Source organism: Amaranthus tricolor, chromosome 1 (assembly GCF_026212465.1).
Source record: "Amaranthus tricolor cultivar Red isolate AtriRed21 chromosome 1, ASM2621246v1, whole genome shotgun sequence".
NCBI lineage: Eukaryota > Viridiplantae > Streptophyta > Magnoliopsida > Caryophyllales > Amaranthaceae > Amaranthus > Amaranthus tricolor.
In genome coordinates, this window is record NC_080047.1 from 3983634 (window position 1) to 4035840 (window position 52207).

Sequence of the window (52207 nt, forward strand, 5' to 3'; positions counted from 1 at the left end):
ATTTCATTATTTTTTCTTTTGGTAAAAGATTTTTTATTGTCACACTAGACTATTCAACCTAAGATAAAGAACCTTCTCATGCTTAATTTCATTATTAGTTATCTATGATTTATATTTACTTTTATTAAATTTAACTATATTTTATATTATATGTGTTGTGATCGTCATTCACCCACTAATAATTCTGCCCTATGTGCATCCCCACTTTTTCTTAATTTCATTATTAGTTATCTATAATTTATATTTATTTATATTAAATTTAACTATGTTTTAGATCATATAGAAGTATATAAATAAAGGGGCGTCCATAAAGTAAAGTTTAAATTAAGGGTAAAGTTGGTGGCCATCATTATTCATTAGTAATAAGTTCAGAAGCTGCACTAGAGGCTCTTAAGGAACTTAATACTTCCTTTATTTTTTTCTCATGGCTTTATGAGACCCAACTCCTTAAAAGTAGATTTGAAATTAAAAAGTAATTTATAATCAGATCTAGCAATTTCACGACAGCCACTCTTCAGTCTTCACCAAAATTTAAATAAAATAAATTTCAAGGGATTTTTTTTTTTCAAAAGTATATTGCCTCGGTTCTCATTAGATGCTACATGTAAGTTTTGCGCAAAAACTAAAAAATAGGTATTTATGTGTTCAAGATTATTAGAACTTCTTAATAAAATGTGTGTAAAAGTTAATGAAGTATGGGTAGGTAAAAAAATAAGTTTACAGTAGATATTTACATAGTTATTTTTTCAGTAATGTAATAAGTAATTTGAAATAATTAAATAAGAAAAATATAGCAAATATAATAAAGCAGATAAAGTAATTTATTATACTCAATACTGAGCAATTATCCATTTATTTTCTTGACACTATTTATTAATCATTCTTAATAGTTTATATTTTATTATTAAGTTATAGGTTAGAACATAGTCAAATAAAATCTTATTTGTCTCAAATTTAAATGTTACTGATTATAATTTTTATATATAATTTTAATAACGCAATTTAAAATATTCAAAATTAAAAAAACGCATTGAAGAGAAGGAAACAAAAGATAAATAAGACAATTATTCTAAAATAAAAGCAGTATATGTATACTTTAAGCTACAAGAAAAGGCAAATACACTATTTTCTTCAAAATTTAGCAAGTCCAAAGCTAAAGAAAAACCGGTATTCAAAAGCAAATACACATGATTTTCTTATTGGACCTTTTTTTACATATGCATAACGCTTTGAACAATTATTTGTCTAATTTTCCTCCATCATTATTACATATAGATAGAAGACGTAGATGGTTGAGGCTCCAAAATATGTTATATATACTCTAATAGAAGAAATTAAAAGTTCCACCATATATATACACATACATATATATTGGATTTTGCGACTTCAATTATTATGTCGATCCATAATCCAAACGAAATAATTTCATATAAAGCATTCAAACCCAAAATAATACTTCAACCATGAATAGGAGTAGCGGGTTGGTTCTTAATCTTAAAATAAAACCTCTTAATAAACTCATCAGCAGCTTCATCCACACGTGGATCATAAAACCCATCATTTTTTAAAGGAAATGGTGAATCGGTTACCCTTACTTGACGTACCATAAACCCACTATTTTTCTTAGGCAACATACTTTCCATAGTCTTGTAAATTTCTTCTAAATCTTCATCATCATTGGCCTCAAAATTAGGTGAAGACATACAACTATAATAGACTTCACCTTGTTTATATTGATAGTTTTTCTTGTTGGTCATCGGAGGAGTGGCCGTTGCGACGTCGTATCGGTAAGGTGAGTTTTCAACCGGACCGGCTCGAGAAGCCGGGTTGCGGAGGTGGTGGTGGTGGTAGTGGTGGAATATAAGGTTGTTTAGGGCAACTTTACTAGCTATCATTCCTTTTTTCATCATTAAGTTGAGGTAGTTTAAGAGAATTTTCTTCTTGCATATCCCTTTTCTTAGCATGAAGAAGGCAAACCTTACCATATTCCATACCTTTTTTGTTATTATTGGTAGATTTTGCTCCATTTTTCTTAGGGTACTTTTTAGATTTAAGTAAGAGAGTTTTGATTGGGTTTTGTAGAAGATTGTGGTTTTTATGTTTGGTAATTGATTGAATGAGAGATGTTTTTATAATGGTGGAAAGATTGGGAGTGTGTGTGTATTTATAGGGAGCCAAGAGTGGTGCTAAATAAAAGACTAGCTAGTGAGTAGTGAAAGGTCTATAACACTACTTCCTCCGTTTTCTTTTAACAGCCACGTAACAATTTTGTACAAAAATTAAAAAATTGATATTTTCGTATTAAAAAATTATTATAATCTCTAGAAAAATATGTATAAAAGTTAATAAGCTAAGAGTAAGAAAAACAGTAGATACAAAATAAATATTTATCTAGTTACTTTTTTTCAAAAATAGTCATGTAGCAAGTAATTTTTGACGACTAAATAAGGAAAATATAGCAAGTATAATAGAACGAAGGAAGTATATGAATACAGCAACCACGTTTTATCATCCAATATTCCCTCCTATTCCTTTTAATTAATTATCCCATTTTCTTATTTGTTAAATTCACCTTATTTGTCCTATTTCGATTTAAAGTAAATGTTTTTTTTACCAATTTGTCCTTAAGAATTTTATTCTATACAAAAATACCCTATTAACTTTACAATTTGTTTTAAAGCACTTTAACTACCATATGGCTATATACAATTGTTGTAGTCCCTTCGTTTTCTTAATTTATATTTAATTTGTGTCCAATTCAAATGAAACATTCAAAGGAAATAAAAGGGAGTATTATTATTTGGATCCCGCCTATTATAGAAAATTCATTTGAAAAAGAAAGGAAAAATAAAAAATAAAAATCAACAATATTTTCTAACCCAAGGTTATTAATAAAACATATATAGTAGTAGTAGTACTATATGTTGTCCAAAATAACTTGTCTTGTGCAGAAATTTGGCACATAGCTTTAGTATACACCGGCCATCTTCTTTATTAAGGCAATAATGCATACTTCATTTCATTTTCATTCTTTTTACCTTTGTGCTTTTGTTTTTGTCCAATAATTAACACTATGTTTATGGCATGATTATATTGTTTTGTTAACTAATTAAGTAAGAAGATATTATACTCCATGACCCAGTTTTAGTTGAAGAGTTTAAAACGTCTATGCTTCTGGATTATGCTGCTCAATTGCTACTTTGCCAAAAAAGAGTGACCAAAACAAAATTAGAGGTGGTTTGACAATTGGTGTTGATTTTAGCTAATGATTTTATATATAAGTTTTGACAATCTAATTTTAAATACGCTGTTTGGTATGATTTATTTATAAATAGCTAATCCATAATTAATTCATAATAATAAGTTATTTTAACCATTTAATTTAATAACAAATACTAGCATTAAAATAAATGATTTGACAATACAATTATTTATTTTTATGAAAATAAATTAAAATTGCCATATAAGTTATTTTTCTAAAAATTCCAAAACAATTTTTAAGAATAACGGTAAACTATGACTAATCTATTATTCTATTGCATTAATTAAATAAGTGGGTAAAAGACCGAGATCCAATCATAATTTTTTCATATCATTACTTTTAGTTGAGATTCAATATAAAGTTTCTAGTCAATTGTTTCACTTCTACAAATCATCACTTGTTTCACTTTTAGTATGGATTTAATGTTAGCAATCAATAACATTCGTTCCACACAAATGCCTTCGATAGGATTTGAACCCAAGACCTCCAGGTTAATATAACAACACTTCAACCACTAAGCCATCAGTTATTTAATGATATTCTAAGTAATGTTAGTATACTTATAACATAACACTCATACCACTTAGTCGTTTTAGTGTAGTATTAGTATGTTAATAGTAGTAGTGTATCATTAGTATAATATTAGTTGTGTTAATATATAATTAGTCGAATTTGAAGATTGATAGGAGATCGAATACTCTCTAGAGGGTAGGTGAATAGAGAGTATGTCCTTTTAAAAATTTTTCTAGAAGATAAGCTCAAGAGCTTGAGAGACCTTTCAAAATAGTTTTCTGGAACTGTTTTAGGTCGAATGATAGATCTAAGAAATATGTGCACAAATAAACTTGAACAAGAACAAGAGATTTTAATATCAGTTTATCATTAGCATATTATTAGTTGTATTAGTGTATTATTAGTTCTATTATTTTAATATTAGTATGTAATTAGTCGTATTACTTTATTATTAGTTGTATCGTATTGATGCATTATTAGTATTTATTAGTCGCATAAGTGTCGAATTAGTTGTATTAGTGTATTATTAGTAGTATTAGTATATAATTAGTCGTATTAATATAGTAACACTTCTAGAAGATTAATTTTTTATTATTATTATTATTATTATTATTATTATTATTATTATTATTAACTATTTGAACAAAATTATTAAAACTAAGTTAAACAAAATTATAATTCGTTGAACAAAAGTAGATGCAAAATTACTAAAAATAAATGGTAGGAATTCTTCCGACTAAAATTTAGTCGGAAATTTTCAATTAAAAATTTTCCTTTTTGTTCCAATTTAAAATTCCGACCAAAAAATGATTTAGTAGCAATTTAGTCGGAAATTCCGACTTACGCTTGTCAGTCGGAAATTTGTGACTGTTTTGAGTTAGTCGGAAACTTTCAGTCGGAATTGCTCCATTTTTTTGTAGTGTAGCACGGTTAGAGAAAGAAAAGAACATTTTTCATGTGTTTCTTGAATTGAAAAGGATGATAAGATCTGATTTTCACTTAATCAAAAATTGGAAAAGTCTTGGAATAGGTTAGAAACAACATTACTCTCTTTTGATGAAAATACTTTAATCTTACCAAAAATCATTGTTTAAGGTCTAGTTTGAGTATTTGGTAAGTGCAAAAAGCTTCTCAAAATTTTTTTAAATGTTTTTATTTAAAATATATTGAATTGAATTATTGTTTAAAGAATTTGTTTCTTATATTAGATTAAAAAAAAGGAAAATAATTACTAATTTTCTAATAAATGTAGAACTAATTAAGTTGGATGAAGATTTTGAATTTAAATCATTGATAACTTTTTTTATTTTCTCTTAAAATATACTATTTTCGTGGTAAGATCAAAACTTGCGATAAATTTCAAATTCAAGTGTCATAATTTATAACACAATCTCACAATAGTTATTTACCCGTGACCTATAGGTCTTTATTTGCCACGATAAATATTTACCCGTGATATAGTTGGTGGCAAAAATTTTTTATCATGATAAATATTTACCTGTGACATAATTTTTGGTATAAGTTTTTATTTGCCACAAAAAATTTTCTCGTGGCATGATTTGTAGCGCAAGTGCTTGCTTGCAATAATAGCAATTTACCCCTGGAACAGGTGTTTATTTGCCACAGTATTTATTTACATGTGGCAAAATTTGTGGCGCAAGTGCATATTTGCCACGATATAAATTTACCCATGTCAAAAAATTTGGATATGATTGTGAAATTGTCTTGAAACCTAATTCTTGTGGCAAGATCAAAACTTGTCACAAATTTTAAATTTTCGTGGTATAATTAGTGATACAAATGACGATTTATAGTAGTGTTTGGGACTTCAGAAATGAGATTTAGTAGTTATATTTTATGTTTAGTAGTGGGGATGGAATAATTTAAACTTCATGCTGCTCTATTTGTGCACTATAATTCATGTAATTTTTCTCAATGGGAGTTGGGTAGTTTAAGGTTCGCTGGGCTGTGGGCTTTGGGTAGTTAATAGAAACGGTTCTTACGGATCCACAGGTTCGGGTATTATTTAAAATTTGGATTCGGATCCGTCAATTTTAAACGGATCTAGAACCTACACGAATTCGATGGGTTCAAAATTTAAGGACCTAGACCTGTGAAAATGGATCCGGGGCGAGTCCAGGATCTATTGTCATTCCTAGTAGTGTTTATTCTGAGTCGATACATCATAGTTGTATATTAATGTTTTTTATAAAGTGCTCATTTATAAAACAACAATAAATTAAACTTTTATTTTTTATGAAATTTTTTTAATGATTAAATAGAGAAAAAAATTCAATACCCTTAAACTGTTGACCCAACCTTGACCAATAAACAAGCTAACCTAAAGGTTTAAGACAACTCAACCTAAATATAAGCCGTAATGAAATAAATTTGAATGATCGTTTTGATATGTATAATCATTTGATGATATCGATCAAATAATTATGGTGCTTGGTCAAGTTCTATTCAATCATGTCTTGCCGTCTTGGTTGTTCATGTTAATGTGGGGTTTGGATTGTGAATGAATAATAATGGATTTATGGGTTATTCTATTAGACTATAATATTTATTTTGCATTATTTATACAAAAAATTCTTATATTATAATTTAAAATGATGTAAATAGAATGAGATAGAATATAACTTGAGAGCAATATTTAAAGTAGGTCAGTCAACATATTAGGTCAAATTTAACTTCAAATTTAAGTCATATATAATGGGTCAAAACTCTTTGATCCAAACCTACTTTACTTTACTTCGTTTATTAGAGTTTTTCTCAATTTCGTATAAGGCTATTTATTTGAAAGCGAGGAAGTAGTTCCAAAAGGTGAGACTAACCTATATTTAGTCAAAATTTTAAAAACTTTCCACTAGAGGTATATTATAAACATTTTTAACATGATAATTACTCTCCGTAAAAGTTAGTAATTTAATGAGTCCAAAATACAATTTTAGAAAAATATAATTGTTTGATAATATAATTATTTAGATTGCATTTAGTGATTTAGGATAATTGTTTTCAGAACATTACACAAGTTGTAATGTTTCAAAATGTAGCATTTTGAGATTTTTTTTTTTTTTTTATGTTTTTTCAACAAATGATATTTCCAACAATTATCATAAGTGTTATTTTTATCGAACAATAACAATTTAAACATATAATAAGACAATAAAATATCCTAACATTTACAATCAACTACTAACTATTCACAACTATCAATTAATGACAACTAAAAACTACTCCATAGCTCTTAGCGCTAAACATGCCTTTTATATAATTTATCATAGTTGTTGCATTTTAGGTTAATTAATACAAAATTTTCCTGAGAATTAAATTTAGTCTTAGTTAATGTAAATATAATCTTTACCAGTAAAATTTTAAAATCGAATCTCACTTAATTCTCCTTTTTCTTTGACTTGCTACGTTATAATCTAAAAGAAAAATAAGTCCTAAAACGAACAAGTCTTTACTAATGCTTGAAACAAACTAAATAAATCACAATTCTTTTAAGCTACTTATCTATTAATTTAAATTTTCTACATAATTAAAACAAAAATAATGTTTTTAATTGAACAAATATAATACATTGAATCTCATTGGATTGTTGCGTTCACGTTTTTAAAGTAGTGTATAAAATGAACACCATTTACATTTTATCCAGCTTTATGCCTAACAATTGAACATACCACTTTCACAAGATTATTGAACATCTACATTTCGTCCAAGTGTAAAACCCCATGTATTTTTAATTTACTATCACCTAATTTTATCAATAATTACACATCTCAAAAAATTCTCGGTTTTGCTATCAATTAAAAAGACACACCAAGTATATCCTAATAATAATAATAATAATAATAATAATAATAATAATAATAATAATAATAATAATAATGTACTTCATTGCTAAGTATTATTTCTTCCATCAAATTCTCATAAAAAGTAAATCCAGACAAAATGTGTTCTTTTTGCAGAGAAATAGACAAGTGGAGTAAAGAATAACTATTTGTTTAAGAACTTATAATAAAAGCAAGGAATCATCAATGATTCATGCTAAATGGATTAGAATTTTTCATATGGATAAGGATTATGGAGCCAAAAATAAATTATTTTAACATTTATTAAATCCCATTATTATCATTATTTATTCACTTTTTATCATTATTATTATTATCCATATATATAATATATTTTATTTGAACGTAGTACATGGTTTTACATTATTGTAAGACATTAAAGGAGCTATTTGTGCACTGCACAAAGAGATGTCTTTAAAGTTACTTTAATTAATTTTCTCTATATCCACCAGTTTTTATCGGAATAAAAATTGGACCAATGAATTTATGGGTTATTTGTTGAATTTATTATATAATAATAGTCGAAAAAAATTACTCCACTTTATTTAATATATAGGAGTGTCTTATGTTTTGTTGTTAAGTGTTTAACTAACGTTTGGTCAAATTTAGCTGTATAATACTGTGTCTCCGTTCCTCGATAAAGTTCCTATAAAATTTTTTTATTTGTCACAAATTTTAGATAAAAATAATCTTGTTTATCGTCATTTTAATATTTTAATAATGCTTAAGGTCCCCACATATCTTCCACTAACTTAATTTAATATTTCTAAAATCTTTATGGTCTCCACATGTTTTCCACTTACTTTATAAAAATATTTTTTATTAGTTGTGGTCCCTATATTTTTTCACTAACTTTATTTTACTATTTTTAAATATTTATAGTTCCCACTTTTCCTACATCAAACTTATAGTTATTTAATAAATAATATCTCCACTATCTAAAAAATTTTATTTTTATTAACTCCCGTGAACATTGAACTTCATTAACATTAATGGAGAGAGTATTTGGTAAAGTTTTCCAATATACAATATTTTTGATAAAATTTTATGTCATATATAAGTGAAGTAGTGAACTTTTACTATTTAATTAATTTGGCCTTTCTGAATTTATTTTAAACACATAAGAGAACTCCTTTTTTTAATTTTTTTTATTTGATAGTATATCCTTTCTCACTTTCAGGTAACATTTTCAAGTAGAATACTATATTTTGCACAGCGAATGCGAAAAGCAAAATTACTTATGAATTATGATATAGTGCCACAATAACTAAACCTTTATTTCTATAGAATTATTAAAAAAACAAATAATAATGCTCGTATTTTTGAGTGTTTATCACCAATATACTTTTTTATTTATTTTTAATTTTATGAGAGAGGTGATAGCACTGATAGAGATAAATATATGAACAGATAAATTAAAATAAGTCTTGAGATACATTAATTATCTTGTGAATATTACAATATTATCTAATATAATATTATAGATAATATGTCATGTAAACTTTATTATTGTGAAATTTTGCATTAATTAGGTTAATAAATGTTGTGCGACAGCGGAAGCAAAGATCGAAAAACAATAATGAAACAATAAAGATTCAAACAAATAATAAAGAAAATCACACCGAGAAATTAACGTGGTTCACTATTAACGTGATAGCTACATCCACTGGCACCGAGAATAAACTTTTCACTATAAACAGGGAGATTACAAGATGAACATGAGAAACCAAAACAATGGCTCTCCAAGCTTTTTCTCTCTTAGTTTTCCTCACTTTGTGTTTTGCGTTGCATCTCCTTTTAATTCTAATTACATGAGGCCTTTATATAGTATACCTCATAATAAAAAGGAATTAGGTTAAGAAAATACAAAAAACCGTCAAATACTAAGAGTAACCGGCCAAAAACGTGCCAAGAAACCGCCATTACGCGAGCCGCATAGTGAGATCAGAAGCAACTCCGCGCCCCGCGAAGCACAATCTGACCAAGCTCCGCGCCCCGCGGAGATCTCCACGCCCCGCGGAGTAGTGTTCAAGTCACAGTATTTCAACAATAAAAATATTAGAAAAAAGTTTTCCTTAAAATATTTTTCAAAATAAGTGTCTCTTCCGAGTCTATAGTCAGGCCCTGTTTGCTATTAATGACAATGAACAAATGATACATAATTTTTTAACTTTCTCAATTACATAATCTGCAGATTCGCCCCAGTAATAAAAAAATTGATAAATATAAAAAATAATTATAAGTCATAGCATTAATACATATAGAAGGGGTAAAAAAACCAACTTAATTTATTGAAAAATATTAATGAAATTAAATTTTATTAGTTCAAAAATATTTAATTGAACTAATTTGCACTAGACGTCAAGCACGTAAGGCTGTATTGCCCCCTAAAATATAATATACGAGTAGTGAAACGGTTGATTCAATGAGCAAGTTCTAAAAGAAAGATCAAAGAAGTATCTCAAAAGTTGTAAGGCAGCGTGTACTAACCAGTACAAGTGTACAACAACTATACTCCACTTACTTTAGTCACACACCAGTATTAATCAAATATACGACTTATACAAAGTTGTGTAGTTTAAGGCCTTAATATTAATTTGTGTAGTATATGTAAATTGTTTAAAGATATAAAGTTGTTTGAAAAATAGTATAATTTTTAAAAATTACACAGGATCTTCAAAAAATTTATCAATTTCTGCTCGCCTGTATACTATAATAATACTCTTAAACTACTTTGCCGTATTTGCTTTTGCCATAAAGGCTAAAAATTTAAATTTATTAAATTAAAGTATTAATTAAGACACTAAAAAATAAACAAGAATATAAAGAGAAAAAATAATGCGATGATATTCAGAATAAAATGAAATAAAATTTAATATAATAGACTAAAAATGATAAATAAAGTAAATTTAATGAACAAAAGAGTAATTTGCAAACCTTATAGGCTAAGTAAAGGAGTATACTCAAAGTAGAAGCCTATATTTGAACGCGTGCATGTTTGCATTTCATATAAATTTAGGAAAATTTACCAAAGAATGATCTAATCTATTCGTAATTTTCTTACAATAATCCTGTCTATTGATTAACCATGAATAATCTCAATTTTAAGGGGTATTTGCTTAGGATAAACTTAGGTAACCAGATGACCTGCTATAGTAGGTAATTCACAAAAAAAACTAAACTGAAAATTAATTTAAAATCAGAGAAAAATTTTGAAATTTTACATTAAAAAATTGTAAATAATAAAAAATCATAAATTTTTTTTAAAACATTTTTTTTGACATTTTATTTTAATTTATCCTTTTTTTTTTATAAAACTTGCTATAGCAAGTCATCAGGTCATCGGATCTACTCTAGGAAAATACTTGGAATTATTTATGGTTAATTAATAGGTGGAATTATATAGAAAAATCACAAAATATGTTAGATTATTCTAGGCAATTTTTCTTAAATTTAAACATTATTATTATTATAATAGTACATCTCACTAGTCTTTTCCTTTTCTTTTACAAAAACATTCTTTCCACTATAATAAAAGAAATAATAAAAAAAATATGAAATAAGACCTAACTCTAGAATACAAACAAAAAACCCAATTATGGTGTATTTTTGGCCCCTTTCCAAATAAATACAAATTTAAATCTTTTAGGGTTTTAATTAATTTTGTTGTTTAAGTTGGAAATAAAAGTTTTTAATAAAATCCTCCGCTTCTTGATCTACGTACTTGTTATCGTTTGTATATTGTGTCGAAAAAGGAGAGTCCGTAATTTGTAACTGCCGAACCATGGGGCTTTGCCCGAACCCAAGGCCCGGCAAAGTTGGAGAAGCTGCCAAACCACTAGTAGTTATTACATGTTCATTACTTAACATCATTTCAAGCATTTTGTTGACTTCTTCTATTGTTACGTTATCGGCTTCTTCCAAGGGCATAGGAGAGGGTATGTAATATTGAGCATTATTTTGGACGTGGGATTTTTTCCTGTTGTTAAAAAAATGATGATATAAAGGGGTGTTACTACAACTAAACTCGTACTCTCGACCATCGTAAGGAAAGTTGGATGCCCCACCTACGATGCCTCGAGAGGCCAAGACGAGGTGGTTTTGGTGGTGGTGATGGTGGAAAATTAGGTTTTTTAGGGCTTTTCCTACAATTTTGCCACGCTTCATTATCATGTTGAGATCCATGAATATTTTTTTCTTGCATAAGCCTTTCCTTATCATGTAGATTGCCACTCTTACTATATTCCATACCTTCTTTGATAACATTGTTATATTTTGCTCCATTTTCTAGTTATTGTTGAGATTTTATTGTACAAAAACAAGGTACAATTAATGTTTTTCTTTACTTTTCTTTTGTTTAGTGTGTGTTTGTATGGAGAAGAAGAGGGTTTGTCTTCTATAAGAGGAAAGGTATTTAAGAAGACAAGCTTTTTCCAATGAGAAAATGAAGGGAATGAGCAGAGATTATATATAGATGAACAAGGTTAGTTTAGGAATTTTAAAATGTGGGTGTGGGCTATTTAATACTACTTCTATTAGGTTTATAAATGCTTTGGTGCTTTTGCTTGAGGAAGAGTGGGTGGAAAGAAGTTTTAGTCTTACACTTTAACTAATAATATCACTACTAAGTACTTTTTGTTGGTTGGTTTGGTAGAGTATATCAAATCATATCAACTAAATGATTGCAGAATTAATTTAATTAAAAAGTTTAAATTGATGGTTTGGACTCCAGGATATATGCTATTTATTCTAACATGCTTTTTCAAATGAGAGCTCTTTGGACTAAAACTGTGCATGCATCACATGTCATTCAATTCTTATACCTGACGCTAAATATTTCATTTTATATGAGGGGTGGTTGAGATTCGAACTCGCGACCTCCTGTCACGCTGGCTCTCATACCATGTCAAAAAACCAGTTCAACTAAAAACTTAAGCATTTGGTTGAGTTGGCTCATGATATGATATCAGATCCATGATTCGATCAAAAATTAAAATGGTAGGTCCGAAAAAGAATGACGTTCCCACCCTAATTGATTTCTCCCACATGCGAACTTGGCGGGGGTTCGCATGTGAAGGGATGTTTTGGATGGTTTATCCCACATTGCTGAATTAAAGATAGAGTGAACACTTTATCTCACATCATTGTCATATGGTTCCTTGACGCTAATGGTTGAAGTTTCAGGTTTTCAGCCTCTTAGAATGTAAAAGTATTATCTACTTTCTCTATGTCATAATAGTTACTACTGAGTGGACATATATATTATATGGGAATAAGTCACTATTATTAGCAAATATATATTATTATGATTGATTAATAAAGTTTTGTTACACTGAAATGTGGGCATGCAGTATGCTTCATTAACGACATGTTTCGACGTGCCCAATTTGTTAGTTGTATAAATAGTATTCATATAAGCACAAGTTATCGTATATAGATAAGTTTATGATTAAAGTTCAATTTATTTTTTTTATTTTTTTCGGTAATTAATATGCCTTTCATCTTTTTGTCATCTTAAATGGTCCTCTTTGCGAAATTTGTGCTTAAGAAGGTAATTGCAAAGCACTTACGGATCCTAGTTTAAAAGGGCCATTTCGTAAATTTTGGAATCTCTGTGTCAAATTAATATTATAGACGCTTAATATTTAATTTAAAGAAAAAAACAAATCAAAATATTAATATATTTGCGCTAATTGAAATAATAAATTAAAAGATTCTTCTACGTTATATATATAATATCACAAACAAATAATAGTAGGTTATGGTTTTAAGCAAGTGTATTTTAAAATTAAAGAAAGAAATTAAATAAATATACCCACCCTGTTGGACCCGCCCCGGACCCGCCCCTTTTTTAAGGGTCTGGGTCTTAATTTTTTAGACCCATCGGATCCGGGTCTGGATCCAAAAAAAATTTAACGGGTCCGGGTCCGGGTCCTAAGGTGAAGACCCGGACCCTAAACTTTTAAATTTTTTTTATTTTTTATTTTTTGTTTTTTATTTTTGTTAAAATTTTGATGATATTTGCACATTTGTTGTACATGTATAATACTTTGATTGCTCGCCGAGATTAAAGTTTAATTACAGTGTTTATTGTTTAATTCTAATGGTTTTGGAAATTATGGAGGCGACAATATTCTAATTTTGGTTTGTTTTTAGGTACTGAAATAATTTGATTGCGCATTGAGTTAAAGTTTCAATTATGATGTTTATTGTTTAATTCTAATCGTTTTGGAAGTTTACGGAGTGTGATACTAATTATGGACTTGAATCTGGGTACTGAAATGAATTGTTAAATTGGTGTATCGATTGATAACTTTCTGTGACAAGTGTTTGCAATACGATAATAAGTTGCTTACAAAAATATAAAAAGACTCGAAAAAGGTTCAATTTTGACAAATCAAAGAGGCTTTGTATAAGACCCATTAAGGACCCTAGACCCTGTCAGATCCGTAGGGTCCGGGTCTGGGTCTGAAAATTTTGGACCCTTAGGGTCCGGATCCGGGTCTGGATCCAAAAAAAATAAAAGGATCCGGGTCTGGCCAGACCCGCTCCAGACCCGCCCCATGACCATCCCTACATAGAAGTATGATAATCCTTGCATTGAGATGATAAGATACTTTGTCACCACTTTTATTTTTTTTAAATATGGAGTATAAATGAGCCAATAGACTTTCGTGCTAATGAATTTGTACAATTATTTATTTTAGTGTGTCCCAATAAATTTATTTCATTTTTATTTTGGAAAATAAACCCACCAGTTTTACCTTCAATATTATTTATTTTGTTTTACATATCTCATTGGCTTTAGATTTGTTTTTTTCCCACGGTTATCATCTCCACACTTAATAAGCATGGCGAAATTAATTATTATGCCCACACTTTATTATGCGTGGATAAATATAAGTACATACACCTTTTTTTGTAGTAAACAGATTACCACAATAAATTCAACATTACATGACACTTTTACATGATTAAAGATTAATATTTCAACCAATTGTATACGCTCCCAAGTATTTTTGTTGCATACCCCACTACCCTAGTGTGATAATTAATATGTACTACATTATATTATTGCTAAGAAGTAAGAAGTATTTCTCCCATTGAATTATTCTTATTGAAAGTAAGCCAGCTAACAAAGTGTATGTTTTTTTTTTTTTTTGTTTTTTTTTTTTAGAGAAATAGATAACAAAAGTAAAGAATAGCTTTTTTTAGAAACTTATGATTATAATAAAAGCAAAGAATCATCAATGATTCTTGTTAGATAAATTGTAGATAAGGAACCCAAAAAATGTAAGCCTAATAAAAGAATCCTTCAAGGCTAAAACATGATCCATAAGCTAGTGCTAAAAGACAGATCATATAAGCTCTCAAAGTTTAAGGTAGTGTACGTACTAAAGTAGTACAAGTGTACAACTATACTTGATTATACTAAAAATAAACAATTCTCAAAGCTTATTGGCTAAGGAAATAAAGTAGAAGTATACAAGTACTCTTGACCACATATATGTATGTATACCAAGATTTAAAGTTATTTTCAACAATTAGGTGTATTATAATAAATCAAACATTATTATTACAACGTTCCATATATCAAACTATCTTTTCTTTTTCAAGAAAACTCATCTCCACTCTAAAGAGAATAATATATAATAAGATATATATAGATCTACCTATAGAAGACTAAAACATCCCAATCATGTGCAACGTTTTTTATTTGCCTTTTTTTAAAAAAATTATTGCATTGTATTCTAATTAAATGTTGAGACCACTTAATTGCAGTGAGTAAGAAAAAAAAGTTATAATTAATTTAGTGGCAAATATGTATAAAGTTGGATCTTATAAGAATGTAAGTATGAAAAAAGATTAACAAATAAGGAATGAGATATTTGATGTGAATACGAAAAAAAAAATATATAAAATATTTATTAGAATACAGAAGAGTATTTGATTATTTTAGGGTTCAATTAATTTTGTTGTTTAAGTTGGAAATAAAAGTTTTTAATAAATTCCTCGGCTTCTTGATCCACGTACTTGTTATTGTTTGTATTTTTGGTCGGAAAAGGTGAGTTTGTGATTTGTAACTGTTGTACCATAAGGCTTTGTCCGAACCCAAGACCCGGCAAAATTGGAGAAGCTGCCAAAACACTAGTAGTTGTTACATGTTCAATACTTCACATCATTTCTAGCATTTTGTTGACTTCTTCTATTGTTATGTCATTGGTTTCTTCCAAGGCCAAAGGAGAGGGCTTGTAATATTGAGTATTGTTTAGGACACGTGATTTTTTCTTATTGCTGAAAAAATGATGGTATAAGGGGGTGTTACTATAACTAAACTCATACTCTCGAATATCGTAAGGAAGGTTGGATGCCCTACATACGATGCCTTGGGAGGTCAGGAAGAGGCGATTTTGATGGTAATGAAATATTACATTCTTTAGGGCTTTTGCTGGGATTTTACCACGCTTTATCATCATATTGAGATCCATGAATATTTTTTTCGTGCATAAGCCTTTCCTTATCATGTAGACTGCCACTCTTACTAAGTTCCATACTTTCTTTGACACAATTGCTATATTTTGCTCCATTTTTTTTTTCTTTTCGAATTTTGTATGGAGAAGTAGGGTTTGTTTTCTTTTAGAAGACAAGGCTAGTTTGCTATGAGAAAATGAAGGAAAGGAGGAGGGGTTGTAAATAGAATGAAAAAGGTTAATTATTTTAGGAATTTTAAAATATTAGTGTGATTTTTTTTAATACAAATGAGGCTTAATTATATTTATTATATATTTTGGGTGCTTTTGCTTGTGGGAGGGTGGGTGGGTGGAAAGAAGTTTCGGTCTTACACTTTACTACTACTTTTTCTTATTTTGTTGAATAATGAGGTTTTGTCTCACTATACTATGAGCAATTTGTGTTTCATTTTGGACATGTTTCAACGTGCCCAAATTCTTTGTGGGATGCTAATTTCTTTAATGGTTATGTATTCGTACAATTGCACTTCTTTTCGTATACAGATCAATTGAATGTGAATTTTAAAACATTTTTTATTTATTTTTTATGGTGGGTATTGTGATTTACTTGTGAGGTGAGTTGGTGAGTTGGGGTGGAAAAATTATTGATGGGCTAATTATTCTTATTAGCTACTAATTAAAGTCAGTTGTAAATGTGTGAGAATTTTTAATTATGGTGATGGCAAATTACATGATTTTGTTTGTAGAAGAATTTAGTTTAGACCCTGTTTTTTACTTTAATTCTTCCAAACCCATGTGATTAAGTTAACTTTTAGATGTTGAAATTTGCATATCTTTAAAGTAGTGGGTCTCCGCCCTTTTCTATTCCTCTTGCAATTTTGCAATTTCTAACTTTGCATCTAGGTTTTTCTTTTTCCTACTTCTCTAAAAAAAAAACCAATATCATTATAATAAAATTAACTTTTCGCCATATAGGATTTAGAAGCATTAATTAAATGTATGTAATATTTTTTTATATTAAGTTCCACATTAAAGTGATTTAGTGACACTTTAGTTGACCTTTAGTGACATATGTAATTGTTATTATAATTTATAGTATTATTTATAATAAATATCACTAAATCCTATATCGCAAAAGCTTAGTATAATTTTATACTCCCTCCAATTCAGCACTAACATCTCATTTTTTTTAGGACACTATTCATCTCTTACTCTTAATTTATATTTTATTATTAATCTATAAGTTAAAATATAGTCATGTGGGATCGATCTTGTTTGATTCGTCTCAATGGAAGGATTATTCATATCAATTTTCCGTAATTTTTAATTAAGCACAATTAGAGATATTAATAATGAATAAGTGCATTGAATATAGTGCATAAAGTAAACGAGACATTAGTAGTAAATTGAAGGGAGTATTATATTGCTAAAGGTTCTAATACATGTTACTAAAATCCACTATATATACAATTAGAAATTAAAACAATAATATTTAAATTAAATGTCACAAAATATATTCCACTAAAATAAATTATTTTAATAGTCTATACCCATTAATGCTGAGTTTCCAAAAATTGACTTCAATAATGTATATATTGCCTCAAATTAAGAAGCTCGAGTGAGAACACGTGCCATTTCTCTTTTCTTCATATCAGGTTACATAGATTAATGTCTCTTTAATCTTTACTAATTAGGTGGATTTGATGCTCATAAACCTCATTTAAAATATGATTTAATTTGAGAGGTTACATAGATTAAGAATCTTTTGATTATTGCCTTAAATCTCCAACTACTCTTTTATCCCCTATGAATTTGGGAGATTTACAAATTTGTGGTTTTTAATTTTTGGTGGTAACCCAAGAAAAATTAAATGTAGGGTGAAAAAGAAGATCATGTGTTCATGGAAGGAAATAGAGAAAATATAAGTGGATCTATAAACAAAATATAAAATATGGCAAATTTAGAGATAAATTAAAATGAAAATGAAAATAACTAAATGACTATTATATATATATATATATATATATATATATATATATATATATATATATATGTATATATATATATATATATGTATATATATATGTATATATATATATATATATGTATATATATATGTATATATATATATGTATATATATATATATATGTATATATATATATATATATATATATATATGTATATATATATATATATATATGTATATATATATATATATATGTATATATGTATATATATATATATATGTATATATGTATATATATATATATATGTATATATGTATATATATATATATGTATATATATATATGTATATATATATATATATATATATATATATATATATATATATATATGTATATATATATATATAGATTAGACCTGATCATGGGCGGCCCCGCCTGAAAAAGTGAGGGTTTGGGTACCAAAAGTTTGGGCAGAAAAGAAGTGGCCCGAATTTTTTTGGGACGGGTTTGGGATTGGCGTTTGGCCCGCGGCCCGGCCCGGAAAGGAGCTTGTTCATGATTTGCATTTTGAATTTGTTTTACATTATGTATAATATGTAACAATTGTATTTGTTTGTTTCAATTATTTGTAATTTGCGTTTTAAATTAGGTATAATATGTAACAATTATATTTGTTTATTTCAATTATTTGTAATTTGTGTTTTTAATTATGTATAAATAATATATAACATAGGCCCGCATATTACGGATTTGGCAAGGACTTTTAGGCCCGCACTTCGGCCCGGCCCGACCCGTATCAACGGGTTGTTTTTTTCCACCCGGCTCGGTGTTTGATCAGGTCTTTTATATATATATATATATATATATATATATATATATATATATAATGCATACTAAATGAGATCTTGTTTAAACACTAGAGAATCATAGAGCCAAGTTTTATAATGCATACTATGTTTTTAAAACATTTACCAATTACTCTTAATTTATATTTATACTTTACAAATAAATTAAAACATAGCTAACTGTAATATTTTTCGATTCGTCTCAATATATACAAATTATACAAATATCAACTTTTATAGTTTTTAATTATACACAATTGTAAGAATATAAAATTGAATTAAAACAACTTCGCACAAATGTGAATAACTAAAAATAAGACACACAGGTTGAATAAGAGAGGTGTATGTAACAATAGTATTTATTGAACAATATACTTTACAATAACGTTGATATTCATACACTTTGAACATACAAAAAGCAAAATCGCCAAATAGCTAGACAGTCAAAACTTAGAAATACAAGATATCTTACGACAATTTAGCAAATCGAAAGTAGAAGCATATCAAAATTAAACCCAGAAATCGGACGCATAAACAAGCATCACTGCTTTCTGTACTATATATCATATTGGTGCCTGATGCCTATATTTATCTATTATCCCTATAATTTTAGTACTTACTAACAAGTTTCCTTTTTAAGTTGGGAATAAAACCTCTTAATAAACTCATCAGCGGCTTCATTCACATGCTCTATGCACTCCAAATCATTTTGTGCCCAAAACGACGAGTCACTGATCCTTGGCTGTCGGACAACTTCTCCGTCTTTGTTAACCAACACATCGTTAATTTCCTCTAGATGAATTTCCGTCATGGCCTCAAAATCAAACTTGTGGTGAATTTTTTCTGATCTTTTGCTTGTGAAATATTGTCGATATAAGGGTGTGTTACTACAACTAAACTCGTACTCTTGTGGGGTGTTGATACAGGGTTTTTGGCGTTGTATCATTATGCTGAGATTTCGAACTATTTTTTTCTTAGAGATTCCTTTTTTTAACATGAATAAGGCTACTTTGGCTATGTTCCATATTTTTTTGGTTATTATGGGTAGGTTTTGTTCCATTTTTGTAAGGGTGTCTAAGATTCTTGTGAGGAGATGTTTTATTTGTGGTTTTTGTTGATGGAATGAAGTGTAGTGACTTGTTAGTTCATATTTATAGGAAGAAGGGATGAAGCATTGAAACTCAACAAAAAGGTAAACGAGTGGAAGAAATTAAAAGGAAAGTTACTATTCTTTTTATTAAACGTTGAAACACGACTGGAAAAAGAAAAAGACATGTAATAATATTAAGTAATATTTAATTTTAGATTTTAATAAAAAAGACAATATTTATTTTAATTGAAATAAAATTCTTTTTTCAAAGTTATTATATGGTCTTTGTATATTCTAATGGTTGTAGTAGTAGTGGAACATATAATAATGGATTGGACCACCTATTTTTAATAAAAGATAATTTGAAAAGTAATCAACTTTTATAGAATACTTTGATGATAATTTTTTTGATAAGGATACTATTGAAATTCGAATTGAAAATATATCACTATGAACCTAGCTTTATGACACGTTTAATTTAAATTTTGTAAAAATTATCTAGAATAATTTAATTTTTTATTGATTTTTCTATAATAATTTCAACTTTTGATTCATTACAAATAATCCTAATTTTAGGGTTACTTATTCAAGAACATTATTGTCTAAATGATGACCAATTTTTGCAAGTTAGTTGCAAAAAAAAAAAATTAGAATCAAAAATATTAAAATTAAAAGTTAAAGTAAAAAATAAACTTACTAGATTTTTAAATTTTTTGATTTTTTTTATAATTTAATTTTCTTTTTACTTTTTTATTTTTTATGCAAAATGACTTGTTGTGTACGTAAAATGTTACCTTAGAAACGACCTCCCTCTCCTTTTCTCTCTTCTCTCTCTAAAAAAAATCCTAATCTCTATAATTGATAGTAAGCCCCTAAATTTGTCGTTTTTAATCTTTTTGAATATGATTAGAATAAATTTTTGTACTCTTCCTACAGGAGAGTTGTTCTACCCATTCATTGGGTTGATTCTACTCATATATTGGATTTTGATCTCTCTCTTCGTGAGAGTTTGGAGTTATGAAGTTTGGTTTGTAATTGATTTGTTGGTAGAAATTAATGCGATAATGTAGCAGACACCAAAATTGCAATTACCATCAACTACATCAAATTTAATTCTATCTCAAGACTACAACAGATCGAAAAACCCCCTCGTAGAAGATTGTGTCGAACAGCGATGTGAAAGGGGATATTCAGAATTGTCAGATTTCATATACAATGATTGTAGTTTTGTTAATTTTGAATTATCTTTGGTTAAAGTTGTTATGTACTTGCTAATTTGTATCTCTGATGTAGATGTCGTATAACTCTTTATTAATGAATCAGGTATTATTCAAAAAAACGTAAAATGTTACCTTCATGCATTCTAATTAGCAAGCATCCTTTACAATTGAAATTATTCATATTTAATCAAAAATTAAGATTATTGTAGAAAACTGAATAAAAAATTAAATTATTCCTGAGTAAATATTTGATTTTACATAAAGAGCTAGATTGCTTATTTTCATCTAAAACAATTGATACGATCATAGACAGAATTAATTGTATATTATGATAATGATGCAACGAGAAACATGAACTAATATTATATATATATATATATATATATATATATATATATATATATATATATATATATATAATAATTATAATAATAGAAAAACTTTGCAAATTAAGGCTACTGATACACCGGCCAACATCGCCTTTAATAAGGTGGAAAAGCTTTATATCGGTTTCAACTTTTCCTTTTTAATAAACTATTATAAACATAAAATAGACAAATAAAAAAAAAAAAGAAAAGAAAAAAACTAATTCACTACATATGATTGGTGTAGCAATAATTACGCATATACTAAATCCCACGAATTTTATCCCATTTTTTGGTGCATGTCATCTAATATTTGTTTTATTTTTATTTTTAGTTATAATTTTAAAAATTATTTTTTATTTTTATTGACATATTTAGTTTATATTCTTAACTCATTAGCGAAATTGCCCAACTTTTACATAAAATATCAATTTATTAAGTTTATTTTTCTGAGTTTTTCAACCAAATACCTATAAATCGCAAATTTGGTGGGCAAAGGAAGTAGTATAGAATCCTGCCTCGCTGGGCATTGAGGTGGCGTACGCTTTGCGAGTATGTTCGTCGATTGTTAAACACCTCCAAGAATAATTCTTTTATATATAGTTCGTGGTTATTTCTTTCTTTCTTCAATTGGAGGTAACATTATTAAACTACTTAAGCTCAAATTTGAAAATACTTTTTCTTTTAATTATATTTGATTTATTAATAAAAAGTTATACAATATTTATATCAGAAATAAAAATTGATAAGTACATAATAATTTTAACCAAATATAAATATTGATCACACATTAAAATAATATGCATTAATCTTAACATGCTACAAAATTAGTGAAAAGTGAAGAATAGGTATGTGGATTATATGTTGAATTAGGACCGTGTTTTACTAAAATTGAGAGTTTATTATACGTAAAATATCGATAACTCTCTTTTCAAAATCATCAAGGGATCTAAATGGATCCCTAAATAAAAAAAAATATTGCTAACGGACTCCTTCAAGCATTCAATCATTCGTTAATAACAAGGATAAAATTAATTTTAAATAAAAATTAGCATATATATTTTAAACTTTTAATTATATAAGTATTGATTCTATTACCTAATATAGCATAAATATAAAATTTATCATCATTTCACATGTCAAATATATTACATATTATTTTTATCTTTTATTTTATTTTTTAGTTTATTTTTTTCAAATGTATTATTATTCTCGTTATTGAACATCATATGGCGTTTATTATCAATTTCCATAAACAAATTAAGTAGACTCAAGCTTTATATAACACTTACTCCACTATCGCAATGAAATAGTCTCAAGTATAATTGAAGTGAAAATCATAAAAAAAACACATAAAAGTGGTAAACTGTATATTTATAGAAAAAGGAAAAAAATAATATGTAGATAATATAAAATATAATTTAAATGAAGGAAGAGAACAGAATAATCTATATACGAGAGCCCTCCTATTGATCATAAAGCAATAGGATTATATGCATAATTATACTTGCAGTTATAGAAGTCGTACAAGCTAAGGATAAATAATTCAAGTGAAGTGGATGAATATCATGAATTGGATAAGGTAGCCAGCAAACTAAAGTTTTCTATCGATCACTCAATTATTCATATATCGTTGCAACATTATATTTCTATCCATACACTTCTATTAGATTCTTTTTCGTTACAATTAGTTAATTGTCATTTGTCACAATTATTTAATAAAAACATTAAAAGGGAAAAATACCATGTCCTTTCATTAAGCTTTAATAATTTAGACTTCCACTAGCTAGCTTTGTAAAGAAAATAAGTCATTTGTTATGAATGGTATCATGAATGGTGTGACTTGAGTGCACAATTGACGTGTGCATTCATATGTAACTCTTGGGTTTGAAATCCAATGAGTATGGTAATCTGGGTGATTAAGTTGTTAACTTAATAATTGTAGTGTTTAAGTGTGATTTATTGTGGTGAAGTATTCATGGGAATTATTAGTGTTAATGATGATTAATGAGGAAGTGCAAAGGGTCTTAAAAGGTACTTTGCTCGAGCTGAATCTGACAGATGAAGTCTGATGGTCGCTTGACCGAGCGAAATCTTCAGGTTGGTCGAACGGTCAGACAGAATGCATCCAGAAGTTGTCTGTAACTCGCTCGACCGAGCGAACTCTCTGTTTTGGTCGAGCGGTTCCTCTGACTTGCCTAGGATGCTGGTTTTCAACCTTTCAAGTTCTTGGAGCTGTTTTATATCATTCATTATTCAATATTAAGCATGTATTAAGTGAGCAATTGTCATTGTATATACTTAGTACTATAGATAGAGCTCTTATACCCACTCAAAAAAACATCAAACACAACCCTAAGCCAAACACATAGCCTTTTATTTTATCTCTTACACAATTGTAATACTTCATTTGTAAGAGAATATTATACTCCATTGATATAATATAAACAGAAACTACACACGACGGAGGACGTAGCCATCTTTAGGTGAACTTTTTTAAATCTTTGTGTCTCTTTGCAAGTTTACATTATCAAACGTTGTTTTATTCTTTGTTGTTTGCATTGTTCATTTAAGTTCTAAGCATCGTATCGATCTTGGCAAGTTTATTTCATCATTAATAAAAGATTTTCAATAAACTATTAGTTAAGGTTGTTAGAATCAGAATCCTAATACTTGGGATATCGAAATCGGTAGAATTGGATCAGCTAGTTAGGAACGTAAAATCCTATAAATATGTTTCATCAAATTAGTTCATTTTTTAAGTTTTGAGGTATAAATAAAGATTTGTTTGATTTTATTTTTATTTATTGATTAAAATGATATAATTTTAATAATCTTTGATAAATTGCGAATTAGTAAGTACATGGATTTTCATAATCATAATGGCGATATATTTCTAACTTATATATATACATATATATATATATATATATATATATATATATATATATATATATATATATATATATATATATGTACGTAAAAGCTAGAATACAATACTACATATTTTTTTATGATTGAGACTATTCTTATAGGATCGGATCATTGGATAGTAATATTGTCGCAAAATTGTGTTATGATCCTATCACCCTTATTCATGATCTTAGTAGGATTACGATGCTACCATTATTAAGATCTTAATTTAGATCCGGACCATTCGTCTATTTTTAGATCGTAGTGTAGAATAATTGTAAATTAGAATCGAATTTTGATAACCATGCTATTAGATGTTGAAAATAATTATTTAAGTTGTATAATTGAAGTTAAAATTTTCTTATTATTTTAGTACTAAAATTTAAATTTTTAAAAAAAATTTAGTCGTGTCTCAATTTGAACGCAAACAAGTACACGTTCTGTGTTGGATCCTCATCTTGCCCTCCCTTTTCCTCTAACGTAACTTTTAATTAAAAAAAATTATAATTTTTTAAAGAGTAAATAATTAATTAATTCATCCAATACTTCGGTTGCTGGGCTTCTTGGGATTTTAAGGCTGCTTGATGGTAACATGACAAAAAGTTACCAAATTTAAAAATTTGGAAGCTTAAACTGGTGGGTTTATATTTAAACCATTATTGGTCGTTTTCTCCTTTTAATAAAAACAATTCCACTAAATCATGAGTTGATGAAAGTGGAATTGTCTTTTAGGTGTTTTTAATAACTCTATTTTAACATAGAGAATGTGCTTCTAGAATGTCTTTACTAGTAATACTTTGCAAATAGGAAAATTTGTTTATAACTGGATTTTGGTCATTTTACCATTTTTAGATTTAACAAAACAAATTATATGTGGTGAGTCAAACTTTAAGATTATTTTTTAACTCAGGAACTGAACAACAAGTTTATTTATTAGTATATAATTAAAAATTTATTGATCTCAAAATTATTTTTTCACGACCGTTACTGACTGCAACAATGATGTTTCATGTATAGGAATAGTGCTATTTTATAGAGTTGTAAATATTTTGTAATCAATTTTATTAAATTGTTATACACATATTAAGACCGATTGTATTTCTTATTTTAGGCATAGGTTCGTGTATATGTAGATGGTTCTATTAAGTATTAACACATAGATATTCATATACTGAAACAATAATAAACTCCATTTAAATTCTAATCATTGTGTTAATACTTTTAATTATGGCATCAGAGCTGATATTTTTAGATTAATTGGAAACAAAAAGAACTTGACTTTTCATAAACAACTTGTAGGTTTGAAAAGATGAGTGTTGGAAAATAACTTATATGTGATCATACATCTAAGAATTAGAGAAAAATTAATTTATATATATATGGAAAAGCAGCTAGTATATTAAATGGTACATTTTATAAATCTAAATTAAAATTAAATTACATACAACTTAAAGTACACAAGAGTCTGAGTATTTTTCTAATCCAAAGTAAATCATATCAAAAAAACTAAAGCCAGAAATCGGACGCGTGCATAGAGAAGCATCACTGATTTCTAGACATCATATCATATTATATCATATCATATTCATAATTATAAACTTAGCAAGTTTCCTCCTTGAGTTGGGAGTAAAACCTTCTAATAAACTCATCAGCAGCTTCATTCACATACTCATTGCATTCTGTTTCATTTTGCACCCAAAATGGCGAGTTAGTGATACTCAACTGTTGTATAATGTGTTGCTCTTCGCTAACTGACGTATAATCCAACATGTTGTTGATTGCATCTAGATGAATTTTCGTCTTGGCCTCAAAATCAAACTTGTGGTGAACTTTTGACCTCTTGTTTGTGAAATAATGTCTATATAAGGGTGTGTTACTGCAACTGAATTCATACTCATATGGTGTGCTGATATATTGCTTTTGGCGTTGTATCATCAAGCTAAGATTTTGAACTATTTTCTTTTTAGATATGCCTTTTTTTAATACGAAGAAGGTTATTTTGGCTATTTTCCATAGTTTTTTGGTAATTATAGGTAAGTTTTGTTCCATTTTTGTAAGGTTGTTGGAGATTGTTGTGATGAGATTTTGTTTATTTGTGGAATGAAGTGTGTAGTGGGTGTTTATATATATATATATATATAGCAAGTGTAAAGGAAGCTAATTAAAGAAAGGATATAAACGAGTGGAGACGAAAAGAAACGTTAAAGTTGGTGGTCTTTGTATATATTGGTAGTGTAAGTATAGTAGTAGTGGAAGAAAAAATGATTGATTAGACCATTATCTTTCTTTCTTCTTTTTTTTTTAAATGAAAGTTGATTGGAGTTTTGTTATATATAATTAAACGCATCATGAGGTTTTATTTTTATTTTTTTTCTTTTGAATTAGATGAGATTTTTATTTTACTAGAATTTAATTAAACCAATATATAAGTTTTTTTTTATTAAGGTTAATATATTTTGTGACAAGTATATATGTTTTCTTATAAGCTGCTTTACCGTATGGTTAATTTTAAGATGTATTTTTTTTTGAAAATTTTAAGATGTATTTTTAATTTGAAAGGAATGGTAGTAAATATTATTTGATTTATTTTATTATCATTGATAATCATTCAATTCAGGTAACTTAGTAATGCTATTATTCCTTTTAAAAAGTAGTGCTATATATTATTATTTTATTGTATTTTTTCTTTAATTAAATTAAATGAACAAATTAGTGCTTTATTTAATAAATATTAAATAAAATAGTAGTAGTAATTTATTATTGTCATTTAAAAAAATGAACATACAAGTTTATACTCAAAAAACTCCCATTTAATTTTCGCTCAGGCCCTTAAAAATTCGAAGATGAACCTACATTAATTAATTGCATTTGATATTTACTTTTGTAATTAATGTCAGTAGTTCCCAATTGTTAACTTCCACAAACTGAGGTTGCATATTTATGTCTTAAACAGTTGATATGGAAGGAGATATTATGCAGCTAATCGGATTAATCAGGATATATAATTATTGCAAAGAGAAACACGTTTAATATACTATACGCTCTGCCTTTTTTATTTGCATTATATACTTCTTTCGTTTTTTTATACATTTGACTTTTTATGCAATTTAATGTGTTATTTTGTTTATTTATATGTCGAATTATACACATCTAAAAATTATAAAAAGATAATATTATGAAAGTATGCGATTAGACGATTCAAACAAGATCTCACTTAACTATATTTTTACTTACATATTAGCCACAATATATAAAATAAGCTTGAATAATAAATAATGTCAAAAACTAAAATATAATAAATATTTCAAAACAGAAAAAGTATGACATAAATATATAAGATATGATACAAATTCAAACAAATAAAAAAAATTGACTATAATTATAAGGTGGAGAAGCTTTTATCGTTTTCATGTTTTGCTTTTTAATCCACTGCTACACCAACACTATTATTGGTGTAGCGATAATAATCAGGCAGATCCTACAGGAGCCTGTCTCGCTGGGCACTGAGGTGGTGTGTTCTTGTCTAAGCACGTAGCTTCCTTCCTTTTAGTATGAAAAGCTAAATTATTAATCCTATTTCATTTATACTCATGTAGTCATGTGTCCTATGAGATTGCTTAAGAAATAAGATATTTTTACCATTTTAAAATACTTATAATATTTATTTTTTTATACAATTTTATATATTAATTTAATTTTTAACATTTTTAATTATGTACATAAAATTTATAAAATTTGATATTAATAATCTTAGCATTTGAATAAGATTCCACTTAACTATATTTTAACTTATAGATTAAAATAAAATATAAATTAAGGGTGATAAATAAATAGTATAATATTTCTAATGTTGCAAGTAATTTAAAACTAAAAATGTAGAAAATAAGAAAAAGAGTATTTTAGTATGGTATTTAGATAGGTTATATTTATAAGTAGAGTAATATGTTTTAATGTAGAAAAGTAAAATAAATTGTGGATAGGTTTTGGTAGGATGTTATAGTTGGAGTCATGTTCTAAATTAGTAATGAATTAAACTCAATATTGACTATAATAATATATGAGGCAAAAGATTCAAGAGCAGAGGGAGTATAAGTTCGCTAATAAATTTAGTGTTATCAATGATATAAATGAATAAATATTATTATTTAAAAATTTTGAATATTATAATTTTTTTAATTTTTACTCCTCTAGGTAATTATTTACCTTTGACCAATAGAATTAACCCAACCCACTCAACCCTAGCTTCAACAATCTCTCTCTCCTTATTTTCTCTCCCAAATCAAAACCCCAATACATTTTCTCAATTAAACACTAATAATTATAATTGAATTTTTCATCACAATATTAATATCTATTATTAGTTGATTGTCACACATTTTTGTACAAAAAACACTAATTATGTAAGACATAATACGTACAAATTAGGAAGAAACGTTTAATTGGCATCTTTAAGCTTTAATTAATTAATTGAACTTCCACCAATTATGTAGGGAAAAGAGTCCTATCAAATAACAATAATAATATTTTTATGAGCACGTATAAATTAAATGTTAAGTATGATTATTTAAGTTATATATATAGTATTGACACCTATTTAGATTAATATTTTTTTAATTTTTTATTGATATATTAATAGAAATTAGATAACTAAATAGCGTTGTTTTTAATTTATACTTTAACAGAAATGAATTAATTGTTTATCGTTGTGATCACTTAAAAAAATAATATAATCAATTTGTATTTAAAATAACTCATATTTTAATTCACGATCGTGCTTTTTGAATTGAGTTTGTGACCCAAATATAATTATATTTCTGAGGCCATCTTTATCTTTAAGTCTCTTTTTCTATACTTAAAACTGATCTTTTTTCACCAGGGACACCATGCAAGCCTACCTTAAACTGTTATACAAGGTCCAAAACTGTTCTTGTACTAATATATTTTGTCCCTTTTTTTAGTGCGTCATTTCTTTATGAGATTATGAGATAATAGATTGTTTGTCAAAATAGTTTATTGAGAAATTTTAACTTATTTTAAATTTTTTAGTTAGAGATTTGATCGGTGAAACCAGTCAATACTAATATTTGCTAATAAATTAGTTGATTGACGCAGCTTCTTGTTATGATCAATAAGTTGTTTTAAACAAGCTACTTATAGCTTATAGCAGCGTATTCAAAATCAACTGGTCAAGCTAATTAATAAAATAAGTTGCTCAAATCAATCACTGTAATCAACTATTAGTTAATAGTTATATATCAACCTATCAGTTGTTTGCCAAACATCCTAATATCTAGATTTTAGATGTGTCTCCATGTTGAACTGTCATTTATTAATTATTCATATGGAAGTTGTCCCATATATATAAAGTTTTACAAGTGATATTCAATAAAGTTTTCAAGCTCTTCTTAGTATAGTTTCAAGTAAAGTCTATAGTGTAACACTTATTAAAGTATTGTTTTGGTTTTTGTGTTTGGGATTTATCTTTCATTAAATTGAAACTGTTATATTGTTATTCAGGGAAAGAATAGATGTATGTAGAAGATAATGAGATTTTCTAGTGTTGAACTAAGGTTTTAAGAGTTAATAAAAAAGGTTTGAATTCTACATGTTAAAGAAATTTTAGGCGGAAACTAGGCTATTATATTTTTACTCACTTTAATTTCGCATACAATCAAATAAATCAATTTAATTTGGTTGAATAAACTCAATAAATATTCTATATCTTGCAAAAAAATTTACAAAACCGTCCAAAAGCAACTAATTTTTAAAATTTTATTTACAAAATCATAGGTTATTTTTTACAAAATCAGATTAATTTTATAATGATAATATCTGCTTTCATAGCTTTGAAATTAAAATTATATATATTTCCACATTCACACACGTGCATTGCACAACATTTATCCTAGTATACTTATACTATTGTGATGAATTTTTTGCCTTAAAACATTAATAAAATTATTTTATGTGTATAATAAGTCATATAATAAAACTTTTTTTACTAATCAATGAAATTCGATAAGTGTAAAGTTCATTATTAAATTTCTAATATCTTAATTTTTTATTTGTTATGAAGGACCCCACATATATAGATGAAAGCGACTTAATAACGTTATATGAAAATTTTATTTTAATCAAAATATAATATAAAATTTGCTCATTAGACTACCAAAATTTCACAAATGTGCTCATTTATTTTCCACTCAAGATAATTTACATCAAAGGTAGCAAAATACAAAAGTAAATGTGACAAAAATGAAGCAAAAAATATATTCTACAAGGATACTAACTATAAACAATATAAGTACAAGCAAATTTAAATAAACATCTATATATAATAATCAAAATTTTCATAAAATTTAAATTACATCCACCATCCTTTGTTGTCTAAGTTGATCATGAAATCTTTGAATAAAATTCTCAGCATCCTCATCAACCTTATTATTTCCCACTTCATTTCCATGCAAAGAATAAGGAGAATCACTTACCCTTACAATACAGCTCTGTCCAACCCCAAATCCAGGTAAGGGTGACAAAAAATAAGGGAATGGTGAACCCTCAACGTCGTCGTTTTGATAATTTCTTGAACCTAACATGGTTTCAAGCACTTTGTTGATTGTTTGTATTTCATTTTCATCAATTTCCTCATAAATGGGTGTTGGTTTATGACTCTTCTTTTTGTGGTTAAATTGAAAAGGAAATATATAGTTTGGGTGGTTTGGGGTGTTACTACAACTAAACTCGTACGCACCACCACCATAATAATTGTGGTGGTGGGTGAGTTTTCCGGCCGATGATCGGCCGGCGAGTTTAGGTCGTTTCATGGTTAAGTATTTTAGGTCTAGAAGGAGTTTTCTTTTGCTCATATTTTTCCTTAGCATGAAAAAGGCCACCCTCACTATGTGCCATAACTTTTTTGCTACTTGTGCATTTTGCTCCATTTTTTAGAGAGAGAAGTGCTAAGAGGGAGTAGTGAGACAAAATATGATTTAGTTTTATTTAGTTTTGTTATAAAAGCAAATAATAGGAAATGGTGTATATATATAGGGGATTATGATCAAAGCTCAAAATTCATGCAAGTTTTTTATTTTATTTTTTTATCATTCAAAGAAGGGTTGGTTCGAGTGCGAGGCAAATATTTGTATGATTGATTATGTGCGCTTTTTATATTTGAAGTTTTTTTTATATCAAAAAACTCTATTACCTAATACTCTATTTTATTTTACTTTAGTATATTATTATTATTTAATATTTATAATTATTTTAAGAGGTCCTATACAATTGAATGGTATTGTTAAATTAGGTTGAATTTATTGTAAATGTCAGCATGTAATTAATAAAATACAAGGTACACACATTTCATAAGCCAAGGAGATCCTTCCCAAAATCATATGGCAACGGAAAGAAGAGTTACAATGACTTATAAAGTATACACATCGTCTTTAATTCATTGATGTGGGGTTAAATCGTCGCAACACCCCCCTCACATGCGAACCCCCTCAAGTTTGTTAGTGGGAGTAATCAATTAAAGTAGGAACACCCTTCTTTTTGGACTTACCATTTAATTTTTGATCAAAATATCGGCTCGAATGTCATGTTAAATTAGACTGGACTTATTGTGAATGTCAGCATATAATCAGGAAACACAAGCACACACTTCATAAGCCAAGGAAATACATTTCCAAAACCATATAACAATAAGAGAAAGACCTCCAATGACTTAAATATACATGCACACGTCATCTTTAATTTATCGTTATGGGATAAACCATCTCTAACACCATCTAACACTTATAAAGAAAAACAATTATTTTATGATTAGACTTGTAAAGTTTAATCACTAATTAAAGTAGAATGGAGTTGGAAGTGTTTGGTGGGGGCACAAAAGTTTGCTTGTGGGTTTTGGGTGTTTTATGTTCTATAAAGTATTAATATTTGAGACCAATAATTGGTGGGGTTGAGCCCTCAGGACAGAAGTTCATCATATACAAGTGAACTACTACGTGTCTTGGATTAAAAGGACTAGCTAATACTTAAAATTAGAAACTTAATTACGTGTTTATTTATGTGATTTTTATTAATTGAATGTCTAAATCAATGGAGATTTGTAATTGAGATCAATCATCATCCTAATTGATGTTACTTAGATGGTGTCGCCATCAAACTAACTTTTTGAGGCGCAATAAATGGAAGATCATGCAATTTTTTTGTCTTTTTAGAAAACTTGTTGATTAAATAATCTTAGATTTTTCATGCATATGATTTTTCAATTTGGAAATTTGGGTTCAATGGTCAAAATTTTTAATTTTGATAGAATCCAATATTACATTAATTAATCAAATTTCAAAGCTATCTTATTATTAAAATTTTTAAAAATATGGCCATTGAATTTTACAGTTGATTTGAGCTAACTAGCAAAAATAAGTTAGTAGTCCCGTTTGTTATCACTTTTTATTTTGATCAGTATTTATGTTTGTGAAAATCAAACATCAAAAATAAGTATCTAAAAAAGTGATTTACTTTTTATTTGTCAATTTTCAGAATTATTATTTTTCCAATAAATTCAACTAATTTTTTTATTATTGAATATATATCATATGAACTAATTTTTTATTCTTTATTTAACATATGCCATATGACTTTAAAATTAAAAAACCAAAAAACAAGAAACCACATCAATATTGAACAGGCTTGTAGTTTGTTGTAAAATTTTTAATAACCAAATATAAATGGAAAGGAAAGGAAAGGACACTCCTAATATCCCACATAAGGCAAGGTTCGGGGTGAAGGATTTTTCTTTTTCTTGAAAGATGCGATCAAATCATACCCGTTCCCTCAAGGAGGGAGTAAAGAGAGATGCGCGCAGTCAAGAAACCCCCCAACTGATACCTGCGTCCAGTAGAAGTCGAACCTCAAACCTTCTACTTCACATGTAGATGCTCTATTCATTAAGCCACAAGCACTTATAGTTAACCAAATATAAATATAAATACAAATATAATTAATAAAACAAACTATTAGATTTAGGCTACTATGCTTAACTATAACATATACTACATATTTTTAAATTAAACAAACTATTACTTTATAATTAATAAAACAAACTTATTTATTTTATTTATAGGCATTTAAGTTATCTTTCCCGTGTAGTTATGTCTCTTTATTGTTCTCGAGCCGGAGGACTCCTTTGGCCGCGCTTTCTTTTATGGGTATGAGTTACCGCCGTTCTTCCCTCCCCAGATCCTATCCATACACTGGGTAGGATGATGATGATTAAGACATATACTATATTTGTCTTAAAAGTTATCTATGAGAATTAACTATATATAATACCTAAAATAAGAATAAATTGAGGATTAATCATCAACTCACGCATCAATCAATATAATTAATGTTTCATATTTTCATTTTTAGCTCCTTATGTATAGTCCTAATTAATAATAATTTCCTTTGAAATATACTTTAATATATGTTTCAATTATATGATGTTTTTGCAAATTCAAATTTTTTGACATAAAAACCTAAAAATTACCAATAACGCTTTCATAAAAATTAACTATTTAATTAATTAATTAGATTAAAAGGTCAACCCAAGTTAGCGGACAAGTTTAGTTTATGTCAGTTTGATAATCATGCATAATAGAATAATGTTAATTGATGTGTTATTTTCCATTTATTCATTCAAAGAAAAATTGACAATATTTGACATTAATAATCATATCTAATGCTCGTCAGTTTAAAATCTAATAACATGTTAATTATGTATTATTAATCTTACATATGATTTTCAAGTGAGTTATTTTCAGCGAATGCGTATCACAATTCATATATTATTGTTTTTATTTTTAGCAAATAAAAATTATAAGGTCAAGTATAAATATTTGACAAAGTTATTTCTAGGCTAATACAGAAGTGACTAGTGTTCTTTTAATTTTTATATTTTCTATAGCCTATATAAGTTTTTGGCCTATTTAGGTACTTATTAAATATTTTTAGGATTTTGATTTTGATTTGTAAATATTGAATTGATGATTATGACGTAGTTATAAGTTAAGATGTGTTGATCCATTTACGGCCCATTTGGTAGGGTTATAATGAGAATGAAAACTAATGTAATTTTGGTTGAAATAATTCTCATTACCACCATTTAATACCACAAACCAAACGGGTCATTAAATCAACCTTTTGCTCTAGTTATTAATTGTTGAGTCATTAAATCTATCTTAAGCCTCTCTTATATATATATATATATATATATATATATATATATATATATATATATATATATATATATATATATATATATATATAAAGAAAGAAGAATCAATAATGATAGAACCACCTAAATTTTCACAAAATTTAGCGCCTAAAAAAAATAAATAAATAAAAATAACAAAGTCTACTAGATTAGTTTTAAGATTCTCCCTTATCTACAAACATAATGTACTTCATTCCTAAGTATTTCCTTGGAAGTAATGAAAAACACAAAAAACAATTAAAGTGTATGTTTACAATAATAGATTCATAAAGATCTCCTTGCTTTTGGGTTTAGTGGATAAAAGAGATAATTAAAATAGATGATTTATTAGTAGGAGTACACACTTGGATCTCTATGTGGGTGATCCACTCATTCCCAAGTTGGAACAGGTTGGGTGGACAATATAATTATGGATTTGATCTTAATTAAGGTCCTCCCACCAATCTTCCGACAGTCATTAATTTATGTAACCTTTTATCTCCAAGTTGAGCTTTTAATATATTTATACATGTATTTTTATAAATTTATTATTATATAGTTTTATAGTACATGGTACATTGTTTTCTAATTGTTTCTATAAAGCAAAATGGAGTACATAGCTTTCACCTTCTAATTTTACCGGCCCGTTTGGCAAGTAGTATTAAACGATGGTAATGAGAATGAAAATTAATATAATTTATTGAAAAATCTCTTGACTACCTTGATGGTCATACAGCCATACTTGTCCAGCTTCAATCACCTCATTTTCTTCATAAAATTCATTCCAATGCATTACCATTAGGTAAGGTGATATTATGCGGTAATGAAGGTGAAAGTTCTAATTTTTTTTAAGATCTTAAAAGGTTCAGAGTTCAATCTTTGTATGAAATTTAGAGTTTAAACTATTGATGTTTTAAAGTTTATATTCACTTGGTTTTTTATTTCCTACCAAAATTTTGTATTAGTTCTAAGAGAAATAATAGTAAATTAAATTAATGGCAACCTCAAAAAGAGAAATAGGAGTAACTCTTAGACAAAGTACATCCATTTGATAACAAGGGTACAAAAGTGTATTACGATGCAACTTTCATGAAATATGAAAGATCTATTTGGCAAATAATTGTTGACTGATTTGACCAACAGATGATATTAACCGCTTATTTAAAAAAAAAATGAATCAAAAGTCAAAAGTTAATTGGAAAAATCAATTTTTCACTCAGATTCAAAATCATTTCCAAACACTTATTACTGTTTGATCATGCAAAAGCTAATCGAAATGTCATTTTCCAAACACAAACAGAAGTAGCCAATTGGAGTATCCAGAATCATTAGTACAGCGGAGTGATGGAAATTACCAAGGAACTATGTAAATGTGAGAAGAATACATTATCTCAATTTCAGGCATTTATTTTAAATAATAGATTATCATCTGTTCAATAATAGATAGTATATAACCCACCATATTACAAAATGATGGAGGAATACAAATAAAATGAATTACAAAATAGAACCAACCATCTCAATGTGTCACAAGTGTTTCACCAAACATACTAAAACCATCTAAACAAAAGAGGACTCTCAGTTCTTCACAGTTGTGACATACTTGAGCAGCATCTGAACAATATCAGGAGATATATTGGACGATTGCTTCTTCAGCTCGTCAATTTTAGCTTCAGTTTCTTCCTCGAGACGCTTCACATTAGCACCCGAGTCTCCACTACTCTGTAAATAGGTTGGAAATCAGATCAGTACAGGAAGCCATAAGAAGGAATAGTTGTGAAGTACTTTAATGGATGAACAGACAGTGACAGTGACAAAGACTTCAACTAAACTTTCTTTTTGTTTATTTGATTTCGTCTTAGAGACAATGATCCGATATTCAAATGACCCGACTTCAAAATCAATTTTAAATGATGTAAAAATCAATGTAGATATAAGACCCGATATTTGAACCGACTTGAAACATCTAACCCGAAATCAACCGGATAACCCGAATTAACACCTCTAATTTCGTCGCTACTCATTCCAATGCAGTGATGCACATGAGTGTCGGCAAAATAAGTTAATAACAAAGATTGGCTATTTAAGGCATTACCATAGGATTGTCCAGCGATAGTTTATTAAACGATCATTACCGATCTACCATAACCTTATTGTGAGTTTGGGATTCGAATAGGAGGACTAGGAGAGGTGAGAAACGAGGGGCCATTTCTGTTGTTTAGGTAACAACAGGGTCAAGCAAGTAAAGGGAGTGATAGTGGCCCCAAACACCACAGACAACTTTTTTTAGGATTGATCCAAAGAGCGGAAGCAATAAGCAAGCCAAAATCGTGCTAGATTTTGTGACATGAAGGTGCCAACAATAAACTAGACAATTAGCAAGTAATAAGATGAAATATACAATGTAAAACAAACAAGAACACCAAGATTTAGACTGTAGACTGTAGACTGTAGACCGTAGAGGGTATCTAGCTTTGAGTAACAAAGGTGCTTCTATGGGCCAAATAGCCGAAGTTCACGGAGGAACATCTGCTTTAATAAAATTTGATAGATATTGCTGGGGAAAAGTGCTATCAAGTTATGGAAGCAATAGCAGACTTCAAATGCTCTTATGGTTACTAATCAATGGTCAACTCAAGAGTCAACCTGGAAATACGAACCCAACATTTAGAATCTCTTCCTGACTTTCACCTTAAGGACAAGATGAATAATGAATTGAGGGAAAATGTAATGCTCAATCCCAAATTAAGCGAAGGCCCACAAACACAAACATACTCCAGGAGAGCTTTAAGGCGAGGACAGGGAAAGAAGACTATTTCTCCACCAGACTAACAGAATATAAATAGAGTTCGGCACTGAGTGGTTTGTATTGTGTATTGAGTTTCAAATGTTCTTATCCCAATTTTGCAATGATTTTGTGACTGGAAGGAAATTAGATACCTTTCTAACCCACTCAATCTTTCGTCAGCCCAACTTAATTGTTATCCAACCAATGGAAGATGCACCCCTTTTCCACTGTATTCCAATACTTGTCCCAGAAAATTCCTTCTCTCTTCCTTCTCCATTCCTCCTTCTTCTCATCTCTCACTAGGAATAGAGTGGAGAAAAGACAAGGTGACAAATGCAGAGTAAAAAATAACTTCCGGTTCATCATCATTTCGTTCTTAACCACAAATAAATTTCTTAGAAGAATAGAGTGAATTAAACATTGATGTAAAGGAAGATAACAGAAAATGCCAAAACCATGGTTGTTAGAAACACAATCCTACCATTATAAAATGTACGATTATACGATTCAGATATAGGCATGCAATTCGATTTGCAGCTCTATAAATCCTATAAGTTTCTTTTAAATAGCGAAAATTTACAAATTTAAATTATATTTGTTAGCTTACATTATCAATTTTATTACCTATTTAATGTGTATATAATTACTTTTCGAAATCATTATCCTCTAAAACTTATAATATGTGTGTCATATCTTGATTACGCACGATTCTAGAATTGTAAAGTTCTACTATACGGTTTTACAATCCGGTCATGATAGGCCCTTCCGATTCCAAGTATAATCTCGATTGTGACAACCTTGCCAAGAATTGGCATCAATATATAATGTAATGATGTCGTTGAACCTGTAAAGTGTTCAGCTAAGTCTTTATTATCAACTCACCTCTGCAAGTTTTCGCTGGAAATCGGCTTCCATTTGTGCACGAAACTCAGCAATCTCCCTTTCAGCCTCTTCCTTTGCTTGTCTCAGTCTAGCCATCTTGGCTATAAAATGAGAAACAAAAAGAAAAACAATGGAGTCAAAATCAAATGTAATAAATGACAATCGGCAGATTAACAGAATTGATTAAGACGATATCAAAGTATTATTCTAACAACTATAAGGTAAACAAAAGCAAACATTGCCATCCTCAACTGAGAAAAATAAGCTGAGGAACCTCAACAAATGGGAATTTTTTAATCCTGTATTGGGTGGTACCATTATTGCTCTTCAACAAGTAATATCATCATCATACTAAGCCGACTAAAAAGAGACCAGCCTTATTCATGAATCCCAGTGACAGTAAGTTATATACAACCATACTATTTGCATAAACTATGCTAGCAAAAAAAATGTCATGTTTTTAAATCATATTCTCATACAAAAATATTTTACTTAGATATATCCAGATTACACCACAAACATCTAATGTTCTGGGTGGAAAAAGGCATGTATTATAGCAGTTCAGTACTAGTCACTTACAAATCAAAGGTGTTATGACGATAGTTCTTTAAATTAATCTCAGCTGAGCGATTTGTCGTTATTGTTAAACATCAAATATATAGCACACAAAGAAACTGTACATACATGTGAACTGCATACATACCATTTTTGGCTGCATTGACAATGTGTTGAGCTTCCTGCTCTGCAGCCAACAACAGTTGAATTCCATTTTGTCCTCTGCTTGCTTCCATCCTCTATTGAGAAGGCTCACACCGTTACACGTTCTGAAAACCACCAAAGATATGTTCTTGGAATAAGGAACATCACCGGTAACAAATAAAAAGATTCTGACAGCTCTTTGATTTCAGATTACAATGGACTAAAAGGGCTCATTAAATCATGTGCACTACTTTTTATGTGAAGTTGCAAATGACGTTTGCTACTAAGGGTCAATCGGAAACAACCTCTTTGTTATTTTTATCATTAGCAAGGGTAAAATTGCATACATTTGTCCCTCCCAAACCCATCATAGGTGGAAGCCACTTAATCGCATTGAGGTAATTGAATGTTATTGTTGTTGTTCTCAAAGGGTAAAAGAACAATATTCTAACTACATTAGACTCAAGATGAAATTCCGTTAGCAATTTAATAGAAGTGATCCACATGAATGTATCTATGATTATTCTACGTACTAAACAACATAAACTTTGCTCACAATTTCGCAGCAAAATTATGAGAGGAATAACTCATCACCATAGCTTGCATATCCTGCTCATAGATGCTATTATCAAGGTCTAGGAAGGGAGGAAAAACGGCCACCCATACCCTTATCAAAGGAGATAAGGATGTTGCGGCCAAGAATAATTGTGACTAATAGGCCCAAGATTATCCTTAGGGGTTCAATTCTCACCAACTACATGAAGCTCAATTCCTCTCCTTGTGATAGGGATTCGATTTTCGCGATCAATTCCCCCTCCCCTCTTCTAGGGAATCCTCCTTACCCCCGAATCAAAAAAAGCTGTGATGAATAATTAAGCCTCCAAGACACCACCCTCTTATCCAATTCCCAAATTAGGGACAACAAGTTAGGATTAAACCAAGTAATAATTGATCTTTAGGACACAATTTAGAAGAGACCTTGCTTTTGTGTTTTAAAATCCAGCCATAGCTTTTGGACAACATTCGATGAATACTATAATTGATCTATACTTCAATCAAAATCCCCAAAGATAAAGTAATAATAGAATCATTAAACCAAGTATATTCAAGCAATGTGATTATATTAATTAGCAGCTACACAGATTTATAAAGGAGAATTTATTACAATTGACAACCTATCATAGATTTATTGTGATTATATTACAATAAAACTACCAAATGACAAGTTAAAATAAAGGAAATTAGGTAAAGATCTCAATTAGGAACAATAATACAATTGGGATAAGCACTCTGTATTGCTAGAAGCACGACCACAGCCACACAAGTATCAAAATCAAAAATTTAGAAATCAATCAATATTCATTGTTTCTCGATTTGATGCAAAATTCAAATTATTGAAGAATGTAAAAAATCAGATCACATATAAAAAATTAACCAATAACCCCAATTCAGCCCACAAAAATATGATTTACGAAAAACAAACCTTTAAATAAATGGATCAAATCATAAATCAAACCAAGAAATATGTAAAGATTGCAAAAACTAGAAGATGAACAAAATCACAGAGATCGGAGTCTTATCAATACTAAAGTTGAATCTTTTGGAAACTTAAGTATATGAAAATCGCAATCCAATCGCAACTTATAAAATTATGATGATGGTGATTAAATGATTGAAAATTTTAGGCGACTGAGAGAACACTTACTATAGGGATGAAGTTGTGATGAGAGAACCGATGCACGTTAAAATTTTCTGCCAATACAATCAACTTGTTATCATGTGATACATAAATATTCTCATCTTGCAGAAAGAAAATACATATTCCTTTTCTAAACGAAGTCGTACAAAAAATATTTACGAAAATTAAGAAAAAAAAATAATTTTAGATGGTAAATATATATTTTTTAAAAAAAATAAATTCGATGGAGAAAAAGTAAAGACTATAAATATTAAAAAATATGTTAAAAAAAGTTAGTGAAAAAATATAAGGACCACAACTAATAAAAATATATTTTTATAAAGTTAGTGGAGAACATGTGGAGACCATAAAAAATATTATATAATAAAATAAAATTAGTGGAAAATATGTGGAAACTAACATTACTCCTATTTAAATATTAAAATAATAATATACAAGGTTATCTTTGACCAAAATTTATGATACAAGTCGAAAGATTCTTATAAGAACAATGAATGAAGCACCCAAAAATAATAATTGAAAACTTTTTTAAGGGACGAAAGGAGTAAATAATTTCATACGTCCACATAGGATGAAAGTATGCCCCTCGTCTCACCAAATTTGTCTCAAGTGCATTTGATAACGAAACCTAAAAAATGAGTAAATACTAAATAGTTATTTTAAGAAAAGTAGGAGAAATGTGTTAATGATATAAAAGAGTTGGACAAATACCAAAAATGATATTGAAAAATTTGATGAGACGAACTAAAAATGGTACAAATAAATATTGTGGGGAAGGGACTTTGTTTAACGCTATTCAAAAATAAATAGATAGTTACGTAGCAATTTATTCTGCAGTTAAAACAAGAAAAATTTTATTATAGCTTGTGTTTCTACATTTGATTAGCAAAGGTGCATAATTTACAAGTTCAACTAAATGTATAAATTAAACGTTGAAGGCAAAAGCTAAACTTTCAAATCATTTGTTTCGACTTGATTGTTTGTGAAGATGTGGAAAGTAATCTCGAGTTAAGACGTTGAGATTGAAATAAGAATCAAAGCTTGTTGCATTTTAGATGATTTAAATCCGATGTTTACATACTTTTTTTGGGATGTGGGAATAAAGATATGATCTAATTGGATGATTAGTACAATGATAAATATATGAATTCGTGCCAGCAATCTTAAACACAACTCATGAAGATCATTATCCACAGCTCCAAAAGCATCTACAAGGGCTACACCCACCTGATACAACAAAGAAATACAGGATTATTTTTACAGGAAAGAAACGGAGCTGCATCCATGCAGGAATTTACAGGGCGGGTTGTGGGTCATACAGGTCCGCGTGTCTAATTATTTAAGCTGATAGTTAGCGGGCCTAGTATTATGGATCTCATTGACAACACGACAATAGCACAGATCACATTCTACAGAATACAGATGTAGCACACCTACAACGCGATTCTTCTCGCTGGTACATAGTGTACAAAGTAGAAATGTCTTGCAATTCACCTCCATTTCGAGACTACAAAGTGCAAAGTAGGCATCTTAGTCTTGTTGTAATGGCTTCCCTAAAATATTTCCTCTCTCTACGGCAGTGTTTTATCGATCAATCATCTTTTGTTGTTCAATATCCTCGTTATAATTTTGGCTTCTAATTGATCAATGTTCACTTTAGATTTGTGATTACGGGGAAGTAGTATACTGGTATTTATCCAGTAATGTCCAAACAATATTACCACACATTGGAGATGGAACGAAAGACTCTTGTTTGTCCCATTAATATATACTTTTGCGTTTTGACCCACTTATTGACCCATTTTTTAAAAAATCCAAATAACGACCCACTATTGATGACCCGCTAATTATATAACCAAGTCAGCAGCCCAATGGGTCAACCCGCTAATTATATACCTGCTAGAGGCACACATTTGGAACATCGCAAGAGGAATAGTACATTGATGATGGTGTTGGAAGTTATTTTGGAAGGGGGAAGGGAGACTTGAACTCCAGGTTATGACAACACCATGTTACCTCAAAGGTTTGAAAGGTGGATTCTACAGGTTTCGTATCTTCTTAAAATTTCCCAAACCTCACATTAGTAGAGTTTGTATAGAATATGAACCCAGACATGACACCAGAATTAGTGAGCCAAAAATCCCTTTAAGAGGATGTCGATTTCACTTTCTGAATACGATCATTTTCCGATACTGTTAAGCAGAAAACATCTGAATGACAAAAGATAAGATTTGATATGCTAATGTGAAAGTAAAGTGATGGCTTACCTTTAATGATTAGAAGCTTAACCATAATTCAGTTTCCCTGATAACATACGAACAGCTACCAACAACACATATAGGAATCAAGAATCTCGACCATCTTTCCTGTATACATTTGGATTGCATCAGCACATGTTCACCTTTCATTTATTTCAATAATGTGTGTACCTCTAAGATGCACATTCTGTACTCTTCAGTTCAAAGAAGAAATAGTCAACTTACTTTCTCTTTCTCCGATCAATGCCGCTATTCCTCGTATCATTCTTAGCAACACCGGATCCAGGGGGCATTGAGTATTGCATAGGAGAAAGTGCTGGAGAAGCAGCAGATGTGGCAGGAAGAGCAGGAGGAGGAGGTGGAGCAGCAGTTGAAGCCGGAGGAGCAGGATCAGGTTCGGGAAGGGATCTGGGTAAAATGTGCTTCAGCCTATTATTTCTGTAGTTCTTCCAGAAATAGAACTGTTGTCTGTGTGCTACTTCCTGAAGATTAGGAGTACAGACATTATTACAAGTGTCTTGGAAAACAATATGCAAATTCAATGTCTGATTTCTCCTATGTCCCATCCTATAAACATTTTTATCAAAAAGTGAGGAATTCCTATTGTGTAAATTATTGATACAGCTTCAGCTTGTGTGGATATTATTTACTTTTGATCGGTTACTTCAAATTTTTCATCTTGAAATGAAAAGGGTACCCCATTTCACCTTGTGGAATAACATAAAAAGAAAGGTGTGTATATTTCTCCTCTAATGATTAATTGCATATTTTGGGTTTTCTAATTGAATGAAAAGTATATGGGGCAAACAGCCAGTCAGAGAAGGGTAATGTAGATTTTAAGAAAAACAAAGAACGAAAGAACACAATCAAATGTGATACATTAGTGAACCACATAACAAGTTAGCAAAAAAATAAGACATTTCGAGGAGTACTCTCTTAATTGGGAGTGTTCCAAGTTATTTAAAAATTGGGTTTTCTCCAGAAAATTACCAAATTTGTGGAATATTTTTCAAATACTTCTACAAATACAAACCTTAATTATCTTTCATGAACAGAGTAACCTAATTTGAAATACACTTTACAAATTCCAATTGCATGAAACTACCACATGATGGTTTCAGATGGGCTAACCTTGTTTTCCACCATCGACTTCCCTTTGTGAGGTGAACCTATTTATTTTTCTACTTCTAAACTTATTTGTCTTTGCAGGTGAGCCTTGCTAGGTGGAATGGGGAAGGAAAAGGTGCAAAATTATTTGTTACAGGCGCCTCACATGGCCAACACACACTCATAAGGTAGTTTACAAAAGTATTTAGAGGTAGTTCACAAAACTTTTCAGAAACAAAGATAATTTATGACAAAATATTCATAATAATAATAATGTCTTTTTTAATAAAAATTAATTAGGTCAATGTTATGGATTTATAATGCATTTTTGCGTGCACAATTCTGCTGTCCTAATCAAGAAACATTTGAGGAAAAAAAATTTGAACCAATGAAAAAAGCCTTGCTATGTTTGGGAATGAGGATTTCATTTGAAAATATAAATTTGACTCAAATTTAGTGTTTGGAAAATAAAAAATTTTCAAATTTGGATTTGAGTCAAATCCACAATTGTTATAAAAATGACTAAAGATGATGATTTGAGAATGACATCCCAAACCTTGTCATTCTCAAATTCTACACTAATGATTTTATAATTAAATTCTATAATTTGAAATGAAATGCTTATTCCCAAATGCAACCTTAAGTGATTCCATTCTATCATAGATACCAAATACTCAATTAAAGTAAACACTAATTGTTACCTTTTCCCTCTCTTATTTGAATCAACTCCATATGTGATTCTATGCAAACAAATCCTATGTCTTAAACTATATTTCTCTAACCTTAGACTGAAGAACGAATACATGATAGACAACATGGGTTTGGACGAAGCCATGGAATTCTCAATGGTAAACATTGCCAACAAATGACATATCAAAAGCAGTTCTTTTCTTCCCTTCCATTGCAAACATCTAAAGGCATCACAATCAAAAGCTCAAGACAAAGGAGAAATACGATAAAAGAAAAAATTAACCTTGTTCCCAGGATGAGCCATTGCATTGCGAAAGTGGGCATTTTGTAAAAGCTCAAGGAAGAACAAACAATGTGGATACCTGAATTTGAGAGTCATATTAGGCAAGAAAGCCAGCAAAGAAAAAAACAACCAGAGAATATTTCAAATTTCAATCAATATATTCAAACAAAGGAAGACTAAATTTTTTTCCCAGAGAACAAGACTATCAACTATTCAAATGGACAAAAAGTACGTGCATTATGAATTTTAAATACTCTGGGCGCTGCCAATACTGAAGGTACTTCAAATAACCAATGAAGGCTTCATCTTCAAAGTAGCGATTTTGTGCCAAATCTGCATATAGTAGATCCCTCTTCATTGATTAAAACCTTGACATTGTATAAATCTAAGTTTATCTCACTAGAAATATGTACTTCACATACAATGAATGTAGGTAGGATTTGCAAGACATTGAACGAACTCCAATTCAAGCAAAAAACGTTGACGCCCATCATCAGGATCCTTGTAGACATTTTTTGTCCTAATAATTAGCAAATACAACAAATATAAGAAAGATATTAGAAATGGAGGACCCAGAAGAGATTTGTAAGAATGAGTGCAGGTGTGAAATCATGATAAGGAAGAAAAGACAAGGGACTTACGACAATGGGGAGCTAGTCATGTCATCAACATCATTTGAAGTAGCCATAGGTGAAAGAAATAAAATCAAGTAAACTTAGGTAATGATCAACGCATCTGCAATTGATAAAAAGGTTGAATGTCACATGAATGCTATATAAAATAGTATTATACCAATAATGGTTCTTAATGCATATAAAAAAAAATGTAAAATGTTCCTCATATTGTATCAAGAATTGAGAAGGGTACAAGCAACAACACAATGCAGAATCTAAAAGCTAAACAATACATACAATGATTCTAAATGCTATATAATACATACCATGTTCCTCATCTTGTATTGAAGGTCATACAAGCAACAAGCTACACAGAGTATCTAAATTACGCTCCATTTCTGTATACTTGTGAGTGGAAGTAGAAGAGTGTGACATATTGGTTAGAAGGCTAGTACGGGTATTTCAGTATTAATCAGGAAGTACATTCTAGAAGAAGTAAACTTAAAGAAGGGGGAAACTAGTATGTATAAGGAACGGGGATAGAAAAAAGCGTGAGAAAGTTGTACACACATTAGGTTGAGTCCGAAATTCATTGTGGGATAGTTGTTTCCAAAAAATAAAAATAAAAAATAAAAAATAAAAAAACTCATTTTGGGATATTTGCAAGCCTGTCAAATGCTTGAATTTCTATCATTCAATTGTATTGCTTGAAATGACAGTAATACACATCCAATACTACTAACTGTTAGAAATTAGAATAAAATATAAACATGATTATTAGAGTTGTTTATTAACTAACAATTCCTCCCGAAAATTCTCTCCCCTCTTCTTCGCACTGACATCACACCCACACTCATATTCATACTCGTACTCGTACTCGCACTCATACCCACGCCCACACTCGCAATCAGTAATGCGGTCTAAGGGGGCATATTCTGTATCATACGTTTCTCAGCAGAAGCATCCATAAGTTCAGGTTGAGAAATGAATCCTCCATTGATGACGATGGAGCTCCATCAACATTAGGGTCTTTAGGTTTGCTTCTTTGACTTTGGGTAGAGAATTACTGGATTATATTCAATTCTCCTCTTAATGATCCATCATTTTCACCACCCAACCCTTATTTTTTTGAACTTTATTAATTATCAAATCCAAATAAAATTGGGGATTTAAAAAGGTCGTATAAATCTTGCTTATTCCTGTACTGTCCATTTTTGAGCTTAATTTTTGTGGGTTGTGGTTAATTTTAATTGTGTGATTAATCTTACTAAAAAAAACTTAAATTTTTATGTTTCCCACAAAACACTTGTTGTGTATGTGGCTTATAATCTCAATATGATTTGCATTTATAGGAGATTGTTGCATTTTCAAGACTTTGTAGCTCGGAGCTTGGTTGTCTTGGTAGGGTGCTTGCTCCTATGAATCCAATAGGCTTATGGTTGGAGTTGTGGTAGTCTTTGATTGAGGTTCTGTTTGAGCTTGGCTCAAACTCATCTTCTTAGTTTCTTTTGTCAGGAGGTGCACCTCTTTGAGGTGGTTTCATCTTGATGATGGTTTATTTTTGAAAGATGATTGATTGATGTGGTGTTTTGGCAGAATTGAGATTATTTCGCCAAGGTGGATATTTGTTATGTATGTGGCTCGTAAACTCAATATGGTCTTGGTTTAGAGGAGTATGTAATGCTTGGGATAAGTATGAAGGTTGCTACAAAGTGATAAAACAGAAGTTGTAGGTTGCTCAAGATCAGAAGCTTCTGCCCCTTCATTCGACCTGCTCGAGCTATATGGCTCGACCCATGCTGTTGGTCGCTCGACTTGAGCAGGTTGGCTTGACCCAGTTGAGCAAGCTACAGAGAGGCGTGCTTCATTTCTGTTATGCTTATGTTTTAGGCGGGATTGGTTACTTGTAGTCCATCTCTTTTGTTAGCCTTATATATACTCCTTATTACATCATTTTGAAAGAGAGAGACAACAAAACACATGTAATACTCTAACAATCCTCAAGAAGTGATATTAATCTAGTTAGAGAGAGAGAGCCACAAATTAGGGTTCATAGGATGAAATTGGGGGTTTTCAATTTCCCTTTGTAATCTCTATAGATTTTCATTCTCCATAGTTAGAGTTAAATTAGTACATTGTAATCAAGAACTCTAATCAATAAATTGTCTTTATTCCTTTGGGTGGGGTTTTATAGTCTAATATCAATTTGATACTAGGATTTCCCCACCTTTCAATTCTTGGTGTGCTGTTAATTTCTTTTTCATTTTGCAATCTTTTCATTCTTTGTTTTAGAATCTTCAAAATAGAGCATTTGCTCTAACACCCATACCCCAATAAAATCAGTTTATCACTGGTATCACCCACCAATAAAAACCCTCAAAAGATAGCAAAAACAAAGCCATACCCATGGTAATCTTGACAAATTTCAACAGAGAGATACATATAAAGGACAAATCTGAGAGAAATTAACCAAAAATGACCAGACTAAAGGTGTTAATTGAATAAAAATTGTAAAGAACTGACCTTAGATATGTCCCAAAACATGATTACCATTTGCTGGTGGACGCACACATGAGTGGTGTGGCTGGGTGGCGTGGTGACGTGGTGGTGGCGCCGATGCTGGATTTTTGTTGAGTGCCGGAGATGAAATGACAGACAAGGGTTGGTGATGAAAACTGACTAGGGAGGAAATGAGGCTGAGTGTTGGGTGTTTGTGCGGTTTAGTGAGGGCCAGGGGTGAAGGGGAGTGTTACCAACCATAAAAATTAAAATTCATAACCTAATATAATTTTTTTTGGGTATTTCTAATTCAGAGAATGTGTCTCTGTGAAACGATCTCTATTATATTGGATGAATAATTCAACTAAAATACTTATTAGTTATATATATAAGTCAACAAAACTAATTCAAAATAACTAACATTAATTAATTATATTAGAGACCCTTATAATAAAATGATAAAAATAAAGAAATAAATAAATACTAATAACGTCATATATTGATGGGGTGTTACACTTAATTGATCGCTTTTTATTTTAAATTGACCAATGACCAATAATATCCTAAAGTGATCACTTAACCTTAGAGTGACCATTTAGAGCTTTAAAGTGATCATTTTTATAGTCTTATAATGATTACTTATAACCTTAGATAAAGTTATCACTTTGTAATCTTAAAGTGAATACTTACAATATTAGAATGATCAATTATAACCTTAAATGATCACTTATAGTGTTAAAATAATCATTTATAATCCTAAAGTGGTTAGAGAAATGAGTTAACTATATGGGTCAGTTTCATACAAAACTTGTTTAAAATGATGTAAAACCAATGTGTACACAAAAATTTGATTTTGTCCTGATCTGAAACATATAAATTGAAATTGACCCGATAATTCGAAGAAACACTTCTTTAACCTTTTGGATCATATCTAAGTTAATCACCAATGTTGGCATAAGTTTTTTTTAAGACGAATTCGCTTATATACTCATAAACACATGCATAATGCTAGAGGTGAATGCACATTAAGTCAATGATGTCAACTAACGCAATGTAGAAAACTATATTCATATTAATTGATAGGGAATTTTACGTGATAACCCCGGGGTTTTGGGTTTTTCACGTGGTAACCAAAACATTTTAAAAATCCACGCAGTAACCCTGAGGTTTTGCCATAATGTACCACCGTGACCTTTTTGAACCAAAAGCCTTAGGAAACATTAACTCAAAGCTGGAAGGCTGTTGAAACCCCTTTTATTTGAATGTCCATTACAAAATTCATAAGCTTTCAACATTTTCCCCTAAATCATAAACCCTAACTCTATTTTTTTCATCCAACTTACATCGGATGTAATGAAAAGTCTTATATATAAGGTACGACAACATGCATTGGATATAATGAAATGAAAATGGTGAATTTTATAATGGACATTCGAATAAAAGAGGTTTCAGTAGCCTTCAAGCTTTGAGTTAACGTTTCCTAACGCTTTTGATTTAAAAAGTCACTATGGTACAAAATGGCGGATCCAGGGTTCAGAGTCCCCTGGGCACCAACAAATGGACGTGATTTCGACAAAGGTTCATTTGTAAAATTAACAACTAAAATATTTTTTATTTCGACAGAAAGACTTGTAGAAGCGCAATGATCCCAAGAGAAAGCCAAAGTAATATAAAAGGTAACGAAGGAACTACAATGGTTCAAATTTACAATGAAAACATAGTCTAACAGAATGAAATATAAAGTAACAAACAAACTATAATTGCTTTCGCCTAGTTTTCATATTTTGGAATCTATGTACAGTAGCATCAATACTAACATTGAGAAACAATTTCTTCTCTAAAAAGGTAACTAAACTATCATTCAACAATTACCTTTGAAACCATTGACAGAACATCATCTTAACGGTACTAGATAAACACAGTGTTGTATGTTCATTGTTTTACTACAATTTAGCATTCTTGGAACTTCAACCAAATCTAAACCCATCATTTTTTTTGAAAGAAAAATCTAAACCCATCATTAGTCCTTAATCTTTTATACCTAACATAATAATTAAATTTATTTAACATAGCAAACAGTGATTTTTCCTACTTCAATGACCATACAACAATTAACATTGAAAAATAAGAAGTTGAAACTTCCCTCAACCACGAACATTGCATTGGGAAATAATTTACCCTTTATCATCTCATAAAACCAGTAAGAACATTCAAACACATTCACACATTACAAATATTCAATTATTCAAATAACAAAAAAAAAAAAAGAAAAAACACTAACAAAATTCAATAATCAAGATTAAGATTAAGATTAAAAAGTACATCATCAAGCCTCAAGATTAAGATTAAAGATTAGAACATTAAGATTAAGGTTGAGAGTAAAAATACCTTAAAAATCAAAATTTTGATTTTTAGGGTTTTTGTTAATGAATGTGAAATAGGAACCACCGAACCAGCCACTAGGCAGCCGCAGGCGGCAGGTGCAGAACATAGAACACATTAACAAATAACAATTAACAAATATTCAAAGAGGATATAAAAAAACTCAAGAACAACATTTCAACTTTTCAAAATTCAAATTACAAACACATTAACAATTTAACATTAACAAATTTTCAATCACTCAAACAACATAAAGAAAAAAAAAATCAAGAAACAACATTCTAACAAAATTCAAAAATCAAGATTTAAAAATAAATGTTAAAACAAGAAGTCAACAAGATTAAGAATTTAAGATTAACACTAAAATTAAAGATTAGAACAAGATTAATATAGGATTTAGGATAAAGAGTGAAAATACCTTAAACAAAATCAAAATTTTCGATTTTTAGGGATTAGGGTTTGTCAACCTTCGACTTCGAGTGTTCGGATGTGTTCGATTCGAACAACCCACAGCGGCAGTGCAGCACCGACAACGTCAAAGGCTCAAAGCACCAGGCAGCAGCGGCGGAAGGCGTCTGTGATGGAGCAGCAGCCGGCGGTGGCGTGGTGCGGGAGTGCCAGTGGAGGTGGAGGAAGAGTTGTGTAGAGTCTTGAGGGTTAGAGTGGAAGAGAGCTGAGAGCTGAGAGCAGGAGAGGGAATTGAGTAAATGAGTAATACTAACAAGCCCCCTGTTTTCGGTTTTTTTTTTAAATTCAGGTGGGGCACGTTCCCGGGGGTCCCTGTACGTAGATCCACCACTGATGGTGTAATTATAGCAAACCTCAGGATTATCGCATGAATTTTTAAAAATTTTTAATTGTCAAGTGAAAAACTCAAAACCTCGGTATTACCAGTAGAATTTTCCTAATTAATATGTGTTCTAATTAGGAGATTTTCTATTAGACGACACTCACCCAGGTTCAAGTCTCAACAACTACAAACAGATTATAGAGAAACTCGTAAACGCATTCACATTCCAAATTCTCTTTACTCTTTTCCACATCTCCTTCAAACCATCAATGATCCGAAGTCCTCCGGCCTTGTCTACAGTCGTCGTACGCCATCAATCGGTTGCCGCCTAATTCGATAACCACTCCTACTGTCGCCTGTCTGTATATCAGTATATGTATCTACATTCTAGTTTGTTTTCTTTTTCTTTCTTTCCAAAAAATTGTTATAAATTTGTCCAATTATTATAAATTTGTTTGAATGATAATCAATTTAGGGTTTTTGGCTTAATTGGAGGTAAAAGTTTAAATTTAGAGTTTAATTTATAATTTGTTAGAGTTTCAATTGCTTAGTAATTTAATTCTACAATTGTCCATTAACTTTTTTTATGAAAATTTTGAATTTTTTGGAAAAAAAGTTTAGATATTTGATTTAGGGTTTTTCATTTTGGCTATACATTTTCAATTGATGGATTGGTAGCGATTAATGAATACAATTCAAAGTAAATAAGTGTTTCAAAAGAGTGGCTTCTCGATCATATTTAGCATGCACTTCAACATCCTTAGAATTCACCAAAT

The 52207-nt window shown here is 29.4% G+C and overlaps 5 protein-coding genes across 5 annotated transcripts; all 5 read right to left on the reverse strand.

Annotated features, from left to right (window-relative positions):
- Nucleotides 1-1457: 1457 nt before the first annotated feature.
- On the reverse strand, nt 1458-1985 carry LOC130815892 (uncharacterized). The gene has a single exon (XM_057682447.1). The coding sequence runs from the start codon at nt 1983-1985 to the stop codon at nt 1458-1460; it is 528 nt and encodes a 175-aa protein (XP_057538430.1).
- A 9048-nt stretch (nt 1986-11033) lies between these two features.
- On the reverse strand, nt 11034-12056 carry LOC130799703 (uncharacterized). The gene has a single exon (XM_057662903.1). It carries the CDS (start codon nt 11914-11916, stop codon nt 11290-11292), a length of 627 nt encoding a protein of 208 aa, XP_057518886.1. The 5' UTR covers nt 11917-12056; the 3' UTR covers nt 11034-11289.
- An 18607-nt stretch (nt 12057-30663) lies between these two features.
- Nucleotides 30664-31444, reverse strand: LOC130815971 (uncharacterized). Its single transcript, XM_057682558.1, has 2 exons — nt 30872-31444; nt 30664-30777 (listed from the first exon to the last, which is right to left on the reverse strand). Exons 1-2 carry the CDS (start codon nt 31442-31444, stop codon nt 30664-30666), a joined length of 687 nt encoding a protein of 228 aa, XP_057538541.1.
- Nucleotides 31445-36017: 4573 nt separating this feature from the next.
- Nucleotides 36018-40947, reverse strand: LOC130799712 (V-type proton ATPase subunit G 1-like). The gene is made up of 4 exons (XM_057662916.1): nt 40815-40947; nt 39114-39234; nt 38411-38511; nt 36018-36462 (listed from the first exon to the last, which is right to left on the reverse strand). Exons 2-4 carry the CDS (start codon nt 39199-39201, stop codon nt 36319-36321), a joined length of 333 nt encoding a protein of 110 aa, XP_057518899.1. The 5' UTR covers nt 39202-39234; nt 40815-40947; the 3' UTR covers nt 36018-36318.
- Nucleotides 40948-41836: 889 nt separating this feature from the next.
- Nucleotides 41837-51345, reverse strand: LOC130799719 (mediator of RNA polymerase II transcription subunit 31). Its single transcript, XM_057662925.1, has 8 exons — nt 51060-51345; nt 45788-45881; nt 45569-45666; nt 45383-45479; nt 45147-45225; nt 43292-43548; nt 43076-43174; nt 41837-42035 (listed from the first exon to the last, which is right to left on the reverse strand). The coding sequence occupies exons 2-7, from the start codon at nt 45832-45834 to the stop codon at nt 43153-43155; spliced, it is 600 nt and encodes a 199-aa protein (XP_057518908.1). The 5' UTR covers nt 45835-45881; nt 51060-51345; the 3' UTR covers nt 41837-42035; nt 43076-43152.
- Nucleotides 51346-52207: the final 862 nt, after the last annotated feature.

What these genes read in the sequence shown, in the direction of transcription:
- LOC130815971 (XM_057682558.1), bottom strand. Translation starts at nt 31,444, where the DNA reads ATGGAGCAAAATGCACAAGTAGCAAAAAAGTTATGGCACATAGTGAGG. An exon ending in GACAACAAAGGATGGTGGAT is followed by an intron (nt 30,778 to 30,871) that starts GTAATTTAAATT and finishes GTATCCTTGTAG; the next exon opens with AATATATTTTTTGCTTCATT.
- LOC130815892 (XM_057682447.1), bottom strand. Translation starts at nt 1,985, where the DNA reads ATGGTAAGGTTTGCCTTCTTCATGCTAAGAAAAGGGATATGCAAGAAG.
- LOC130799719 (XM_057662925.1), bottom strand. Translation starts at nt 45,834, where the DNA reads ATGGCTACTTCAAATGATGTTGATGACATGACTAGCTCCCCATTGTC. An exon ending in AAATCCTACCTACATTCATT is followed by an intron (nt 45,480 to 45,568) that starts GTATGTGAAGTA and finishes TACTATATGCAG; the next exon opens with ATTTGGCACAAAATCGCTAC. An exon ending in ATTGATCGGAGAAAGAGAAA is followed by an intron (nt 43,175 to 43,291) that starts GTAAGTTGACTA and finishes AAATGTATACAG; the next exon opens with GAAAGATGGTCGAGATTCTT.
- LOC130799703 (XM_057662903.1), bottom strand. Translation starts at nt 11,916, where the DNA reads ATGGAGCAAAATATAACAATGTTATCAAAGAAGGTATGGAATATAGTA.
- LOC130799712 (XM_057662916.1), bottom strand. Translation starts at nt 39,201, where the DNA reads ATGGAAGCAAGCAGAGGACAAAATGGAATTCAACTGTTGTTGGCTGCA. An exon ending in TGTCAATGCAGCCAAAAATG is followed by an intron (nt 38,512 to 39,113) that starts GTATGTATGCAG and finishes CTCATTTTATAG; the next exon opens with CCAAGATGGCTAGACTGAGA. An exon ending in TCCAGCGAAAACTTGCAGAG is followed by an intron (nt 36,463 to 38,410) that starts GTGAGTTGATAA and finishes ACCTATTTACAG; the next exon opens with AGTAGTGGAGACTCGGGTGC.